The sequence below is a fragment of the Chiloscyllium plagiosum genome, unplaced genomic scaffold, assembly GCF_037043375.1.
Source record: "Chiloscyllium plagiosum isolate Xiang-an unplaced genomic scaffold, Cpla_swu_hap1 HiC_scaffold_35, whole genome shotgun sequence".
Classification (NCBI taxonomy): Eukaryota; Metazoa; Chordata; class Chondrichthyes; order Orectolobiformes; family Hemiscylliidae; genus Chiloscyllium; species Chiloscyllium plagiosum.
This window is the reverse complement of record NW_028270173.1, coordinates 16,087,840-16,159,537: the sequence shown is the minus strand read 5'-3', so window position 1 is coordinate 16,159,537 and position 71,698 is coordinate 16,087,840. Positions and strand designations below refer to the sequence as shown.

The window sequence follows — 71,698 nt, the reverse complement described above, 5'->3', positions numbered from 1 at the left end:
CCAGATAAATACAGTAAACTGTCATCCAAATCAATATCCAGATAGGGACAATCTTCTCTCATTTAGACATTCGGTTTCTCTATTCCATTTGCTAGACTGATCTTTCACGAGTCTGATACACAGAGCTGACGGCTTCAAATACTCACCCAGATACACACAGAGTAAGGAAAATATGAAAAGGGAGATTCTATGGGATTGACAACTGGCAATGCGAGTATTTAAACCGGATCTTGGAGCTTATTTAGTCCCTTCACAACTGGAGTTTTCATCAGGAAAATTAATACGTGTTTACCTGGGTGAATGGTGTGTATCATTTGTCTCCAGACTGTAAACTGTAAAGGGCCGGTGAACTTTCCAATAGGCAGCGCAAAATCTGCTATTGAGAGATCCTGATGATTATCACTAATCCTAAAATTATTAAACAAATGCAAAATAAAAATTCCACTCTGTTAGAATATTTCAAAAATGACTTAAATAGTCAAGATTTCAGCACATTTGTGTTTGAACAAATGTGATTAAAAGTGAAATATTAAGTTGTTTCTAAAACAGAACAAAAGATAACATGAGAATGCAAAGGCAAGGATTGGAAAAACCCAGGTCAAAGAAAAGTCATAAACTTATAACTTTAGTTACTAAGACATCACTCAGCACAGGAGATCATAGACATTCCCCTGTGTCCTTGCTCCATTGTAAACGGAGACTGGAACAAAGATTGAAAACACTTCAAAGCCTCATGTCAAACTCTGTAACAGATGGGGCCCACAACCCTCGGAGAATCCTGCTCCTCTACTGCCCGCCTCTTTAACATCTCTGATTTCAGTCACTTCTCCATTGCGGAACTTGGCCCTTCTGCTGTGGAGGCTTTCAGCTTTGAATTCCTTTTCTAAATTTTTCCATCTTGCTATTGCTATTTTCTTCTATAAGATGTCCAAAGCCAGTCAGATATATTAATCTCTCGGTGTTATGTTTTGCTTTCATTTACTGCTGTCAAATGACCTGCGACCGTACATTTCATAAAAGGTACTATATAATCACAGCATTGTGTTGATGTGGTTAAGCAGGTTACGGTGTGAGTTAGTGTCATAAAAAGCTTTAAATTTTGACTGTCACGAGGTAATGAGTGACAGAGACGGGTGGTCATGGTTAACTGGAAACACGGGCTGTGTGACCCTCTCAGGGTCGGGGGAAGGTCAGAAACACACAAACAGCCCAAATTCAGTCAGTGATCACTTCCAGCCTGTGAACCAGGTTGTATTATTTACAGGCACCTTGTCATTGATTACAATATTGTCAATCAGTTTTATGAAATCTAATACTGTTTCAATCATACATTACAGTCGCCTGTGAACATGAATAGAGTTACTGTCACTTAATAAATTAACTCTTAAAGCGACAAGAATAACTAGGAAATAACCCCATAATAACCCATCCCTGAGTTACTGAGCAAACTGTGCAGAGTTTCAGTAAAGAGCATGTCCTACCTTCTCTTCTGACAAGCTTCCTCCTGAAAGAAATGAATCACAAACAGTGAGGATGGCAGTAACAGATTTCAGGAGGAGACAGACAGGCTGCTGAAATGAGCAGACACAACACGGAAGTGTAAAGTGATACATTTTGGAAGGAAGATTGAGGAGAGGGAAAAATAAACCGGAACTGACCAGTATTATTGCTCACAGACGCAGTGACTCTCAAAGTCCCACTGTACCAGACACACCCACACACTCTGCATGTGCAACTATAACTGGATTACAACAGGAGTCCCAGGGGATAATAAAACCTGAGAAATTTGAAGACACTGTATTAGCAAAGGAAGTCTGGACCAGGCCAGACTCCCTTAAGGCATTTCAAGAAAGTAGCCTGAACCCTAACTTTGCCAGTTGTTGTTGCGGTTCTGTTCACCGAGCTGGAAGTTTTTGTTGCAAACGTTTCGTCCCCTGGCTAGGCGACATCATCAGTGCTTGGGAGCCTCCTGCGAAGCGCTTCTTTGATGTTTCCTCCGGTGTTTATAGTGGTCTGTCCCTGCCGCTTCCGGTTGTCAGTTTCAGCTGTCTGCTGTAGTGGTTGGTATATTGGGTCCAGGTCGATGTGTTTGTTGATGGAGTTTGTGGGTGAATGCATGCCTCTAGGAATTCCCTGGCTGTTCTCTGTCTGGCTTGCCCTATGATAGTAGTGTTGTCCCAGTCGAATTCATGTTGCTTGTTGTCTGCGTGTTTCCTACTAAGGATAGCTGGTCGTGTCGTTTCGTGGCTAGTTGATGTTCATGTATGCGGATTGTTAGCTGTCTTCCTGTTTGTCCTATATAGTGTTTAGTGCAGTCCTTGCATGGTATTTTGTACACTACATTCGTCTTGCTCATGTTGGGTATCGGGTCCTTCGTTCTGGTGAGTTGTTGTCTGAGCGTGGCTGTTGGTTTGTGTGCCGTTATGAGTCCTAGGGGTCTCAGTAGTCTGGCAGTCAGTTCTGAGATGCTCCTGATGTATGGTAGTGTGGCTAGTCCTTTTGGTTGTGGTATGTCCGCGTTCCGTGGTCTTTCTCTTAGGCATCTGCTGATGAAGTTGCGCGGGTATCCTTTTTTGGCGAATACCTTGTATAGGTGTTCCTCTTCTTCTTTTTGCAGTCCTGGTGTACTGCAGTGTGTTGTGGCTCTTTTGAATAGTGTCCTGATGCAGCTTCGTTTGTGTGTGTTGGGGTGGTTGCTTTCATAGTTTAGGACTTGGTCTGTGTGTGTGTCTTTCCTGTATACTCTTGTAGTGAATTCTCCGTCTGGTGTTCTCTGTACCGTCACGTCTAGGAATGGGAGTTGGCTATCCTTTCGATTGACTTCGATTGACAAAACCCTAGCCAGAGAAACAATAGCCAACCTACTGGACATACAGAACAGAAAACAGGACGCTGAACCTATCAACAAAGATGGCATACTTAAACTACTGGACTTGTGCCTCACAACACACTTCACATTCAACAACCAGATATATGAACAAATCAACAGAACACCCATGGGATCACCGATCTCTGGACTCATAGCAGAGGCAGTTATGCAAAGGTTAGAACAAAAAGTCCTACCACAAATTCAACCCAAACTCTGGGTCAGAAATGTCGATGACACGTTCGTAATCATTAAAAACACGAAAATAGAAAAAACACACCGGATCATCAACGCCACACTCACAGGAATCCGATTCACGAGAGAAGAAGAAAAGGATAGCCAACTCCCATTCCTAGACGTGACGGTACAGAGAACACCAGATGGAGAATTCACTGGATTCTGGATCAGTGGTGCTGGAAGAGCACAGCAATTCAGGCAGCATCCGAAAAGCTTCGAAATCGACGTTTTGGGCAAAAGCCCTTCATCAGGAATAAAGGCAGAGAGCCTGAAGCGTGGAGAGATAAACTAGAGGAGGGTGGGGGTGGGGATAGAGTAGCATAGAGTACAATAGGTCAGTGGGGGAGGAGATGAAGGTGATAGGTCAGGGAGGAGAGGGTGGAATGGATAGGTGGAAAAGGAGCTGGGCAGGTCGGACAAGTCCGGACAAGTCAAGGGGATCATGTTGCTGGAGGTTAGAAACTAGGATGAGGTGGGGGAAGGGGAAATGAGGAAGCTGTTGAAATCCACATTGATGCCCTGGGGTACAAAGGTATACAGGAAAGCCACACACACAGACCAAGTCCTAAACTATGAAAGCAACCACCCAAACACACACAAACGAAGCTGCATCATGACACTATTCAAAAGGGCCACAATACACTGCAGTACGTGTTAGCTATAATCAAATTGGCCCTAAACACTTCAATCCTAGACCTCCTGGAGTCTCTGCGTTTGAGAACCCTCTGAAAAAAAACAAGGGCAACATAATTTATTTCGGCTTCATTGTTTGTCAGGTATGTGATACGTATTTAACTTGTTTTGAGTTATTTTGACATGTTTTGGGATTTCCCGTGAGATTGAATCATCTGCTATATCAGTGTATATTTTTCTTAATTAAATGAGCCAACAGAAGATGACGTGATACGCAGATTCATTTGCATATCCTGCTGTGTTCACAAAACATTATTGATTTGTGCAAGTACAGTGTGCTAAGGTAAAACTTCATGTTTCCCTCCAGTAAATGAGGAGTATGTTATTTATTCACGAGCTTTAATGTTATATCATTTAAAATTGGTGATCATGGCTGGAACAGATCAAATATTCCCTCACCTTCAGAAATATCAGCTCGTCTTTTTGTTCCATCTGTTTCTGTACAATTGAGAGTTTCTCCTCAACAGAATTTAAATTCTCCTGAATCTCTCGAAGGTTTTTCTCCATTGGTTCTACAACCCTCTCCTCTTCTTCCCTGAGATCCCTGAGTAAACGCTGCTCTTTCTCAGTGAGAATCTGGTGCATTTTAGTGAACTCGGATGTGATGTGGGTCTGCAGACTGCTCGCCTGTTCCTACCAAATGAAATGAGAAACCTCATTAATGTCCCGCGATAAAGGGAACAAAACTAACCGAGATCCCAGAAAACCAGCACAGGGAGAGCTCACCCTCACTTCGGAAATCTTCCGTTTCTGGGTCAGTTCTGTCTTTAAAGCTGCCGATTTCTTCTCTGTGAGAGATTCTATGGAGGATTTCATCTGATCCTGGAATTGCGACCAAAAATTGCATAATTAAAGCGTGAGACAGTGAAAATGTGATAAACTCTCAGCTTTCACGTTTCTCTGTTTACCTTGTAGATTTCAACAGCCTCATTGATCGGCAGGAAGCGGTGCTCTCTGTGTTCCCTCGAATCTCTACAAATCAGACAGATCAATTTCCTGTCAGTTTCACAAAACAACTCCAGTTCTCTCTGATGTTTCTCACAGCGAGGTTTACTTTCCTTCTCTTTCGGATCCAGCTTTAATTTTCGAGCCTCCTCGGCCAGATTCGCTAAGGCCCGATTTACCCTGAGGTTTCTTTCCGGAAACTTCTCTCTACATTGCGGGCAGGAGTTTATCTCCTTCTTTTCCCAACTCTGGGTGATACATGAGCGGCAGAAGTTGTGTCCACAATCCAGTGTAACCGGATCGGTGAAGAAATCCAGACAAATGGGACAAATTGTCTCCTCGGTCAGTCTCAGGAGCTGCTGTCTGGAAGCCATGATCACACTCAGCACTTCCGGATTCAAACAGCTTTCAGTTTCAATGTGACTGCGCTGGTGAACTCTTGCACTTGAAAGATTTCACGATGAATGTCGCTAAAAGTATTCACAAAGTCATTGTTCGAATCTGGTTTTGAGCTGTCGACATTTTTGCTGTGAGGAATACCAAACTTAAAATGTTGAAGGAGAATCCAGCTTTGAAGAACACAGAGAGACAGTTCACTCCGAGCTCTTGGTATTTTTGGAACAAGCTGCTGACCATCACAAGGAGGAACCGTGAGACTGGAATGGAATCAGTCTCAACAGGACAGACAGACAGACATCTTTGCAGGATGTGGGACAAGGAGAAGAAATATGAATAAAGTATAGGCACGGAGGACACCTGTCTGCTTTCTTGAATGCCAAGGGTTTTTACTATCAGCTGATTTTCTTTATTTCTGACACAGACTCGGTGAGAAGGGTTCATTGAACACAGAGTCTTACGGACACTTCCGGGAACTCACGGCATCATCAGAAAATGCGTAGCCCTAAATGTCCAGATTTCCTCGGTAAATGAACATTAGCAATAGTTGGAAAACTGCCTCTGCTCTAGTGATATGTGAAGAAGTGTGGCGCTGGAAAAGCACAGCAAGTCAGGCAGCATCCGAGGAGCTGGAGACTTGACGTTTCGGGCATCAGCCCTTGATCCTGTTCCTCAGATGCTGCCTCACCCGCTGTGCTTTTCCAGCGCCATACTCTTAGACTCTGATCTCCAGTATCTGCAGTCCTCACTTTCTTTTAGTGATAGGTGTCAGTTAAGACCATAAGATATAGGAGCAGAATTAGGCCATTCAGCCCATTGAGACTGCTCCGCCATTCAATCATGGCTGATAAGTTTCTCAACCCCATTGTCACACTCTCTCCCTGTAACCCTTAATCCCCTTGATAGTCAAGAACCTATCTATCTCAGTCTTAAATACACCCAATGAGCTGGCCTGCACAGCCTTCTTTAGAGACAAACAAAAAACTGAAGATGCTGGAATCCAAGGTAGAGAAGCAGGAGACTGGGAGAATACAGCAAGCCAGGCAGCATGAGGAGGTAAAGAAGGGTTACACCTTAAACGTTGACTTCTCCACCACCTGATGCTGCCTGGCTTGCTGTGTTCTCCCTGACTCCTGATTGTCTGCACAGCCTTCTTTGACAATGAATTCCATAGATTCACAACTCTCTGGTTGAAGAAATTTCTCATTATCTCCATTCTGAAAAGTCTTCCCTTTACTTGAAGGCTATGCCCTCAGGTCCAAGACTCTCCTACCAATGGAAACATCTCCCCAACATCTACTCTGTCCAGGCCTTTTGGTATTCTGTATGTTTCAATTAGATGCCCCCATCATCCTTCTAGACTCCATTGAGTATAGAAGCACGGTGGCTCAAGGGGCGGCACGGTGGCTCAGTGGTCAGCACTGCTGCCTCACAGTGCCAGGTGCCAGGGTTCAATTCCCTCTTCGGGCAACTATCTCCCTGTATCTGCGTGGGTTTCCTCCGGGTGCTCTGCTTTCCTCCCACAGTCACAAAGATGTACAGCTTAGGTGAATTGACCATGCTAAATTGTGTTAGGTGTAGGGGAATGGGTCTGGGTGGGTTGCTCTTCCGAGGGTCGGTGTGGACTTGTTGGGCCAAAGGACCTGTTTCCACACTGTAGGGAATCTAATCTAAACTCCGGGGTGAGTCCATCTGGTCCAGGTAATTTATCCATCTTCAGACCATTCAGTTTTTCTAGCAACTCCCCCTTGTTGATGGCCACCATACTCAGGTCTGCTCCTCACTCTCTTGAATTTTTGGGCTATTACCCATATCGTAGAGACTGATGTGAAGTAATCATTCAGCTCCTCAGCTATTTCTTTGTTTCCCACTACTAACTCTGCAGTGTCATTTAGCAGCAGTCCAAAGTTTACTGTTTCCCCTCTTTTGAGGCATACAGCACAGAAACTGCCCCAAAACAAAAAAAAAACAGAAATTGCTGGAAAAATTAAGCAAGTCTGGCTGCATCTGTGGAGAGGAATCAAAGTTAATGTTTTGGGACCAGTGATTCTTCTTCAGAACTATTGCTTTGGGGAACCAGACCATTTGGTCCAACCCATCTGTGCAGACCAGATATTCTAAACTGAATTGGTCCCATTTACCTGTGTTTGGCTCATATCCCCCTAAACCCTTTCTAATCCTGTACCCATTCAGATGCTTTTTAAATGTTATACATACCTTCAATGCCTCCTTTGTCTGCTCATTCCATACACATACTCTGCGTGAAAAAGGTGCCCCTCTTGTCCCTTTTAATTTAATTTGTTTCCCTCTCACCTTAAACCTATGACCTCTCGTTTTGGACTCTCCAACCTTAAGGGAAAAAAGACCTTGTCTCCTTACCCTATCAATCCCCCTCACGACTTTATAAAACTCTATAAGGCCACCCTGCTGCCTCCAATGCTCCAGGGGAAAAGAAAGACCCCAGCCTGTTGAGTCTCTCTCTGCAGCTCAAACCCTAGTTTCGATAACATTTTTGTAAATTTATTTTTGCATCCTTTCAAATTTAATAACATCCTTCTGATAGCAGGGTGACCAGAATTTTAAGCAGCACAGTATCCTAAAAGTGGGCTAACGAAAACCACAATATGACTCTCCAACTTCGATACTCAATGCACTGACCAGTGAAGGCAAGCATGTAGGTTGTGGTTCAGTGGGAGCTCGCTTACCTCTGAGAGCAGTCAGGCCATCGAGGCCTGGACAATAATCCACACCGACTCTGCCTGGCTGTACTGAGGGAGTCTTGGGGTGTGAAATTGGCGGTTTTCGAAAGAGTCTTTAAACTGTCACAGAGTGTGTTCTCTATGTTTATTGTAAATAATATGACATTCTTCTCACCTGACAATGGGAATATCTTCCGTCTGCAATGACTTACCTTTCTCCCTCAACTAACATCCGCAAGCCAGCCGTTCTGGTGACTGGTTTCAATGCAGTGCTCGAGATGCCTGATGAACTTTCCACATCGCAAGAGTAACTACATCTCAGAAAAGGTGAATGTTCTGTAGAGTGCCACGAGACATCCCATTTTTGTGAATGGCGCTATATACATGCGAGATCCTTACAGGTTCCTTCTCCGAGAAGATTTCTTTCTCTGACTTTAAAATATTTTCGTAATATTACAATACTTTGTGACTGAGAATGATTGGCTGCAATTGTCCACACAATTCATTTTACGAATCTGGGTTTCACCAGAGGATTTGTAGTCCGCAGTGAGTTCACTCTGCAGCAAATTTCAGGGAGAACTCACACCCCACCTATTTCCAACACCACCCTCTGTCTACCTTTCTGTTCCTATATGTTTTAGTCTGTTTTCTCCTTCACAATATTAAGAATATGTTTCCTTTATACGAAAATGTCGTCAGAACTATAAACGGGGAACTCATTGATGAGTCCAACACCTGTGTTGAATTCCAAGTTTAGGTTATTAACCTGAACTCTGTGAATGACTGGACCTGCTCGACCTTAAAAACAAAGTGGCTAAATGCCCATGAACTGTTTTAAATGATAGATACATAAATCTTCATGGAAAATGGACCTGTGAGGTTATTACATTGATCTCACGCCACTCATAACACTGCAATGTCCCTCGGTGCTTTAAGGAAGGTTTTTGTTGTGATGTTGGAAAGTACATCAGGCATCTGATGAAACCATGACAAGAACAATTGGTTTGGGGATGTTTGCGGAGAGAGAAATTGAAGTCATTACAGACAAAACATATTCCCACTGTCAGGTTTAGTGAAGATAGCCATGATGTGAAGGAATCGACAATGGACAAAGATACAGGTTATAGCCCACCAGGTTTATTTGGAAGCACTAGCTTTTGGAACGCTGCTCCATCATCAAGTGGTTGTGAAGCAGGACCATAAGATACAGAATTTTTAGCAAAAGTGTCATGCAACTAAAATGATATGTTTAACAAACTTGGGAGGTGTGTGAGTGGTTAGCACTACTGCCGCACAGCACCAGGGACCCAGGTTTGAATCTGGCCTCGGGTGACTGTGTGTGTGTGTAGAGTTTGCACATTCTCCCCATGTCTGCGTGGGTTTGCTCTGGGTGCTCCGGTTTCCTCCCATATTCCAGAAGATGTGCATGTCAGGTGAATTGGCCATGCTAAATTGCCTGTAGGGTCAGGGGTAAATGTAGGGAAATGAGTCTGGGGAAGTTACTCTTTGGAGGGTCGGTGTGGACTAGTTGGGCCTAAGGGCCTGTTTCCACACTGTAGGGAATCTAATTGAGATTGTGAAGTCTTCCATCTTTTAGAATGGGTTGCAGGTTTGTCTCCTTAAAACAAAACACTCAGGGAGCTCAAAACTGTTCATCCCTGCTTCTGAAGCAGATATGCTCGCACCATGGTGTCAGTTACAATCTTCAAGAGAAATAGGATAGAATATTTCTTAAAAGGCACAAGCTGGTCACAATGAGAACTTGAAGCATCACAACATTCAAGACTACGGGCCCAGGTCTAGTTGGGTTAAGTGTAGATTTAATATATTTTTGGCTGGAAAAACTTGATAGGTCAAAAGATCTATTGTGGACCACATGTTTCAATTATTCTATGTAACAGAATGTGTGGGGAAATGTAAAGTTAAGTTCTTTGACAGGCAGCATAGAGGAGCTGAATATTTCTTAAATGGGGAAAAACTGCAGAACACTAAAGGACAAACAGACTTGGGGGTCCCCAACAATGATTCACAAATGCTAGAACTGATATTCAGTGGATAATAGGTGAGTCAAATGAAATGTGGGCAATTCATTTAAAGTAGTAAGGATTTGCTAAAACTATACAAGGCACTCGTCAGATTAAACGTGGAAAACTGTGAACAGATTTCAGAAAATATATATTGATATTGGCAGTAGTCCAGTGAATGCTCACTCGCTGATACCTGGTATGGACAGATTGTCTTATGAGAAGGAGGTGAGTAGGTTGGGGCTGTACTGACTGGAATGTAAATGAATGGCAGGCATCCTCATTGAGACATAAAAGGCTTTAGGGTGTAGGTTTGCTCGCTGAGCTGTAAAAGGCTCTTAGTGGACTTGACATGGCAGCTGTGGAAAGTTTTACTCCCATTGTGGGAGAGTTGAGGACCACAGGGCATAATCTCAAAATGAGTCAGGCATTTAAACAGAAAGATAGAGGAATTTCTTTTCTCAGAAGTATTTGAATCTGTAGAATTCTTTACTCGGAGTGCTATTGAAGCTGATTCATTCTGTATATTGGGATGATGCCACTCCTTTAACAAGGTTATGTTATCCTTGGCTTTTTTGTTCAGACAGTTCATAAAAGTTGTAGACTGGGGTTGAAGGGTTTTAGGGCCAATTTGATTATAGGTAACAGATACTGCCTCAGGCAGAAGGCTTTCAAGTTTAAAAAAAACACTTGTACCATGAAAGGGGAGAGGCCAGTTCTCCCAGCCCAGCTTTCTCAGATTTGGTTTGATTATTTAGCAGTAGAGTGAAAAAAAAAGCTGCTGGGCCAAGGAAGCAGGTCTAAATTGATCCAAGGAGCAGGAAAGGAGACATTTCGGGTATAAGCCTATCACTTGGAATGTCGAAATACAGATGCGGAATGAACATTCTGCTTCATGGATAAGACAAGCCCTGAGCAAGAATGAAAAATGGCAAGAAAGATGCAAGTTTAAGGCATGGACAAGGTGGAACTGTCGAGGCAATGTGGCCCAGTGAACTCAAGGAAAGGACAGAAAGTGCAGATGCAGCTGATTGGATGGCCTCAATTTTACTGACAACAAGTCAATAAGCTCCTCGCAATTGTTGATGCTGAGGTTGGAGGATAGATGGAGAGGATTCACCAAGAATCAAGTTAAATACAAAGCGCTGGGACAAGTCTCAGTCAGTTCCATGAGTTTTGTGTAGAGTGTGAAACAGGGTGAATGTATCAGGTGCACGACTTTTCATTAGAGAAGGGAAAAGATACAAGATATACTCGGTTTTCAGTGCATTCTGCGGTGGCTACGGACAAAAGGAATATCTATGATGCAAAAAGAAAGAGAGAAACAAAAGATGTACCTGGAGCTTGTGCAATTCTAAATGAAAGAACAACTTCAGTAAGGCATTTGACAAGGTTCCTCTTGGGAGACTGGTGAGCAAGTTTAGATCTCATAGAATACAGGGAGAACCCTAACCCTAACCCTAACCCTAACTCTAACTCTAATCCATTGTCTACAGGAATAGTGCCAGAAGACTGGAGGATAGCAAATGTGGTTCCCCTGTTCAAGAAGGGGAGTAGAGACAACCCTGGTAATTATAGACCAGTGAGCCTTACTTCAGTTGTTGGTAACGTGTTGGAAAAGATTATAAGAGATAGGATTTATAATCATCTAGAAAATAATAATTTGATTAGGGATAGTCAGCACGATTTTGTGAAGGGTAGGTCGTGCCTCACAAACCTTATTGAGTTCTTTGAGAAGGTGACCAAACAGGTAGATGAGAGTAAACTGGTTGATGTGGTGTATATGGATTTCAGCAAGGTGTTCGATGAGGTTCCCCACAGTAGGCTATTGTACAAAATGCAGAAGAATGAGATTGTGGGAGATACAGCAGTTTGGATCAGTAATTGGCTTGCTGAAAGAAGATGGAGGGTGGTAGTTCATGGGAAATGTTCAGCCTGGAGTCCAGTTACCAGGGGTGTACCGCAAGGGTTGGTGTTGGGTCCACTGCTGTTCATCATTTTTATAAACGACCTGAATGAGGGTGTAGAAGGGTGGGTTAGTAAATTTGCAGACGACACTAAGGCCGGTGGAGTTGTGGATAGTGATGAATGATGTTGTAGCTTACAGGGAGACATAGATAAGCTGCAGAGATGCGCTGAGAGGTGGCAAATGGAGTTTAATACGGACAAGTGTGAGGTGATTCACTTTGGTCGGAGTAACCAGTTTGCAAAGAACTGGGCTAATGTTAAGATTCTTGGTAGTGTAGATGAGCAGAGAGATTTCGGTGTCCAGGTACACAGATCCTTGAAAGTTGTCACCCAGGTTGACAGGGTTGTTAAGAAAGCATACAATGTTTTAGCTTTTATTAATAGAGGGATCGAGTTCCGGAACCATGAGGTTATGCTACAGCTGTACAAAACTCTGGTTGACCGCTATTGGAGTATTGTGTTCCGTTCTGGTCACCTCATAATAAGAAGGATGTGGAAGCTTTGGAAAGGGTGCAGAGGAGATTTACTAGGATGTTGCCTGGTATGGAGGGAAGGTCTTACGAGGAAAGGCTGAGGGACTTGAGGCTGTTTTTGTTAGAGAGAAGTTTGAGAGGTGACTTAATAGAGATGTATAAGATAATCAGAGGGTTAGATAGGTGGCCAGGGAGAGCCATTTTCCAAATATGGTGACGGTGAGCACGAGAGGGCATAGCTTTAAATTGAGGGGTGATAGATATAGGACAGATGTCAAAGGTAGTTTCTTTACTCAGAGAGTGGTAAGGGTATGGAATGCTTTGCCTGCAACCGTAGTAGATTCGCCAACTTTAAATACATTTAAGTCGTCACTGGACAGGCATATGGATGTACATGGAATAGTGTAGGTTAGATGGGCTTCAGATTGGTATGACAGGTCGGTGCAACATCGAGGGCTGAAAGGCCTGTACTGTGCTGTAATGTTCTATGTTCTAACTAGCCATTTGGTACAGAACTGGTGTGAAGGTAGAAGACAGAGGGTCGTGGAGGCCTGTGACCAATGGTGTGCCACAAGGATCGGTGCTGGGTCCACTACTTTTCATCATTTATATAAATGATTTAGATGTGAGCTTAAGAGGTATAGTTAGTAAGTTTGCAGATGACACCAAAATTAGAGGTGTAGTGGACAGCAAAGAAGGTTACCTCAGAGTACAATGGGATCTTGACCAGATGGGCCCATGGTCTGAGGAGTGGTATATTGAGTTTAACATAGATAAATGTTTGGTGCTGCATTTTGGAAAAAGCAAGTCTTAGCAGTACCTATACACTTAATGGTAAGGTCCTGGATAGTGTTGCCAAACAAAGAGACCTCAGAGTGCAGGTTTATATTTGCTTGAAAGTAGATAGGATAGTGAAGAAGGTGTTTGGTATGCTTTTCTTTATTGGTTAGAGCATTGAGTATAGGAGCTGGGCGGTCATGTTGGGGCTGTACAGGACATTGGTTAGGTCACTTTTGGAATATTGTGTGCAATTCTTGTCTCCTTCCTATCAGAAGGATGTTGTGAAACTTGAGAGGGTTCAGAAAAGATTTACAAGGATGTTGCCAGGGTTGGAGGATTAGAACTATAGGGAGAGGCTGAATGTTTTCTCTGGAGCATCAGAGGCGGAGGGCTAACCTTATAGAGGTTTATAAAATCAGAAGTGGAATGGATAGGATAAAGAGACAAGTTCTTTTTCCTGAGGTGGGGCTGTTCAGAACTGGAGAGCATAGGTTTAGGGTGAGTGGGGAAAGGTATAAAAGGGACTTAAAGGGCAATGTTTTCATGCAGAGGATGGTGCTTGTATGGAATGAGTTGCCAGAGGAAGTGGTGGAGGCTGGTACAATTACAGCATTTAAATGACATCTGGATGGGTACATGAGGGTTTAGACTACATGCTGGCAAATGAGGAGTTGGACCGAAGGGTCTGTTTCCATCTTATACATCTCTATGACTCTAATAAAATCTGAAGTATGAAAACAAACACCCCCAAAATGAAGTCAAGAATTTGAAATTGTTGAACTGAACGTTGAGTCACGAAAACCCACAGAGTACCTTGCTGAAAGGTAAAAGTCGAGGGAGATAATGAGGATAATCAGTACTTGTAAAAAATAAAATGGTGTTGGAGAAATTAATAGTGTTTAATATGATAATAGAAATTAATATGATAAGTCATTAGGCAATTTTTGAGAAAATGTGGAGCTCAGGTTGAAGTTCAGGTTGTAAGTTTACTTGCTGAGCTGGTAGGTTTGTTCTCAGACATTTAGTCACCATGCTAGATAACATCATCGGTGAACCTCTGTTGAAGCTTCACCAGACGCTCACTGATGATGTTACCTAGTATGGTGACAAAACGTCTAAGAACAAACCTACTAGCTCAGTGAAAAAACTTACAACCTAAATCATCAGGTTCTGCAAATCCACACCACAGATGGCTGAAGGAAATTGCCCTGGAAATGTTTGATGCATCTTCCAAAAATCTGTTGACTTTGGAGCAATTCCTACAGAGTGGAGTCTGGCAAATGTAAGGTCACTGTTTAAAGAAATGGAAAGAGAAGAACAATATAATTACAGATGAATTAGCAGTGCCTCAATTATTGGGAAAAAGCCAGAGTCTATCATAAAAGACATTATAAAAGATTATTTGGAAAGCATTAGCAGGACTAGGCGAAACAGTATGGGTTTATGAAAGGCAATTCATGCTTAACTAATGTACTGTTTTTCTTTGAAGATTTAACAAGTCAAATTGATATGGGAGAACAGCGGATTTGGTGTATTTGGATGTTAGGAAAGCTTTTGTTAAGATCTCACATCAGAAGCTAGTAGGTAAGATTAAAGTAAAGGGGTTTGCAGATAATGTTTGACATGGATTGAGAATTGATTGACAGGTCAGAAAAAGAGAGATGGAAACAAGTGGATGTTTTCTGGGTAGTGTGTGGTGACTAGCAGTGATCCACAGTGATCCACAGGCTATATAAAAATCATTTGGATGAAGGAGCCAATTACAACATTCCTAGTTTGCTGATAATTAAAACAAGGTGGGAATGTGAGTGTGAGCAGGGTGTAAGGAAATTTTAGGGTGACTTAGTGGAGTGTGTGGGCGGACTTATGACAGATACAGTATAGCATGGATGGGCATGAAGTTTTATAGTTTGATGTGAAAAACAGAAAGGCAGAGTAATATTTAAATTTGTTTACAAAGGAATCTAGGTACCCTTATACACCGATGAAAATAAGGAAGTGCAGCAAGTAATAAGGAATGGAAACGGTACAATCCACCTCATTGTACTCATCCTCCTCCTTAACCCCACCCCGTTTTCTTCCTTCTTCCCAAATCCCCAACGGCACTTTCTATACTCCCGCCCTCTTCACTCCTCTCTTGCATTTTCCATGCGTAGCCATTCCTTCTTCACCTTCTCCAACTCTCTCAATCACCCCAAATGCCTCCTCATCATTCCACCTTCTCACAGCAGCCAGTTTAGTCCACCCCAATCCTCATGCACCAACTGTATCGCAAGGGTATTGGGAGGTTATGACCAGTACCTCTGCAGGGAATATTAATGAGAGGGTCTACGAGAATTTGGAAAGTATGAAGGGTTTGACAGAGTAAATAAGGAGAGACTGTTTCCAGTGGCAAAGGGATCACTAAGCAAAGGGATGGAATGTAGGGTCATTAGAAAAGAAGTAGAGTGAGGTGTGTGGGGAGTTTCACATCGCCAGTTATGAATGCAGAGCCTCCTAGTGGCCTGAGGAAAGCTATAACAGTATATTCCAAAATTTAACTGTGAGCACTTCAATGTAAAGACTATTGGAGAATGGGGTGCAGTGAAGAGATAGCAGGAGGTGGTGATAAATTAACTCGATGGGCACTAGATGAATACTTCAAACAAGACAACCTCTGTGCCCTATTGACGATATTCTGCTCCTTCTGATTTTCTGATCTTGTGTTGCTTCCCACCTGAAACAGGTGGATATCCCTCTGTCCATCTCAGGACTGTTACGACATGGGATAAACTCTACTGCTTAATTTAAAACCAGCAACACACAAAAGATTTATCCTGTGCAGCAATTTCTGAAAATTGAGAGGCCAAGAATTATTTAAGGTAAAAATTAACAACTTTATTTCTTAATGTATAACAGAGAATAATAAATGATAACTATTTCCAACTCCATCATCTAACCTAACGTTTACCTTCCCCTTCCACAATACACATCGGATAAAACTCCTAATTAAGATTTACAAAACAAAACTTCTTATCTTAAAACCAGGCAGCTTTCGGTTCTTCTATTTGGATCTCCTTATGTCTTCTTTTCTTCATCTTAGGGACTTTGCTTCACATGTTACTGATTGCTTAACATACTTTTAAGAGAGCTATTTTTCAGGCAGTCTTTTACATGCTGGTAGCTGGGCACTTCTCCTCTCAACTGTTCAATTTTCCCAGGTCTTATACTCCCAAAGCATCGGCATGTGTCATTGGCTTTTAAGATTGTCACTATACTAAATTCAAACTGGATTGGAGTTTGGTATTGTTTGGGATATAATTTAAACTGATGGGCCTAATTCGAATCGGTTTTGTCGTTTCCATATAACCACCTACTTAGCTACCCCCGTAACTGGAGCACCTGTTACATTGTACCTTATTGAGAACACTTGGTGCTGTCACTGCTAGCTTTTAACTCTCTTAAAGGTACAGTACACCCACAACTTCATAACAGGACCAGACCCAAGAGGGGTTGGCTGTTATGTCTGTGTAAATTTTAGTAAAATTTCCATTTAATCAGGCCAGAGGCTCATCATCTGAATGATTTAAAGTTAGAATATATAGCATACAAATACAAGGTATGGGGGAAATATCAAATAATAGAAAAACAATGTATTGATTTCAATTTAATTCCATTTTGATGACCACAGCCTCTGGTTCTCTGACTATTTTTATTGAAGAATCACATTTCAAATGGATTAATGATCAGGCGACAACACCAACATCCCAAGAATTTATAATGTGGTATATAACTTTAAACAAAAAATTGTACAGTGTCTTTTAAAATTAATTTAAATAAATGAAATTTTAGGACAATTTCACTCATGTAGACAATGATAGGTACATCAATAAATCAGAGAATCATAACTTTAATTCTACTAATAGTCTGGTGTATACTAATTGAAATCAATTTATTTAATTAAACATTAGCAATTAATGACAATAGACAATAGGTGCAGGAGTAGGCCATTCAGCCCTTCAAGCCTGCACCGCCATTCAATATGATCATGGCTGATCATTGCTAATCAGTATCCTCTTCCTGCCTTATCTCCATAACCCTTGATTCCACTATCTTTGAGAGCTCTATCCAACTCTTTCTTAAATGAATCCAGAGACTGGGCCTCCACTGCCCTCTGGGGCAGAGCATTCCACACAGCCACCACTCTCTGGGTGAAGAAGTTTCTCCTCATCTCTGTCCTAAATGGTCTACCCCGTATTTTTAAGCTGTGTCCTCTGGTTCGGCACTCACCCATCAGCGGAAACATGTTTCTTGCTGCCAGAGTGTCCAATCCTTTCATAATCTTATATGTCTCAATCAGATCCCTTCTCAGTCTTCTAAACTCAAGGGTATACAAGCCCAGTCGCTTCAGTCTTTCAGTGTCAGGTAATCCCGCCATTCCAGGAATTGACCTCGTGAACCTACGCTGCACTCCCTCAATAGCCAGAATGTCTTTCCTCAAGACCAGAACTGCACACAGTACTCCAGGTGTGGTCTCACCAGGGCCCTGTACAGCTGCAGAAGCACCTCTTTGCTTCTATACTCAATTCCTCTTGTTATGAAGGCCAGCATGCTATTAGTCTTCTTCACTACCTGCTGTACCTGCATGCTTGCCTTCATTGACTGGTGTACAAGAACACCCAGATCTCTCTGTACTGCCCCTTTACCTAAATTGATTCCATTGAGGTAGTAATCTGCCTTCCTGTTCTTGCAGCCAAAGTGGATAACCATACATTTATCCACATTAAACTGCATCTGCCATGCATCTGCCCACTCACCTAACTTGTCCAGGTCACCCTGTAATCTCCTAACATCCTCATCACATTTCACCCTGCCACCCAGCTTTGTATCATCAGCAAATTTGCTAATGTTATTGCTGATACCATCTTCTAGATCATTAACATATATTGTAAAAAGCTGCGGTCCCAGCACGGATCCCTGCGGTACCCCACTGGTCACTGCCTGCCATTCCGAAATGGAGCCGTTTATCACTACCCTTTGTTTCCTATCAGCCAACCAATTTTCAATCCAATCTAGTACTTTGCCCCCAATACTATGCGCCCTAATTTTATTCACTAACCTCCTGTGTGGGACATATACACCCGCTAAATTTACATATCATATTCACTACAGATTGTCAAATCAATCTTCACTACATCAGAAAGTGAGGACTGCAGATGCTGGAGATCAGAGTCGAGAGCATGGTGCTTGAAAAGCACAGGTCAGGCAGAATCCGAAGAGCAGGGGAATCAATGTTTCGAGCATAAACTCTTCATTAGGAATGAGGCTTGTGGACCGGAGGGCTGACCACACCGGTTTATTTATTTTCCCACTTTATCCCAGGCCCAACCTTCTAACTCGGCACTGCCTCTTGACCTGTCCATTGTTTTTCCCACCTATCTGCTCCACCCTCCTCTCTGACCTATCACCTTCTCCCCCACCTTCATCTACCTATTGCATTCTCAGCTGGCTTCTCCCCCAGCCCCACCCCCTCCCATTTATCTCTCAGCTCCCATCCCTGGCCCATAAGCCTCATTCATGATGAGGCCTTATGCTCGAAACTTCAATTCTCCTGCTCCTTGGATGCTGCCTGACCTGCTGTGCTTTTCCAGCACCACAATCTTCATTATAGTCTTACTCCATATAGATGTTCAAGATAGATTACTGTTTCAATGTGGCTTCAAATCTGCCATTAATTTGGTATACATGGCATTCAAATAAAAGGTGTGGAATAATATTGAGTAAAACAAAAATATGTGTTGAGCTTATTATTCTTGGCTTTAATAAGATGTCAATTCAGTTTTGATGAGCAAAGCCCTCTGTTCTCTAGTTATTTTTTGTTGAAGAAAGCCATTTCTGGAATGCTAAGCTGACTTCGCTCTCCACCTGTGACTGAGATCAACATCCATCAGTTTACAGCTGGCAGGGGCAAGGTGGAGGGTGCGAAATTATAGACTGATCTGTCAGTGCCCTTTAATCCCGCAGATCGTCAGTGGGGCGGAGTTTTTCCCGTTAAGTTTTGGTCCCGTATAGAAGAAGGGGAATAGCCTCTCAATGAAAGTGTGGGTGAAAGTGTGGAGATGGGACATGGTGTCCGCATTGTAAAATGACACCTGTCCAGCCTCATAGTCCAGGAAAACCCCGATCTTCCAGGGATTCACACGTGGGGAGAGGAGGATCCGTGTGGGTGAGGTGGCAGCAAAATAACCACTTCCAGGACTGAGCCTCACAATCCAGTGTCCGGTTCCTGGGTTTGGATAAATTCCACTTTTCCTCTCCACAGACTCTTGGGCCACTCCCAGACCCCACCGGGTTTTCTCCCCCACCTCCACCTCCCAGTAATGTCTCCCTGATGTGAATCCCTCTGCTCCAAGGACACAAAACCAGGGATCAAATCTCTGTGGGGAGTCAGGGAGCAGCTGCGATTTGTCTCCGAGTCTCACACTGGTCCGGTCCTCAGACAGGATGAGCTGGGGATGTGCTGTGTTCGGATCCAGAGTCAGAGAGGCTGGAGCTGGGGAAAGAAACAGAACAACCACAATCAGTGACAGGCAAAGGAAGGGGTTAGGGTTGGAGAGTTGAAAAAAAGGCAGTTGGTGATTTCGACAGGGATAGGATGTGTTGTGGGAATGCATTTGGGGAGAACGTGAAACAGGAGGAAATAATGTACATGGCAAAGTGGGACATCGAGACGGTCGGACCACAGAGATGGGACTGAGTGAGAGGGTGATCAAGAGGGAATGAGTGATGGGGATGGGACAGTGAAGAAGTGAAAAGTAATGAGTGTCGAAGAAGTGAAAAGTAATGAGTGTCAAAGAGTGAAAAGGAAGGGAGTAGGACTTGGGGAAGACAAGGCAGGGGAAGGGAAGGATTAAAACAGAAGGAGAGGGCAGCTGAGGCAGGTGGACGTTGGGTGAAAGAAGGGATGGGTGGAAAGGCAGGGGAGTGTGAAGAAGAAGCAAGAGGATTCCAAGGATGTTGGAAGTCAACAGTGTCATGGACGTGTGAGAAAGTGAAACTGAGAGGGAGGAAGAGTTTATGAATAAACAAGAGAGAAGGTGATGGGTGTAGGAGAAGATAAGTATGAGGTGAATAGTGAGCTGGGGAAAGGGGACGCAAGTGTTCGGAAGAGCTGGATTGAAGTGTCTGAGAATGAGGGTTATAACACAGTGAATGAGATTGGGACAGACAGGAGAGAGGGAAAGCAGAAGAGGGGACTAAGAGCAGAGTGATGGAAGGATAGTTTGGAGAGGATTAGGATTAGGAGTAAATGAGGGGAGATTAATCTGTAGGGAGTTAATAGCGAGCAGGGAAGTGAGAGTATGTGAGGTAGAGTAATGGAGAGTTTGCTGAGAGATGGGAGTGTGAGGGGGTGACAGTTGAAAAAAGGATACAAGGAAGACTGAGGTTGGATAATAGAGAGAAGATAATAGAGATAATAGGTTCAGGGAGAGCAATGCTTAAGGATAGGATGAATGGAAGGCAATCGGATGCAGAGGGCAAGGGTGGAGTGAATTTAAGGAAGAGAGACCCAGATGGGAAGGCAAGCTAAGGGATACAGAAGGTGAGGAGCTGGAGAGGCTGCAGGTTGAGTGGAGTCTGTTTGAGACATAGACTGATGTGGTAGGGAATAGAGAGCTGAAAGGCAGCTGAGCATGTTGTGGTTGTACAGGACATTGGTTATCCCACTTTTGGAATATTGTGGGCAATTCTGGTCTCCTTCCTATTGGAAGGATGTTGTGAAACTTGAAAAGGTTCAGAAAAGATTAACAAGGATGTTGCCAGGATTGGAGAATTTGATTTGGGTTGAGATATCTGGTCGGCATGAAGGGTTGGAACAAAGGGTCTGTTTTTTTGTACTGTACATCTCTATGACTCTGTGACTGTACATACCTTAGACGGTGTTTAAAATGTGATAAAGACAGAAATAAATTCTGGGAAATACTATGTAAGTAAGATTGTATTGGGAAGGAGGCACTGAAGAACCATGACATAAGTTTAAAAAAATGTGGTGGAAAAATTACTGGGATTGTAAGCTGATATACACAAACATAGGAATTACACACAGAGCTAAATCATTTGGCTTCTTCAGTTTGTTCCACCATTCAATAAGATAATGGCTGATCCTAACATCCAGAGGGGAACATGCTAGAGTCTATCAGAAATGACTTTCTAATGATTTGGAAATCATTGACAGAATTAGCTAAAGTCAGCATGGGTTTAAGAAAGGGAACTCCTGTTGAATCTAAATAAATGAATTTGCAATGATTTGAGGCATAATCTGGTGATAAGTTGGGGAGTGTTACTTGAATGGATGACGGTAGAGAGGCAAAGAGGGCGTGGAGGAACAGTAAGGATTGTTCAGTCCGATCTGCCATAAGAAAAAAACTGGAAAGGATGTCTGACAAGTATAATAAGGGAAATTAAGGATCATTTAAGAACAAGGAAGTGGCAGAGATATTGGCAAAAAAAAAGCAAGACACCTGAGGTTTGGGAAGTTTTGATTTCAGCAAAAGGTGGCTCAAGACTTAAATAAGATTTGGAGAACAATAGAATATGAGAGTAAGGTTGCTGAGAGCATACAAACGGATTGTCAAATTTTCGATCTATATATAAAGAGAAAATGTTTATTGAAAGCAAATGCAGTTCCTTGAGAGTGAGAAACAAGGGAACTTATAATGGGTAAAAAGAGAGATGGCAGGTCAATTAAGTACACACTTTGTTGCATCTTCACAAAAGGAGCACAGAAATAATATCCCAAAAATGTTATCGAACAGAGGGCCTACTGAGAAGGAAGAACTGTAAGAAATCTGTCTTCATAGGAAGTGCCACAGTGGAAAGTGCTGCTTAAAGGCTGCTAATCCCCAGGGCTTCATGAGGAATTGGCCCCAGAAATAATAGATGAATCACTCATCATCTTTCAAGATGGTATGAACTCTGGAATAGTTTCCATGCATTGGGGGGTAGCTAGTGTAACCTCACGATTAAAAAATAACCACAGTAAGTACCGAGAAAACAGGGAATTAAAAATCGGCCTGACATCAATCGTGGAGAAAAGCTATAGCCGATTATAAAAGATTTAATAGTGCAGCACTTAGGAAAAATATAGCAATCAAATAGACTCAGCAGCAATTTACAAGTGGAAATTATGCTTGACATATTAACTGGAATTATTTGAGGATATAACTAGCAGGTTTAATGTGGTTTATTTGGACTTTCAGAACACTTTTGATAAGATTTCACATATGAGCTTAGTGTGTAGAATTAAAATGCATGTGCTTGACGGTAGCGTACTGAGACGACTGGTTTACAATCAGGAAACAGAATGGGAACAAACTGTACTTTTTCCAAAATGCAGGTAACGAATAGTGGTGTACTGCAGGGATCAGTGCTTGGTTCCTCCATTCACAACATACATGAATGATTTAGATGAGGGAACGAAATATAAAATTACATCCAATTATTTTGGGCCTTGGTGAAACCACATCTGGCTCATTTCAGACAGCTTTGTTCCCTTATCGGAGAAAGGGTGTTCTTGCTAATGTGGAGAAGGTTTCACAATCTGATTACTAGCATGGCAAGACTGTACCATGAAGAGAGACTGAATCAGTGTACTGTTAGGCTCAAAATGATCTCATTAAACCAAACCATTAAGGGTTAATTGTTAAGGGTTAATTGCACATGACAATAAGTAATTGAAGTGAAGTGAAAAATAAGCTTGGTGTAAAACACAGCCTATTTTGGCTGAAAGATAATTGCATGATCTTGATTGTCTGTCGGGGCCATTTTAATACAGTTAACGCTGAGCCATAATGGAATGTAGAACATAGAACACAGATCATATAACAATACAGTGCAGAACAGGCCCTTCGGCGCTTGATGTTGCGCCGATCTGTGAACTATTCTCAGCTTGTCTCTTTACACTATCCCAAAGTCATCCATGTGCTTATCTAAGGATTGTTTAAATCTCCCTAATGTGGCTGAGTTGACTACATTAGTAGATAGGCCATTCCATGCCCTTACCACTCTGCGTAAAGAACCTGCCTCTGATACCTGTCTTAAATCTATCACCCCTCAATTTGTAGTTATGCCCCCTCATACATGCTGACATCATCATCCTAGGAAATAGACCTTCACTGTCTACCCTATCTAATCCTCTGATCATCTTGTATGTCTCTACCAAATCCCCTCTTAGCCTTCATCTTGTCAATGAGAACAGGTTCAAGTCTCTCAGCCCTTCTTCATAAGGCCTTCCCTCCAAGACCAGGCAACATCCTGGTAAATCTCCTCTGCACCTTTTCCAATGCTTCCACATTGAACCTGAAATATGGGGACCAGAACTGTACACAATATTCCAAGTGTGGCTGCACCAGCGTTTCGTATCATCGCAGCATGATATTGCAGCTCCAGAACTCAATCCCTCTACAAATGAAACCTAACACACCGTATGCCTTCTTAACAGTACTATCCACCTGGGTGGCAACTTTCAGGGACCTAAGTACATGGACTCCAAGATCGCTCTGCACATCCACACTACCAAGAATCTTTCTATTGACTCAGTACTCTGCCTTCCTGTTATTCTTCCCAAAGTGCATCACCTCACAGTTAGCTGCATTAAATTCCATTTGCCACCTCTCAGCCCAATTCTGCAGTTTATCCAAGTCCCCCTGCAACCTGTAACATTCTTCCAAACTGTCCACTACTCCACCGACTTTAGTGTCGTCTGCAAATTTACTAGCCCATCCACCTATGCCTGCATTTAAGTCATTTATAAAAATAACAAACAGCAGTGATCCCAAAACAGATCCTTGTGGTATACTACTAGTAACTGGACTCCAGACTGAATATTTTCCATCAACCACCACTCGCTGCCTTCTTTCAGAAAGCCAGTTTCTAATCCAAACTGCTAAATCACCCTCAATTCCATGCCTCTGCATTTTCTCCATCAGCCTACCATTTGGAGACTTATCAAAGGCTTTACTGAAGTCCATGTATACCACATCAACTGCCCTACCCTCATCTACATGCTTGGTCACCTTCTCAAAAAACTCAATGACGTTTGTGAGACACAACCTGCCCTTGACAAAACCATGTTGACTATCTGAAATCAAATTGTTGCTTGATAGATGATTATAAATCTTATCTCTTATAATCCTTTCCAGAACCTTTCCTACAACAGAAGTAAGGCTCACTGGTCTATAATTACCTCTACTGCCCTTCTTGAACAAGGGCACAATATTTGCAATCCTCCAGTCCTCTGGTACCAAACCTGTAGACAATGTTGACTCAAATATCATTGCCAAAGTCTCTGCTATCTCCTCCCTAGCTTCCCAGAGAATCCGGCCTAGGGACTTGTCTACTTTCACTCCTTCTAGAATTGATAACACCTGTTCTTAACTAATCTTGATCCTTTCTTGTTTAATACCTCATACCTCATTCTTCTCCTATACAATATTCTCCTTTTCCTGAGTGAAAACCAATGAGAAATCGAATGTCTGGAAAAGTAAGTACGATGAAATGGTGATCCAGTGCATAACCAGAACAGTATTAACATCAGGAAGTTTGTCCTACACTTGGGACTTTCCCCATCAGAATGGGTCCGTGACACCAGAGCCATGGAATTTCCCATTAGACTGGAATTCAAGGACAGTGCTGTGAAAACTGAGGTACTGCTCTGAGTTCCAGCCATCCTTCAGGAACGTCTGACAGGCGGATGACAACGAGATTAGTTTGTTCAATATGTCAAAATTCATTCAGACTGGTAGATACACTCATTAGTTTGCATATGCCTAAAGCAGATTAAGCTTTAAGTGTTCTTTTTCTCTTGAAGGAATTGCTGGAGATAACAGCAGAAATAACCTAATGTATTTGTTACTTAATTGTCCTCCTCAACACTTACACCAAAAAGACCATCACTAAAATGTGTGACTTCATTATAAACACATTGCTGTTTTACTGGTTTTGCTGCATGTAGGTTTGTTCACTCAGTTCCAACATTACAACAGTGGATATTATTCAAAAATCCTTCACTAGTTCAGAAACACTTTGCACCATGCTATGGGTGTTGTAAGGTGGTATTAAATAGAAGGTTATACTGCTTTCTTAATCTTCCTTGTAATGATTTCTCTGTGATTTGGAGGGGAATTCATGGTTCTCACTGCTGCTCATAGTCTCTCTTTCCCTCTCCCTTGTCACTCATATTCCAAGCATCCTAAGTAATGTAGCTCTCCTCATGCAGAACTGATGGCAGAATGTTTACCAATTTCCTCAAGAAAGCCTCAGCACATTCCTGCACTCTCTTCCAAACATGTGTAAAACTGGCTGGGAACATGACATTGAAGCCCATCCCTCGAAATGAATTAAACATCCGATCAAATTCATAGAGTGATCAGTTCATTCACTGCTTGATTAATTAGATTGCTCCTAACATAAGCCTCACCATAAGCAAACTATGTTATCACCATTCATTATGGACGTTTATGGATATCTCAGATTTGTTGTATAATCTGTGACTGCGTTCAACCTATAAACAGCTATCTCTTCATTGTTTTGAACCTTGAACAGTTCAGTAAGGGCACAGCACTCCCTTCTTTATTCAGCACAGAGTCACAGATTCTGATAAACTTAAATTAGCTAGAACCCTAGAGTCATACAGCACTCAAGCAAGCCCTTTGGACCAGATTTCATTATTAATCAGGTAAAGGCCAAGTTGAGTTTTTTTTATATCTGCAGCCCAGGAACAGGCTCTTCAGTCCTCCAAGCATGAACCGATCCAAATGTACTGTCTAAACCTGTCGGTCAATTCCTAAGCATTTGTATCCCTCTGCTCCCCACCTACTCATACATCTGTCCAGATGCATCTTAAATGAATCTACCGTGCCTGCCTCTACCACCTCTGCTGGCAACGCATTCCAAATGCCCACCACCCTCTGTGTGAAGTACTTATCACGTGTATCCCCATTAAACTTTCCACTTCTGACCTTGAAAGCATGACCTCTTGTTATTGAATCCTTCACCCTGGGAAAAAGCTTGTCTCTATCCACCCGGTCTATACCCTTCAATAATTTTGTAAACCTCAATCAGGTCCCCCCTCAACCTCCTTTTTTCTAGTGAAAATAAATCTAACCTACTCAACCTTTCTTCACAGCTATCATTTCCATACCAGGCAACATCCTCGTAAACCTTCACTGCACCCTCTCCAAAGTGTCCACATTCTTTTGGTAATGTGGCGACCACAACTGTACAAAGTATTCTAAATGCAGCCGAACCAATGTCTTGTACAATGTTAACATGACTTTCCAGCTCTTATATTCAATACCCCATCCTATGACAGCAAGCATTTTATATGCTTTCTTGACCATTCTATCCACCTGTGCAGCAACCTTCAGGGTACAATGGACCTGCACTCCCAGATCTCTCTGCCCATCAACCTTTCCCAAGGCTCTATAATTAGACTTGCCTAAATGCATCACCTCACATTTGTCTGGATTGAAAGCCATCTGCCACTTTTCTGCCCAAATCTCCAGTCTATCTATATCCTCCTGTATTCTCTGACAGTTCCTTATGCTTTCTGCTAGTCCACCAATCTTTGCATCATCTGCAAACTTGCTTATCATACCAACAGTGCCCACTTCTAGATCATTTATGTGTATTAAAAACAACAGTGGCCCCAATATTGACCTCTGTGGAACACCACTGGTCACCTTTTTCCATTTCAAGAAACTCCCTTCAACTACTACTCTCTGTCTCCTGTTGCTCAACCAGTTCTTTATCCACCTAGCTAGAACACCCTGCACACCATGTGACTTCACTTTCTCAATTAATCTACAATGGGGAACCTCATCAAGCGCCTTACTAAAGTCCATGTATAAGACATCAATAGCCCTTCTTTCATCGCTCAACTTGGTCACTTCCTCGAAGAACTCTATTAAGTTCGTAACGTATGATCTCCCTCGCACAAAACCATGTTGCCTATCATTGATAAGCTCATTCTTTTCTAAATATAAATAGATTCTATCTCTCAGTACCCTCTTCAGCAACTTCCCCACCACTGACGTCAGGCTCACTGGTCTGTGGTTACCCGGAATATCCCTACTACCCTTCTTGTATAGGGGGACAACATGAACAACCTTCCAGTCCTCCGGCACCTCACCTGTATTTAAGGATGCCACAAAGATATTTGTCAGGGCCCCAGCAATTTCTTCTCTCGCCCCCCCCCCCCCCCTCCTCAGCAACCTGGGATAGAACCCATCCAGTACTGGGGATTTGTCCACCTTAATAACCTCTAGCATACCCAACACATCTTCCGTACTTATGCCAATGTGATCCAGACTAGTCAAACTTCTATCTCTAATCTCAAGATTCATCATGTTCCTCTCGTCAGTGAACACTGATTCAGAATCTCACCCATTCTCTCAAGTTCGGCAAACAGCCTTCCTTCATTATCTTTTAGTGGACCAATCCTTTCTCTAGTTACCCACTCGCTTCTTATATAAGAATAAAATGCTTTGGGATTTTCCTTAATTCTGTTTGCTAAAGCTATTTCATGACCCCTATTAGCCCGCTTGATTCCTCGTTTAAGACTTGTCCTACTCTTCCGATATTCCTCCAGGCCCCGTTCTGTTCTTAGCTGCCTAGACATTATGTACGCTTCTCTTTTCCTCTTGGCTAATCGAACAATTTCTCCTGTCATCCACGTTTCATGAATCTTGCCCTTCCTATCCTTTGCCTTCAACGGGACATGCCTATCCTGCACTACCGCTAACCTATCTTTGAAAGCCTCCCACATCTCAAATGTGGACTTCCCTTCAAGTAGCTGCGTCCAATCCATATTTCCCATCTCCTGCCTAATTTTGATATAATTGACCTTGGCCCAGTTTAGCACTCTTCCCTTAGGACCACTCTCTTCTTGTGACGGACTTGCTCACTTAAGTGATTTATTTGATTGCTACATGCAACAATCATTCTTTCAGTACTGGACTGTGAGTTCTCTGAATAAGTAGCCAAATTAAAGGTAACTTGTGGTGATATGTGTCTTTGTTTGCGAATTCTATTAGTTCTATTAGATTACATGGATCAGTTGGAGCGGCAGTTAGAGACGACAAGGAATTTACAGTGTGATGAATCACAGTTACAGGAAGGGAGAAAAGCCGTTGATACAGTCAGGTAGATGGTTTAACTCCAGGAAAATTAGGAGGGGCAGCCAGGTGGTGCAGAAATCTCAAACAATTATGCTGTTTTCAAAAATGTAGGGGGTGATGGGCTCTCAGGGGAATGTAGCATAAACAGCTAAGTTTCTTGTACTGAGAATGGCTTCATGTAATAAGGGGTATATCGGGTTCCAAGTGATCAATTTTAATACGGGACTTGCTAATCAGAAGCACAACCATACCTTTTTGCTGCCCAGAGAATGGTGGGCAGAGAGAAATCAGAATTGTGTGTTGTCCTCCTGGTGACAGGATCAAGGACATCTTGGAGAGGGTGCAGAATATTCTAAAAAAGAGGAGAGGGACTAGCAGGAGATTGTTGTACACATTGGAACTAACGACATAGGAAGGGAAAAGGATGAGATTCTGAAGGGAGATTACAGAGAGTTAGGCAGGAATTTAAAAAAGGAGGTCCTTGAGGGTAGGAATATCTGGATTACTCCCAGTGCTACGAGCTAGTGAGCGTAGGAAAATGAGGATAGTGCAGATAAATGTGTGGCTGAGGAGCTGGTGCAGGGGAGAAAAGGGTTCACTGGAATCTCTTCTGGGGTAGACGTGACCAGTACAGGAAGGATACATTGCACCTGAATTGGAAGGGACCGAATATACTGGCAGGGGAATTTGCTAGAGCTGCTCAGGAAGATTTAAACTGGTAAGGTGGGGGAGTGGGACCCAGGGAGATAGTGAGGAAGGAAATCAATCTGAGATTGGTACATTTGGGAAAAGGAGCGAGTTAAACAGTCAGGGCAGGAAGGAACAAAGCAGAGAACAAGGTAGGACTGATCAATTAAAATGCATTTATTTCAATGCAAGAGGCCTAACAGGGAAGGCAGATGAACTCAGGGCATGGTTAGGAACATGGGACTGGGATATCATAGCAATTACAGAGACATGGCTCAGAGATGGACAGGACTGGCAACTTAATGTTCCAGGATACAAATGCTATGGGAAGGACAGAAAGGGCGACAAGAGAGAAGGGAGAGTACCGTTTTTGATAAGGGATAGCATTATACTTAGGTAGGATATTCGTAGAAATACATCCATGGAAATTCTTTGGGTGGAAATGAGAGTTAGGAAAGGATGATCTGCTTATTAGGGTTGTATTATTGATCCCCAGTAGTCAGCGCGAAATTGAGAAACACATTTGTAAGGAGATCTCTGTTATCAGGAAGAATAATAGGGTGGTTATGGTGGGGGATTTTAACTTTCTAAACATAGACTGGGACTGCCATAGTGTTAAGGGTATAGATGGAGAGGAATTTGTTAAGAGTGGACAAGAAAATGTTTTGATTTAGTATGTGGATGTACTGACTAGAGAAGCTACAGAATTTGACATATTTTTGGGAAATAAGGCAGGGCAGGTGACTGAAGTGTCACTTTGGGGCCAGGAACCACAATTCTATTAGTTTTAAAATAGTGATGAAAAATGATAGACTGGATCTAAAAGTTGAAGTTCTAAATATCAGAAAGGCCAATTGTAACGGTATTAGGCAAGAACATTCAACAGCTGATTGGGGACAGATATTCGCAGGTAAAGGGACGGCTGGCAAATGGGAAGCCTTCAGAAATGAGATAGAGAGTCCAGAGACAGTATATTCCTGTTAGAATGAAAGGAAAGGCTGGTAGATGGAGGGAATGCTGGATGTCTAGAGAAATTAAAGTTTTCGTTAAGAAAAAGAAGGAAGCATATGTCATGTACAGATAGCAGAGATGGAGTGAATTCTTAGAAGAGTAGAAAGGCAGTAGGAGCATACGGAAGAGGGAAATCAGGAGGGCAAAAAAGGGACATGAGATAGCTTTGGCAAATAGCGTTAAGGAGAATCCAAAGGGTTTTTACAAATACATTTCAGAACAAAAGGGTAACTAGGGAGAGAATAGAACTCCTCAATAATCACCAAGGCAGCCTATGCGTGGAACCACAGGAGATGGGGGAAGATACCAAACGAGTATCTTGCATCAGTGTTTACTGTGGAGAAGGACATGGAAGATATAGAATATGGGGAAATAGGTGGTGATAATTTGAATAATGTCCATATTACAAACAAAGTGGTGCTGGATGCCTTAAAATGCATAAAGGTGGATAGATCCCCAGAACCTGATCAGGTGTACCTAGAATTCTTTGGGAAGCTACAGAAGTGATTGCTGGTCTCTTGCTGAGCTATTTGTATCAATGATAGTCACAGGTAAGGTGATGGAAGACTGGAGGTTGGCTAACGTGGTGCCACTATTAAAGAAAGATGGTAAGGAAAAGCCAGGGAACTATAGACCAGCGAGCCTGATGTCGGTGGTGGGCAAGTTGTTGGAGGGAACCCTGAAGGACAGGATGTACATGTATTTGGTAAGTCAAGGACTGATTAAGGATAGTCAACATGGCTTTGTGCATGGGAAATCATGTCTCACAAACTTGATTGAGTTTTTTGAGGAAGTAACAAAGAGGATGGATGAGGGCAAAGTGGTAGACATGATTGATATGGACTTCAGTAGGTAGTTCGACAGGGTTCCTCATGGGAGACTGGTTAGCAAGTATAGGCCATGGAAAACAGGGAGAACTAGCCATTTGGATACAGAACTGGCTTGAAGGTAGAAGACAGAGGATGATGGTAGAGGGTTGCTTTTCAGACTGGAGGCCCATTACTAGTAGTGTGCCATAAGGATTGGTGCTGAGTCCACTGCATTTTGTCATTTACATAAAATATTTGGATGTGAGGTATAGGAGGTATAGTTAGTAGGTTTGCAGATGGCATCCACATTGGAGAAGTAGTGGACAGTGAAGAAGGTTACATCAGATTACAACGGGATCTTGAACAGATGGGCTAATGGGTTGAGGAGTGGCAGATGTGTTTACTTTAGATAAATGCAAGGTGCTGCATTTTGGAAAGGCAAATATGGTCATAGCTTATACAGTTAATGGTAAGGTCCTGGGGAGTGTTGCTGAACTAAGAGACCTTGGAGTGCAGGTTCATAGTTCCTTTAATGTGGAGTTACAGGTGGATAGGATAGTGAAGAAGGCTTTTGGTATGTGTTCCTTTATTGAACAGAGCATTGAGTTTAGGAGTTGGGAGGTCATGTTGCGACTGTACAGGATGTTGGTTAGGCCACTTTTGGAATATGGTCTTCAGTTATGATCTCCCTCCTATCGAAAAGATGTTGTGGAACTTGAAAGGGTTCAGAAAAGATTTACAAGGATGTTATCAGGGTTGGAGGATTTGAGCGACAGGGAGAGGCTGACTGGGATGGGGATGTTTTCCCTGGAGCATTGGAGGCAGAGGGGTGACCTTGTAGAAGTTTATAAAATCGTGAGGGCCATGGATAGGGTAAATAGACAAGCTCATTTCCCTGGAGTGTGGGTGTGGAGAACCAAAGGGCATAGGTTTAGGGTGAGAGGGGAAGCACGTAAAAGGGACCTAAGGGCCAATGTTTTCATGCAGAGGGTGGTGTGTGTATGTGATTCCAGAGGAAATGGTGGTGGCTGGTACAGTTACAACATTTAAAAGGCATCTGGATGGGTGTATGAATAGTTCAGAGGGATATGGGCCAAGTGCTAGAAAACGGGACTAGATTAGGTTAGGATATCTGGTCGGCATGGGCGCGTAAGACCGAAGGGTCTGTTTCCGTGCTGTACACCTCTATGATTCTATACAATGACAACCAACGTATCTACACTCCAAATAATTTTATAAACATCCAGAAGGTCACCACTCAGCCTCATATGCTCCAGGGAAAAATGACTCAGCCTATCCAGCCTCTCCTTGTAATCAAACCTTCCAGTCTCAGTCACATTCTTGGAAACCAATTTTGGACCCTTCCATTTTAATAGCATCCTTCCTACAGCAAGGTGACCAGAATTGTATGCAGTACTCCCAATGTAAACCTATCATTGCCTCATACAGCTTGTACTCAAATCTCTCACTGATGAAAGCAAGTGTAACAAACTGTCCTGCCTACCTTTGACACCACTTTCAAGGAACTATGTACCTGCACCCTCAGTCTTGCTTCCCAGGGCCCTACGATTAGCTGTGTAAACCTTGCCCTGGTTTGTCTTACAAAAATGCATTTATCTGAATTAAACTGCATCTGCCATTCCTTGGCCGACTGGCCCAGTTGATCAAGATCTGTTGTAGTCTTCGATAACCTTCTTCACTGTTCACTATAACACAAAGTTTGGTGGCATCTGCATTATTACTAACCATGCCTCCTATATTCTCATCAAAACCATCTATATGAATAATGAATAACAGTGTACCCAGTACTGATCTGTGTGGCACACCACTGGTCACAGACTTCTAGTACAAACAACCCTCCAGCACCACGCTTTGTCTCTGCCTTCAAACTAACTTGGTGTCCAATTGGCTGGCTCTCCTTGGATCCCACGTGAGCCAACATTACTAATCAATTGACCATGTGAAACCTTGTTGAAGACCTTGCTAAAATCCATGTAGACAACTATCTCCTTGGTCACCTGTTCACAAAACTCAATCCAATTTGTGAGACATTATTTCCCACACTCAAAGCCATATTGACTATTCCTAATTAGTCCGTGTCTTTTCAAATGTACATACTTCCTGTCTCTCAGAATCCTCTCCAACAACTGACCCACCGCTGATGTTAGGCTCACTGGTATTTAGTTCCCTGGCTTTTCCTTGCAGTCTTTCTCAAATAATGCCACAAGAATAGCCACTATCCTGTCTTCCAACACCTACTCTCTGACTATCCAATTACCACCATAGGATTAATTATATTGTATCTGGTGGTAAATGTGTTTTTGAGATAAAAATAGCAAAAATGTCATCCAAGACATTCCTATCTCATTTTGAATTTCATTTGCTGTATTTATCATGAGTAGACAAAGAGGTGCTGATGCTGGAAGTCTGAAATAAATGCAGAAATTGCTGGTGTGAAAGCATAATCAAATGTTTCAAATCTGGCAATTTCTGCTCTTGTTTTTCCATTCCTTGTTACAGACAGATCATATCACTGATTTGACACTCAGTGCTAAAGGCTTCAGCTATTTCACAAGTTGTACACACAGAAATATGAAAAGAGAGTCTTACAGGATTAATAACAAATAATATGAGTATTTAAAATATGGCTTTTCATCTCAACATAACTGGATTTATCCTCAGGAAAATTAATGTAAAAATTTTACCTGGGTGAATGACGTTTATCATTTCTCTCCATGTTGTGTACTGTAAAGGCCCGGCGTACTTTCCAACAGATAGGACTAACTCTGTAGTTGAGAGTTGCTGATGTTCATCACTAATCCTGTAATTATTAAACAGATGATGTTACAAATTCCACTTTGTCTGAATATTTCAGAAGTGACTTAAGTGGTCGCGCCATTGTGTTTGAAAATGAAATGTTAATTGTTTTTTGCACAACCGGGCATAAGTAATTTGATAATGTAAGACTGAACACCCGGTGAAGAGAAAGGGTTTATAAACCTTTCAACAGATTAGGCATTCCGACAGCACACTCAGATTATTAACATTTCCAGATTTCCACACTCAGATTAATAACATTTCCACATGTTATTAACAGAGCATTTGGAACAAAGACAAAGACTGAAATCATTTCCAATGTTTAACGTCCAAATGTGCATTATGAGAGCTGCTCAACTTCCCTGGAATCCTACTCTTTTTTCTAGTGACCTGTTGAACATCTGGTTTCATTTGCTTCCCATTGCTAGTTGATCTTCCGCTGCCGGGTTGCCCAGCTTTGGGTTGTCCAGCTTTGGAATTCCCTCTCTAAATCTTTCAATCTCTTCATTTGTTTTATCCCATGAGATTTCCTAAAATCCACATTAGTCAACTGCAATAATATCTTGGTTTATGTTTTGATTTCAAATGTTTCTGTGAAATGCCTTGTGCATCAAATTATATTAGGATGCAATATAAATACAGGATATTTTGTAGTGATGCTTAAGGTTATACACTGAACAAATACAATAAAAACAAGAATCATTATTCCATCTTAAACTATGACTGTCTTGACTTGGTCAAAAGCCATATAGAGAAGTGGCCATTCCCTGGAAACATGGGCCATATGTCGCTGTCAGGGTCAGGGGAATGTGACACAATCTGCCCAAATCAGGTCAGTAATTACTTTCAGCCTCAGAACCAGGTTATATTATTTTCAGGCATCTTGTCATTGATAATAATGTTGTAGAACCATTTTATAAAATTCTAATACTGTTTCAACACTACAAATAGAACCTTATATGAAGTCAATTGCGTAGAGTTACTGTCAGCAAATAAACAACTCTTTAAACAAGGACAATAACCAGGAAATAAATCCATAATAACCCATCACTGAGTTATTGAGTAAACTGTGCAGAGTTTCAGTAAAGAGGATGTCCTACCTTCTCTTCCGACAAGCCACATCCTGAAAGAAATGAATCACAAATAGTGAGGATGGCAGTGACAGATTTCAAGTGGAGTCAGACAGACAGGCTGCTGAATGAGCAGACACAATGCAGAGATGTAAAGTGATACATTTTGGAAGGAAGATTGAGGAGAGGGTAAAATAAATTAGAACTGACCATCAGTCCCGCTCACAAACACAGTGACTGTCACTGTTCCAGACATAACTACACACTCACCAAGGGTGAAGAATGGAGCTAAAAGCCACACCAGCCATGATCAACTCAGTCCACTCATATGTCATCATAGACACGGAGAACATGCAAACTCCACACAGGCTGTCACCCAAGTTTGGAATAGAGCTCGGGTCTGTGGCCCAAAGAGGCAAATGTATGAATCACAAGACCACCATATTGCTTCACCTTATGATCTCATGTCACATGGAACTGAAATTAGATTACAATGGGATCTCTTTGTATTTATTCACAGGAAGAGGATGTCGTTGACTGTATCAGTATGTGTAGCCCATCCCTAATCACCCAGATGGTAATTGCAATGAAGAGTCAAAATCATTGTGATGGAGTCACATGTACTCCAGCTCAGTGAAAGATGGCAGCTTCCTTCCCTTAAGGACATTCGTCAACCAGAATGTTTTTCCTCCATTCGGTAACAGTTTTATGGTTATCAAAAGATTCTTAATTCAAGAATGTTATTTAATTCAATTTCCACTCTGTGCCGTGGCAGAATTTCACCCAGACCATTATTTGGGTCTCTGGAATAATAGGTAAAAACAATGACTGCAGATGCTGGAAACCAGAGTCTAGATTAGAGTGGTGCTGGAAAAGCACAGCAGTTCAGGCAGCATCCAAGAAGCAGTAAAATCAACGTTTCAGGCAAAAGCCCTTCATCAGAAATACAGGCAGAGAGCCTGAAGGGTGGAGAGATAAGTGAGAGGAGGGTGGGGGTGGGGAGAAAGTAGCAAAGAATACAATAGGTGAGTGTATCTGGATTAATAGTCTAGTGACAACACCACTAGGCATTCAACTCCGCATGTGACTTGATGCTAAGCTTGTAGAATACCAATCAACAATCTACTAGATAATGCCACGAGGAGATAAAGAGACTTGGTAATATAAAGATAATAACAAAGCAAGAATCAATAGCGCAATTCATTCCTGTGAGGTTGTCAGTTTTACTAAGAATCTGCAGTGTGGAAGCAATTAGTTGAGTGAAAACAGAAAAACTGTGCATAGAGTCAAAAGTTCACTTTAATTCATCTTCCATTTATGTCAGTCAATTTTCTATTCATTGAGCTACCTGATGAAGGAGTGATGCTACAATAGCTTCTGCTTTTAAAGAAACCTGTTGGACTATAACTTGGTGTTGTGTGATTTTTAAATTTGCTGCCCATCCCGAACCCCCACCTCCTTGCTGGTCCAACACCGAGACCTCCATATCATATTTAACAGTTAATATCAGTAATTTTATGGGTGTTTTGAATCTTGCAAGAGATTGAATCATCTGCTATATAAATAGACCTTTTTTTTCCATATGATGAGCATCAAAAGAGGACAAGATGTGCTGGTTTTTTTAGATCCTACTGTTGTCGTTAAACATCATTCATTTTGCAGATACATTGTGTGAGGGTACAACTTTATGTCTCCCTAAGATAGGTGAGGAGTTGGCTATTTATTCATGAACCTCAGTCTTATAACTTTTCAATGGGTGATAGCTTGAGAGAACCATTGCTAGCTTTACAATTAGAACGTTTTAGTTTGGAGCCGAGCAAGATAAACCACCAGGCAATGTGATTGTGCTGTCTAAATCAATTTTATACATAGTGTCACAGAGTCATACAACTCAGAAAAATACTCTTTGGTCCAACTGATCAGTGCCGACCAAATATCCTCAGCTAATCTAATCCCATTTGCCAGCAATTGGCCCATATCCCTCTAAACCCTTCCTATTCATATACCCATCCAGATACCTTATAAATGCTGTAATTGTACCAGCCTGCACAACTTCCTCTGGCAGCTCATTCCGTACATGTACCACCCTCTGAATGAAAAGATTGCCCTTTGGGCCTCTTTTATATCTTTTCCCTCTCACCCTAAACCTATGTTCTCTAGTTCTGGATTCACCCACCCCAGGGAAAAGACCTTGTCTGTTTATCCTATCTATGCCCCTTATGATTTTATAAACTTCAAAAGGGTAATCCCATAGCCTCTGACGCTCCACGGAAAACAGCCCCAGCTTATTGAGCCCTATAGCTCAAATCCTCCAACCTTGGCAACATCCTTGTAAATCTTTCTGAACACTTACAAGTTTCACAACATCCTTCCAATAGGAAGGAGACTAGAATTGCACACAATATTCCAAAAGTGGCCAAACCAATGTCCTGTACAGCCTCACAACTCCTATACTCAATGCTCTGACCAATAAAAGAAAGCATACCAAACACCTTCTTCACTCTCCTATCTACCTGAGAGTCTACTTTCAAGGAGCTAGGAACTGAACTCCAAGGTCTCTTTGTTCATCAACTCTCACGAGGACCTTAAGTTAGAAGTCCTGCTCGGATTTGATTTTCCAAAATGCAGCGCCTTTCATTTTATCTAAATTAAACTCCATCTGCCATACCTCAGCCCTTTGGCAATCTGATCAGGATCTGAGGTAACCTTCTTTGCCATCCGCTACACTTCCAATTTTGGTGTTATCTGCAAACTTACTAACTATACCTCCTATGTTAACATTCAAATCATTTATATAAATGAAAAGTAGTGGACCCAGCATCAATCCTTGTGGCACTCCACTGGTCATAGGCCTCCAGTCTGACATATAACCCTCCACCACCACCCTTTGCCTTCTAACCTTCAGCCAGTTCTGGATCTAAGTAGCTAGCTCTCTCTGTATTCCATGAGATCTAAACTTGCTAACCAGTTTCCCATGAGGAACCTTGTTGAATGCCTTCCTGAAGTCCATATAGATCACATCTACCACTCTGCCCTCATTAATCCTCTTCGTCACTTCTTCAAAAAACTCAATCAAGTTTGTGAGACATGATTTTCCATGCACAAAGTCATGCTGACTATCCCTAATCAGTTCTTGCCTTTCCAAATACACAAAAAATCCTGTCCATCAGAATTCCCACCAATAACTTGCCCACCACTGATGTCAGGCTCACTGACTTTTCCTTAGCACCTTTCTTAAAAGAGTGGCACCATGTCAGCCATTCCCCAGTGACTATTGATTAGATTAGATACCCTCCCGTGTGGAAACAGGCCCTTCATCCTAACAACCAACACTCTGAAGAGTAACCCACCCAGACCCATAATTCCCTCTGACTAATGCACCTAACACTAGGGACAATTTAGCATGGCCAATTCACATGAGCTGCTTATCTTTGGACTGTGGGAGGAAAGCGGAGCACCTGAAGGAAACCCACACAGACATGGAGAGAATATACAAACTCCATACAGACAGTCGCCCAAGGCTGGAATCGAACCTGGGACCTTGGTGCTGTGAAGCAGCAGTGCTAACCACTGAGCCACCGTGCTGCCAATGATACAAATATCTCAGCAAGGGAGCCAACAATCACTTCCCTAGCTTCCCACAAACTTCTGGGGTACACCTGATTGTATTCACTTTTATGCATTTCACAACATGCAGCACCTACTCCTCTGTAATATGGACATTTTTCAAGATGTCACCACCAATTTCCCCACATTTTATATCTTTCTTGTCTAGCTCCACAGTAAACACTGGTGCAAAATATTCGTTTAGTATCTCCCCTATCTCCTGGGACTCCACAGAAAGGCTGCCTTGCTGATCTTTGAGAGGTCTAGTAACATTTCTCATCATGAGTGACGCTTCACTGAAATCACCGGAATACATTGCCTCACCTTCAGGACTACCAGCTCGTCTTTTTGCTCCATCTGTTTCTGCAACTTTGAGAGTTCCTCTTCAATAGAATTTAAATTCTCCTGAATCTCTCGAAGGTTTTTCTCCATTGATTCTACAATCCTCTCCTCTTCTTCCCTGAGGTCTCTGAGCAAACGCTGCTCTTTCTCAGTGAGAATCTGGTGCATTTTAGTGAACTCGGATGTGATGTGGGTCTGCAGACCGCTCGCCTGTTCCTACCAAATGAAATGTGAAACCTCATTAATGTCCCGCGATAAAGGGAACAAAACTAACCGAGATCCCAGAGAATCAGCACAGGGAGAGCTCACCCTCACTTCGGAAATCTTCCGTTTCTGGGTCAGTTCCGTTTGTAGAACCGCCGATTTCTTCTCTGTGAGAGAATCTAAGGAAGATTTCAGCTGATCCTAGAATTGGGAAAAATAATTACACAATTATATTGTCATACAGTGAAAATGTGAAAAAAAAGAGTCTAGTTTCACCTTTTACCTTGTAGATTTCAATAGCCTCATTGATCGGCAGGAAGCGGTGCTCTCTGTGTTCCCGCGAATCTTTACAAATCAGACAGATCAATTTCTTGTCAGTTTCACAAAACAGCTTCAGATCTTCCTGATGTTCCTCACAGTGAGGTTTACTTTCCGTCTCTTTCGGCTCCAGCTTTAATTTTCGAGCCTCCTCGGCCAGATTCGCTAAGGCCCGATTTACCCTGAGGTTTCTTTCCGCAAACGCCTCTCTACATTCCGGGCAGGAGTTTATCTCCTTCTTTTCCCAACTCTGGGTGATACAGGAGCGGCAGAAGTTGTGCCCACAATCCAGTGTAACCGGATCGGTGAAGAAATCCAGACAAATGGGACAAATTGTCTGATCTATCAAACTCTGGAGCTGCTGTTTGGAAGCCATTTTCAATTTGGGTATTTCCTGATTCCACCTTTCTCATTAACAGTTGGCAACGAACTTCCTGGACGTACTGAAGAGCTGACCTGACGCATAGCAAAAATAACTAGCCAGACAGACACGGGTAACTCACTCGCAGACTTTACTACTCTACGAAGTTTCAATGTGCCTCCGCTGGTGAACACATTCGGTTCAACGAATGTCTACCATAAAGTGCCTTTTAAAACAAAAACCGTCCTCTCAACCTTTGCGCATGAGAGGAAAAATGAACTTAAAATGTTGAAGATCAAACCAGGTCGAACACGGAGATCGCAGAGGAGATGGGCGGGGAATGAGTTCTCCTTAAACTTCGTTAAAAATCACACGACACCAGGTTATAGTCCAACAAGTTTAAATGGAAGCACAAGCTTTGATTTTCAACTTTGTCCATCCCAGTCCAACACCGGCATCTCCAAATCCTTGAACTTCGGTTCACACTGGACTTGAAGCTGATTACAAACACTGCGCTGAAATCCGATATAAAACCCCAAACTCGCAAACTGAATTGGGTGAATGTTTGCAGTCGGCCAACATCAAACGCAAACGTGCAGGAGAAAATTTTAGAAAATGAGACATACAAGAATTTTCACGGAGAAGAAGAGGGATGTTTTATTTTTCAAACAACATGTGGCCGTTTGTGAAATGTTGGCGCTATACTGTGATGTAGGAAGTGCATCAGGCACCAGGGCACATTGACCAGAACAGCTGGTTTGGGATATTGATAGGGCGAGAAATGTAAATCACTGCAGATGGAGGATATTCCCATCGCCAGATCAGAATATTATCGTCATATTATCATTTACACCAAAGGCAGAGAACATACCCGGTGCCATTTTAAAGAGTAATGGAGAAGATCCCATATCTCACGGTGCCATAAACCTTCTCAGACCCGCATGGCAGGTTCCATCTGGATTATAGTCCAGGCCTCGGTGTCCCTGACCTGACTCAGAGGGAAGAGCGCTCCCACTGAACGACAACTCCCCGTGTCTGCGAGGGTTTCCTCCGGGTGCTCCGGTTTCCTCCCACAGTCCAAAAATGTGCAGGTCATGTGAATTGACCATGCCCGTAGTGTTAGGTAAAGAGGTAAATGTAGGGGAATGGGTGGGTTGCGCTTCGGCGGGTCGGTGTGGATTTGTTGGGCCAAAGGGCCTGTTTCCACACTGTAAATAATCTAATCAGTAATCTAATCTAATTGACACCTCCCACTGAAGCCCAGGCAGTTTCCCACCTGTATCTGGAATGTTTCAGCGGAGTTCTGGAGAAATATTGCTGTGCGTTTTCTGTCGATGCTGTGACCTCCCAGAAAATTCGATAAAACAGGCCTTTGTGTTCAATGGATCCTTCCCATCGACACTGACTCAGAAATAAAGAAAATCAGTTGACCCTGAGAAGCCTTGGAACAGAGACCTTTGAGTGCCGTTTCATAGCACCTTGAAAGTGGAGTCGCAAGTAGATAGGATAGTGAAGAAGGCTTTTGGTATGCTTTCCTTTATTGGTCAGAGTATTGAGTACAGGAATTGGGAGGTCATGTTGTGGCTATACAGGACATTGGTTATGAGTTGAAAAGTGTGGTGCTGGAAAAACACAGCAGGCCAGGCAGTGTTTTTCCAGCATCACACTTTTCAACTCTGGTCTCCGGCATCTGCAGTCCTCACTTTCTCCCAGGACATTGGTTAGGCCATTGTTGAAATATTGCATGCAATTCTGGTCTCCTTCCTATTGGAAAGATGTTGTGAAACTTGAAAGGGTTCAGAAAAGGTTTACAAGGATGTTGCCAGGGTTGGTGGATTTGAGCTACAGGGAGAGGCTGAATAGGCTGGGGCTGCTTTCCCCGGAGCATCAAAGCTGAGGGGTGACCTTATGGAGGTTTATAAAATGATGAGGGGCATAGATAGGATAAATAGACGAGGTCTTTTCCCTAGGGTGGGGGAGTCCAGAACTAGAGGGCATAGGTTTAGATGAGAGGGGAAAGATACGAAAGCGACCTAAGGGGCAGCTTTTTCAAATAGACGGTGTTGCGTATATGGAATGAGCTGAAAGAGGAAGTGGTGGAGGCTGGTACAATTGCAACATTTAAAAGGCATCTGGATGGGTGTATGAATAGGAAGGGTTTGGAGGGATATGGGCCGGGTGCTGGCAGGTGGGACTAGATTCGGTTGGAATATCTGGTCGGCGTGGACGAGTTGAACTGAAAGGTCTGTTTCCGCACTGTACATCTCTATGACTATGACTATGACTTATCTTTGGGATCGCGTTGTATATAACATTAATGTTATATTTCCCTAATTCATTGCGAGTGCAGAAAGTTTCAAGGATGGATTAAGAGCTGCCACCTGCTGACAGAAGCGGCAAGCTGCATGAAAATTTAACCATCAGAAAGCTCAAAAACGAAATGTCTTTAAACGTTCTACATATCATACTGCTTTTGTGCAGACAGAGTTAACGGTTCAAGTCAAGATCACTGCTTTTACTGAATCTATTTCAAAAAGATGTGAAATTTGAGAATAATTAAGTTCCACTGTAATTATAAATATCGTAGGCAAATGTGAGGGCTGCAGATGCTGGAAACCAGAATTTAGATTAGAGTGGTGCTGGAAAAGCACAGCAGGTCAGGCAGCTTCCGAGGAGCAGGAAAATCGACGTCGATTTTCCTGCTCCTTATAAATACCGTGTCTAGTCCACTGTGTACACCATTACAATTCAAGGATAATCTTGCCTTCGTGTGTGTGTGCAAATAATTTCCATGACACTAATTTCTGCTGGAAATGTTATTCAGATGGCAGGTTGAGTGAGCTTGGTATATCCCTGGAGTTTAGAGGAATGAAATGAGATCTCACTGAAACATTTAAAATTGTTCAGGATCTTGGCTGAGAGGACGTTTCCTCTGACTGGAGCGTTTGTAACTCTATGTCATTGCGAGTGAGGTGGAGAAAGTGCAAAGTGAGTGTGAAAGAAGGCTGGTACTCACCCAGTGGACATTGTGGATGCAAAGATCATTGCCAAAGGCAGCATCTCTTCCCTCACTTCCCATAGAAACCTTGGGTAAAACCCATCTGGCCTACGGCACTTACTTATTCTCACATTTTGTTTCTCAAAATTTCCAGCACATCCTTCTTCTTAACATCAATCTGTTTGAGCGTATCAGGCTGTTCCATGTTGTTCTCACAAATGACAATGTCCCTCTGACTAGTATTCGTTAAGGACCTTACACTTCCTCCATCTCCAGGCACGAGTTCCTTCCACTATCCCTGATCAGCACTACCCTCACTCTGGCCAACCTCTAGTTCCTCACATAAACCCCTTAATCCCACAGATTGCCAGTGGTGTGGATTTTTTCCCATCAACTTTCTGTCCTGTATAGATGAAGGGAAAAATCTTCTCAGTGAAAGTGTGGAGATGGGACAAGTCTGCATTATAAAATGACACCTGTTCAATCTCACAGTCTGGGAAAACTCCGATATTCCAGGAATTCACACTCGAGTATTGGGGTGGGGGGGGGGGGTGTCCATGAGGGTGAGGTGATGGCAAATTAACCTCTTCCAAAGTGGAGTCACAGGTAGATAGGATAGTGAAGAACGCGTTTGGTATGTTTTCCTTTATTGGTCAGAATATTGAGTACAGGAGTTGGGAGGTCATCTTGCAGCTGTACAGGACATTGGTTAGGCCACTGTTGGAATATTGTATGCAATTCTAAATCTTTTCCCTGGGGTCGGGGAATCCAGAACTAGAGGGCATAAATTTAGGGTGAGAGTGGAAAGATATAAAAGAGATTGAAGGGGCAATGTTTTCACACAGAGGGTGGTACGTGTGTGGAATGAGCTGCCAGAGGAAGTGGTGGAGGCTGATACAATTGCAACATTTAAGAGGCATTTGGATGGGTATATGAATAGGAAGGGTTTGGAGGGATATGGGCCGGGTGCTGGCAAGTGGGACTAGATTGGGTTGGGATATCTGGTCAGCATGGACGGGTTGGACCGAAGGGACTGTTTCCATGCTATACATCTCTATGATCTAAGAAATAGCCCCAAAATTGAGAATCTAGTCTTGGGGTTCAGGAAGATTCACTCTTTCCTCCCCACAGACTCTTGGATCATTTTCAGAACCGACTTTCTCCTCCCTCCCCTCCTAGTAATGTCTGCCTGATGTGAATCCTTCTGATCCCAAGGCAGTACCAGGGATCAAACCTCACTGCAGAGTCAAGGAGCCACAGATCTTCATCTCTGCATTTCACACTGATGAAGTCCTCAGACAGGATGAGCTGGGGATTTGCTGTGTTCAGATCCAGAGACAGAGAGGCTGGAGCTGTGACAAGAAATAAAAATAACCGAGTCAGTGAGAATGTGAGGGAGAGGGGAGATGGTGGACTTTTAAAAAGATGCAGTCTGTGATTTCGAGAGGGAAGCTAAGTGTAGTGAGAATGTTGGGTGATATTGGGGAAGGTGAGGGAATAGTGAGGCATGGGAAAGTGGGGCAGAGGGAGGGTAATCCATGGAAGTGGAAGTGAATGTTGAGGATTGAACAGTGAAGGAGAATGAGGAGTGAGAGAGGGAACAGAATGGCACAGTACAATGGGAGAACAAGGTGAGGGAAAGGATGATTAAAAGAGAAGAAGGGTGAGGAAAGGTGATGGAGAGTGAGAGTGGATGGAAGGGCAGGGAAAAGTGAAGAGGAAGAATGAGGGTGCAGAGGACAGCGGAGGTGGAGAATGTGAAGATGAAAGGACGAGGGGTGGGGAAGAGTGTGTGAATAAAGAGAAAAGCAGGTGAGGGGAAGGGGTGGAGGTAATTGTGAGGCAGACAGGTGAACAAGAGAGAGGGGAAGCAAGTGCTGGGGCTGCAGGATCAAAGTGGAGTGTGAGTAAAGGACATTACACAGTGAAGGAGAGCATGAGCTATAAGTGATGGACGGAGGACAGTGAAGACATAGAAAAGTGTGCTCGCCATGCAAGGGTGGTGGGATGGAAATGGAGGGGTGAAGGTCAGTGGGGATAGGAGAATAGATATGGTGAGAGTAACTTGGAGGGGATTGGAAAAGAGCAGGGCAGGGCAATGGGACACTGGTGAGGAAGAGTTGAGGACCAAGCAGTGGGAGTGGGGAATTCTGGGTTTAGAGTTAGAAGCAAGCTGAGGAGAAGGAGAGTAAGGGAGAAAGTAATTGGGTGGGGGTTAGCAAATGGGAATGTGTGTGTGGAGAGGGTGAGAGATCAGTGTCAAAATGAAGTAAGGAGGGAGTGAGACAGAGAGTGAAGTGGAGATGTGTCATGGAGAGAGGGGACACAGATTCAGGAAAGAGCAGTGCATGAGGGACAGAATGAATGAGCTACAATGGGGGGCAAAGGGTGAGAGTAAATTGAATTGAAGGAAAGAGAGACCCAGTTGTGAAGGCAAGCTGAAGGAGAGGGTGTGGGCAAGGCGTTGGAGAGACTGTAGAGCATGGAGTCAGCTTGAAACTTGAGTGAAGTGGGTGGGAAGAGTGAAGTGATGAACAGCTGGACTGGTGAGCAAGTGAAGAAGCAAAAGGGAGGGGTAATAGGAGATCAAGGTGGTATGGAGAGGGGAGGGTATGAGGAGAACAATCAAGGAGTAGAGGCTGTTCATATTAGTGAGGGTAGTTTGGAGAGTGTGAGTGACCTGAATGTTAGTGGGAGATGCATTGATGGGACAGGGATTAGAAAATGATTGAGGAGGTGTGGGAAGACAGTGAGGATTTACAGATGGTGATCAAGAGGATGAATGAGTGCATGTGGGGTATTCTGAAGTATTGGGGGTGGGAAGAATAATTTTAAGGTGTGGGTGAGGTGGAATTGAAGGCAGTAAGGGTTGAGTGATGTTATTGTGATGCAGAGGATGTGAGGAGAATATTCTTCAGGGGTCAGTGACTGGTCTGGGAAGCTCAGCTGAGGTGGACAGTGATTGAAGTTTGAGCTGCGAGAGAGGAGAATGAATGGGAAGGATAGATCTGATGGAGTACAAGTATTGACTGGATGTTCAGCTGAGGTAGATTGAACAGTGCCGTGGAAAATAGAGTGGGGAGTGAGACTGAAGAGGAGAAAGAATAATGTATATGAGATAACAGTAGGAACAGATTGTGAAGGGGAGTGTGTGGATGGGAATAGAAACATATGAACTAGAAAGGATTCTATATACTAGTAAAAACCAAAATAAGTTTCATGAATATAGATGTAGGCTCTTTGTCATCCATAATGAAGAATGGATAATTTAAATAAAGGAAATAGCTGGAATTTGTTTATTTGGTCATGCATATCGGCATTACTGGCTGGGCCAGCATTTATTACATGTTCCTAGTTGGCCTTGAGAAGGTGGTAGTGAGCTGCTTTCTTGAACCGTTGTAGTCAATGTGCTGTAGATTGATTCACAATGCCCTGGTTGCGGGGGGGTGGATTTCCAGCATTTTGACTCAGCCACAGTGATACATGTTCTCATTGGAAAGAAGAAGGCTAAGAGGGGATTTGATACATACAAGATGATCAGAGGATTAGATAAGGTAGACAGTGAAAGTCTTTTTCCTCGGATGTACGAGAGGGCAATAGCTATAAATTGAGGGGTGATAGATTTAAGATGTCAGAGTCAGGTTCTTTAGTGTAATGGCATGGTAAGGGCATGGAATGCCCTGTCTGTCAATGTAGTTAACTCAGCCACATTAGGGAGATTTAAACAATCCATGGATAAGCACATGGGTGATGGGATAGTGTATGGAGATGAGCTTAGATTAGTTCACAGGTCAGCACAACATCAAGTGCTGAAGGGCCTGCTCTGCACTGTGTTGTTCTGTGTTCTATGTTTCCAAGTCAGGATAGTAAGTGACTTGGAGAGGAACTTGCAGGTCATGGTGTTCCCATGCATCTGCTTTTCTTGTGCTTCTGGATGAAAGTGGTTGTGGGTTTTGAAGGTGCTATCTGAGGATATTTGGTGAATTTCTCCAGTGCATCATTTTGTTTCTTCTTCACTTGTTTTGGTTATGTTCTTTCAGTCAGTAACTCTCCTGCATCAGGAAAATATTATGTTTCCCTTTTTCTATTCTGGTCCCATCTTCATTCCTCTTGGCCCTGGAGACACACTCTTAAGCCATAAATCTCTCCAACTAACCTATCACAGATCTTCCACCACTCACCACTTTCTGAACACTTATTACTTCTGAAACATTTGCTTGTTCTGATGAAAAGTCACAGGCCTCAAATGGGATATTTGGGATATTTGGCCTTAAGGGATATGGACCCCTGTCAGGTTATGGCAGTTGGTCACAGATTAATCTCATTGAATGGCATAACAGGTTTGAAGGGATGAATGGCCCCCTGCTCCTATGCTCTTGCAAATGTTGCCCTGTTTCTCTCTAAACATGGATGTTTCCGAACTCTGACTAGCTGAGTTTTTCCTCAGCATTGTTTGTTTCACTGAATTCTGCTTTTCAAAAGAAAATGACATGCTTGAAGCGTCAATAAGATTCAACACATCATATGTTTAACACAGAGCTGATTTATTTGATTTATTGTATTTTCAAAAATGAGCTAGCTATGTCTCTTGTGCAAGAGGAATCAAAGATTAAGGGGAAGTGTGGGATTGGGATATTGAGTTTGATGTTCAACCATCATATCGAGTGGTGGAGCAGGCTGAAGGGTTGCATGGTGTACTCCTGCTCCTATCTTCTTTGTTTCTGTGATCACATATGTTCATGGTCCACTGTGCAATTATTCTGTCTAGAACATGTATTTCCAGCTTATTTATTCTTAGTAATATTATCATTTGTGACGATGCTGCCCTTTGACAAGGTAAATTTATCTTTGTTTTTTTTTTAATCGAGAGGGGTCATAAAGGCAGTGACGCCGATATGTCTGGAATGGCGATTTTAACAATGGCAAGGGAGCAGCCAGTAGTCCTAATTCAGGCTTTTTTCTACTTCAGTTTGTTTTAGCAGGCAGTCAGAACCTGCTATTAGCAGAGAAGTTGCTTCAGTGAAAAGAGACTCCACGCTTCAACAGATATTTCTTGCCTGACCTTTCTGTCTTGGGAGGAACTATCTTTGCTCCTACAGTGCCTAGGATTAGGAATCATAGTCTAAACATCAGAGACAGAAATTTCATGTGTGAAATCAGGAAACACAACAGATGGTATTAGAGGTTTGGAATTCTGTTTTGCAAATTAATATTGCTGTAATTAATCATTTAAAATCAGAAACTGATATTAAACTTGAGAGGGTGCAGAAAAGATTCACAAGGCAAAGAGGCTGAATAAGCTGGGGCTTTTCTTTCCTAGAGTATCAAAGGCTGAGGAGGTGACCTTCTAGAGGTTTATAAAATCATGAGTGGCATGGATAGGGTGAACAACCAAGGTATTTTTTCCCCTGAGAGTGGGGGAGTCCAAAACTGGATGACATAAGTTTAAGTCAGAGTGGAACAATTTAAAAATATCCTGAGGGGTAGGTTTTTCATGCAGAGTGTGGTGTGTCTGTGGAACAAGCTGTAAGGCAAAGTGGTGGAAGTGGGTACAATTACAACATTTAAAAGGCACCTGAATGGAGTTATGATTAGGAGGAGTTTGGACGGATATGGGTCAAATGCTGGGAAATGGGATTTGGTCGGATTGGGATGTCTGGTTGGCACCAGTGAGTTGGATCAAAGGGTATTTTTCCATCATGTTTAATTCTATGACTCTATCTCTTAATAAAAGTTATTAAGGGATATGGAACCCTGGCAGGTTATGGCAGTCAGTCACAGATTAATTGTAAATCATTGAATGGCAGAACAGGTTTGAAGGGATGAATGGCCTCCTGCTCCTATGCTCTTGCAAATGGAAATCTATCATTGGAATTCCATAGATTAATTACACAACCTTGCAGAATTTACCTCAGTTAATTTCAATGACAGAAAAATCTAGGAAGTTTGAGAGTGACAGTAATCTTTTCTGTGGATGAACATACTCTTCCCAACATCAGTGGGGAGTTGTCATGTTTTTGCAGATAAAACTGGATTTTCCTGGCGTGAAATTTCAAAGTTTGGTCTTTCAAAGCTAATGTGAGCGAAATGTGGAATGTTCCCCCTCAAAATATCATGGATATAGAGACAAATATAGCTTTCCAAGAGATCAAGAAACTGAAACTGAAGTAGATGAAAGAATATGCGATCAGTTATGATCAAATAGAATGGTAGAAAATGCCTGCAGGAGTAAAGGGCACATTCGTGCTCCTGTGATCAGCTCAGTCCTTTCAGGGTGCAAAGTTACAAGTGACTGATTCAGATCTCGTGGTAAAGGGGAGCAGTGGACTAGTCCTGGTGTCCAGACCAACATTCTTCACACAACCAGAACTGTCAAAGAGAGATCAAACCGTGATTCATTTCATTTTCTCTCTTTGGGATCGTGCTTTTGATGAACTGGCTTCTGTATTTCTCAAACGTATTGTGGTAGCAGGAAGTTTCTGGGTTGGCCTGAATTCACAGGTAGACAGGGTAGTGAAGAAGGCGTTTGGTATGCTCGGCTTTATTGGTCAGTGCATTGAGTATAGGAGTTGGGAGGGCATATTGCAGCTGTAGAGGACATTGGCTCGACCACTTTCAAAATACTGTGTTCAGTCCTGGTCTCCTGCTATAGGAAGGATGTTGTGAAACTTGAACGGGTTCAGAAAAGGTTCACAAGGATGTTGCCAGGGTTAGAGGGTTTGAGCTACAGGGAGAAGCTGAATATGCTGGGTCTTTTTTCCCTAGAGCATCAGAAAAGGGGTGACCTTGTAGAAGTTTATAAAATCATGAGGGGCATAGATAGGGTGAGTAGTCAAAATCTTTTCCCCAGCATAGGGGAAGTCCAAAACTAGATGGCAGAGATTTAAAGTGAAAGGGGAAACATTTAATGGGACCTAAGAGACAACATTTTCATGCAGAAGGTGGGTGCATCTACTAAATGAGCTGCCAGAGGAAGTGGTGAAGGCTGTTAAAATTACATTTAAAAGGCATCTGCATAGGTATATGAAGAGGAAGGGTTCAGAGCAATATGAGCCAAATGGGACTCGAATAATTTAAGATATCTGGTCAGCATGGATGCGTTGAACTAAAGGGTCTGTTTCTGTGCTGTACATCTCTATGAGGAGAAAGTGAGGACTGCAGATGCTGGAGATCAGAGCTGAAAATGTGTTGCCGGAAAAGCGCAGCAAGTCAGGCAGCATCCAAGGAGCAGGAGAATTGACGTTTCGGGCATAAGCCCTTCTTCAGGAATGAGGAAAGTGTGTCCAGCAGGCTAAGATAAATGGTAGGCAGGAGGGACTTGGGGGAGGGGCGTTGGAAATGCGATAGTTGGAAGGAGGTCAAGGTGAGGGTGATAGGCCGGAGTGGCGGTGGAGGCGGAGAGGTCAGGAAGAAGATTGCAGGTTAGGAAGGCGGTGCTGAGTTTGAGGGATTTGACTGAGACAAGGTGGGGGGAGGGGAAATGAGGAAACTGGAGAAATCTGAGTTCATCCCTTGTGGTTCCATATCAGCCACAAATTCACCTGCACCTCCACACACATCATTTATTGCATCCGCTGCACCCGATGAAGCCTCCTCTATATTGGGGAGGTGTGGGCGCCAAGGCCCCAAGGGAGTCATGGAGGGAGTGGTCTTTACGGAATGCTGATAGGGGAGGGGAGGGAAATATATCCTTGGTGGTGGGGTCCGTTTGGAGGTGGCAGAAATGACGGCGGATGATACGCTGTACATGGAAATTGGTGGGGTGGTAGGTGAGGACAAGTGGGGTTCTGTCCTGGTGGCGGTTGGAGGGGCGGGGCTCAAGGGCGGAGGAGCGGGAAGTAGAAGAGATGCGGTGGAGGGCATCGTCGACCACGTCGGGGGGGGAAATTGCGGTCCTTGAAGAAGGAGGCCATCTGGGTTGTACGTTTTTGGAACTGGTCCTCCTGGGAGCAGATGCGGCGGAGACGAAGGAATTGGGAGAATGGGATGGCATTTTTACAGGGGGCAGGGTGGGAGGAGGTGCAGTCCAGGTAGCTGTGGGAGTCGGTCGGTTTGTAGTAGATGTCTGTGTTGATTCGGTCGCCTGAGATAGAAATAGAAAGGTCGAGGAAGGGGAGGGAGGAATATGAGACTGTCCAGGTGAATTTGAGGTCGGGGTGGAAGGTGTTGGTGAAGTGGATGAACTGTTCAACCTCCTCGTGGGAGCACGAGGCGGCGCCGATACAGTCATCGATGTAGCGGAGGAAAAGGTGGGGGGTGGGGCCAGTGTAGTTGCAGAAGATGGATTGTTCCACATATCCTACGGGTCCCAGCTATGCCTGCCTCTTCGTAGGATATGTGGAACAGTCCATCTTCTGCAACTACACTGGCCCCACCTCTCCACCTTTTCCTCCGCTACATCAATGACTGTATCGGCGCCGCCTCGTGCTCCCACGAGGAGGTTGAACAGTTCATCCACTTCACCAACACCTTCCACCCCGACCTCAAATTCACCTGGACAGTCTCAGATTCCTCCCTCCCCTTCCTCGACCTTTCTATTTCTATCTCAGGCGACCGAATCAACACAGACATCTACTACAAACCGACCGACTCCCACAGCTACCTGGACTATACCTCCTCCCACCCTGCCCCCTGTAAAACGCCATCCCATTCTCCCAATTCCTTCGTCTCCGCCGCATCTGCTCCCAGGAGGACCAGTTCCAAAAACGTACAACCCAGATGGCCTCCTTCTTCAAAGACCGCAATTTCCCTCCCCGACGTGGTCGACGATGCCCTCCACCGCATCTCTTCTACTTCCCGCTCCTCTGCCCTTGAGCCCCGCCCCTCCAACCGCCACCAGGACAGAACCCCACTGGTCCTCACCTACCACCCCACCAATCTCCATGTACAGCGTATCATCCGCCGTCTTTTCCACCACCAAGGATATATTTCCCTCCCCTCCCCTATCAGCATTTAGTAAAGACCACTTCCTCTGTGACTCCCTCGTCAGATCCACACCCCCCACCAACCCAACCTCCCGGCACCTTCCCCTGCAACCACAGGAGGTGCAAGACTTGCGCCCACACCTCCCCCCTCCAAGGCCCCAAAAGAAACTTCCATATCCACCACAAATTCACCTGCACCTCCACACACATCATCTATTGCATCCTCTGCACCCGATGTGGCCTCCTCTATATTGGGGCGACAGGCCGCCTACTTGCGGAGCGTTTCAGAGAACACCTCTGGGATACCCGGACCAACCAACCCAACCACCCTGTGGCTCAACACTTCAACTCCCCCTCCCACTCCACCAAGGATTTGCAGGTCTTTGGACTCCTCCATCGCCAGACCACAACAACACGACGGTTGGAGGAAGAGCGCCTCATCTTCTGCCTAGGAACCCTCCAACCACAAGGGATGAACTCGGATTTCACCAGTTTCCTCATTTCCCCTCCCCCCATCTTGTCTCAGTCAAATCCATCGAACTCAGCACTGCCTTCCTAACCTGCAATCTTCTTCCTGACCTCTCCCCTCCCACCCCAGTCTGACCTATCACCCTCACCTTGACCTCTTTCCACCTATCGTATTTGCGATTCCCCCTCCCCCAAGTCCCTCCTCCCTACCTTTTATCTTAGCCTGCTGGACACACTTTCCTCATTCCTGAAGAAGGGCTTATGCCCGAAACGTCGATTCTCCTGTTCCCTGGATGCTGCCTGACCTGCTGCGCTTTTCCAGCAACACATTTTCAGCTCTGATCTCCAGCATCTGCAGACCTCACTTTCTCCTCAAAGATATTGTCCAGTGGCCTACTGCAGGCATCAGTCCTGGATCCTTTGTTGTTTGTGATGGATTAGAATGTGGTGAGAGGCATGGTAAGTACGTTTGCAGATAACACTAAGATTGGCAGTGAGAAAGAAAGTTACAGTTAAAATAGGCAGATTGGTCAGATAGGTAAACCACTGGCAGATGAAATCTAACCCTCATTAAGTGTGAGGTGATGCTCTATAGAAGACGAAGACAAAGGAGTAAGCATTGAATGGCAGAACACTAGAGACCTCTGAGGAACAGAGGGGATCATAGGGTGGTTATGCACAAATCCCAAAAGCAGTCAGACAGGATAATACGTTAGTTAAGACGACATACGTGATATTCGATGTTAACAGTAGTGGCTTATAATACAAGAGCAGAGAGATTATGTTGGAACTTGTCAGGTCTTTGTTTGGAGAACTGTGTAAAAGACTGGTCATCTGCTTTATAAGATTTGATTGCACTGGAGTGGGTACAGACCACATTCACCAGAATGTTGCCTGGCGTGAGCAGTTTGGCTATGAAGACAGGCTAGATAGCTTGGGTTGTTTTGTATACAGCAGAGAAAGTTGAGGGGTGACCTGCTATAAGATTATGACAGGTATGGAGAGGGTGGATAGAAAGCAGCTGTCCTGCTCAGTTTAAAGGATTAGCAACAAAGAAACATAATTTTAATGTAAAAGACAGTAAATTTATAGGGGACTCAAGGAGAAAAGGTCACCCAAAGGCTGGTGGAAATCTGTTATGCACCACCTGTGAAGGCATTTGTGAAATCTCACAACCTTTAAGAAGTACTTGGATGAATAGTTGGTGTCATACCATTCAAGGGTATGGACTGTGCACTGAAATGTAGAACTAGTGTAAATTGAGAGTAGCTTTTCATCAATGAAACTCAATTGCCTGAAATGCCTCTTCTTTACCATATATTTGTAAGATTCTATGACTCTATGAATGCATCCAAGTGCCCTGTTAAGACATGCTTAATTATAACTTCCAACATTTTGCTTATGATAGAGGTTAAGTGAGTAAGCCTATATCTGCATTTGAGCTGCTATTTGTTTCTTCTCTCCCCCTCCTCTTTCCCCCAGTCCTGCAGTGCTCCTTGCTGATCTTTCCGTTCTCAGTATTAATACCAGGTTTATAAGTGGAATGTAAACTCGGCTCTTCTTTGTACAATTGATGATCCTATTCACTCTCCATTATGTACATTGACAAACTGAAGTATTCTGCTCATTTTTATCCTCTGGGGTTTGCTGTGTTGCTGATAGTGCCAGAAAAATACTTTCCCAAGAAAATGATTTGATTTACTGCAATTTGATTAGTTCCCCTTTCACATTCTTCCCCCGGTGCTCCATCTCAAAACTGTCCTTTTCACCTATTTCTCATAATGTTTATTTTCTCAGCTGCAGATTATAGTTTGTGTCAAACCTTTATTTCAGCTCTCTGAGTGAACATCAGTTCATCCTTGATGGAATTATGAATGTTCAGTTAATTTTACAGGTCCCCCTGGAATAGTACACACTGTTTAGCTTAAATTTTGAACAGAAAAAGATCACCAAGAAGATATTGTCACTCGATTGTACTCAAATTGCATTTGGATAGGGCCCCCACTTATGACTGTGACAGAAACCCATCAGTTGACAGCTGGTAGGAGATAATAAGAGTGTGCAAAATTATGGGATGGATCAGTTAGTGACCTTTAAGCCCACAGATTGTCAGAAGTGCAGGATTTTTGCCATCGAAATTCCATCCTGGATTGAAGATGGGAAAGATCCTTTCAGTGAAAGTGTAGGTGAAAGTGTAGAGATGGCACATGTTATCCACATTGTAAAATGATACCTGTCCACCCTCATAGTCCAGGAAAACACCAATTTTCTGGGGATTCACATCTGGCTTGAGGCAGAGCCCTGTCGGGGATGTAAGAGCAAAATAGCCCTTTCCTGAGATCAGTCCCACCACCCAATATCCCGACTCAGGTTTTGGGTCAATTCCCCCCATTCTCTTTGCAGATTCTCGGGTCACTCCAACGCCCCATTCAGTCTTGTCCCTAACCTCCACCTCCCAGTAATGTCTCCCAGATGTGAATCCCTTGGAACCCAGTACAAAGGCCCAGGAATCAAACCTCCGTGGGCTTCTAGGGAGAGACTGCCGTTGGTTTTTATGTCTCACGCTGGTTCGGTCCTCAGACAGGATGAGTTGTGGATGGGCTGTGCAAGGATCCAGAGTCAGAGAGGCTGGAGCTAGTAGGAAGTTGAAAGAGCAGAATTATTTTATTTTTCCAGTGTGATTTCTTCAAATATATTTATTTTTAACCTGCCCGCATTATCTCTAGGCTGTATTCATAGAATCTATTGCCTGTAGATGTTTTGAGCCCGGACTCAGCACAGCAGTGACCAAAGAGGCTGGAGGGAAAGGTTACCGAAACGACAGGAGTGAAAAAGACAATTATACAGTAGAGAAGAGAGAACCCAGAGAAGGTAGATAAAACAGTGAATATAATGTAGAATGAGAGTGGAGGAAAAAATGAGCCTGAAGGCTGTGTGTGTCAATGCGAGGAGCATTTGTAATAAAGTGGATGAATTAACTGTGCAAACAGTTATTAATGCATATGATGTAATTGAGATCACAGAGACCTGGTTCCAGGGTGACCAAGGGTGGGAACTCAATGTCCAAGGTAATTCAATTTTCAGATAGATAGTTGGGGAAAAAAGGTGAGGTGGTGTAGCGTTGCTGGTTAAGGAGGAGATTAACATAATGATATGGGAGGACATTAACCTGGATGATCTGGAGTCAGTATGTTTCGAGCTGCAGAAGACCAAAGAAAAATACATTAGTGGGAGTTAGGTACAGACCGGCAAACAGTAATTGTAATGTTGTGGACTAAATCAAACAAGAAATTAGAAATGCATGCAGTAAGGGTACAGCGGTTATTATGGGTAACTTCAAACTACATATTGATTGGACAACCAAACTGGCAGCAACGCAATGGAGGAGGATTTCCTGGAATGTATGAGGGATGTATTCCTCAATGAATATGTCGAGGAACCAACTCGGGAGCATGCCATCCTAGACAAGATATGGTATAACAAGAGAGGATGAGTTAGCAACATTGTGTTGTGAGATCCTTTGGGGAAGAGTGACCACTTTATGGTTGAATTCTTCATTAAGATGGAGAGTGCAACAATTAAATCTGAATTTAGGGTCTTGAACTTAAAGCTAACTTTGATAGTATGATTGGCTAGGATAAGCTGGCCAAGGACACTTTAAGGATTGATGTTGCATTGGTAATGGCAGACATTTTAAGAACATATGGATGAATTTCCTTGTCTGGTGTTAAGAGTAAATCAGAGAAGGTAGCTTAACCATGGCGAACAAGGGAAATCATGGATTATGTTAAAGCTGAAGATGGGGCATACAAGTTGACCAGAAAAAGCAGCAAACCCAATGACTGGGAGAAATTTAAAATGTAGCAGAGGAGGGTTAAGGGTTTAATTCAGAAAGTGAAAATAGAATATGAAATTAAGCTGTGGAAAACATAAAAACTAACTGCAAAAGCTTCGATAAATATGTAAGAGAAAAAGTGAAGACAAATGTAAGTCCCTTACAGATAAAATCAGGTGAATTTATAATGGACAACAAAGAGATGGCAGACTAGTTGAACAAATCTTTTGATCTTTACTCACTAAGGAGGACAAAAATCACCATCAGGAAATGCTTGGGGATAGAGGGTCAAACATGAAGAAGGAACTGAAGGAAATCTTTATTAGTCATGAAATGGTATTAGGGAAATTGATGGGATTAAAACACGACAAGTCCCGAGGGCCTGATGCTCTGCATCCCAGAATACTTAAGGAAGTGGCCTTAGAAATGACTGATTCATTCATGATCATTTTCCAGCATTCTGTTTACGCTGGAAGAGTTCCAATTGATTGGAGGGTAGCTAACATAAACCCACACTTTAAAAAAGGAGGAAGAGAAAACTATAGGCTGGTTTTCCTGACATTGGTGGTGGGGAAAGTGGTGGGGAAAATGCTGGAATCACTCATAATAATTGAGCACTTGGAAAACACTGATGGAATCAGTCCTAAAGAGTGCAGATTCACTAAAGGGAAATCAAGCTTGGCAAATCCTCTGGAATTTTTTGAGGATGTGACCAGTAGAGCGGATAAGGGTAAATCAGTAGATGTTGTGTTTCTGGACTTTACACACAATAATTAGGAAGGAAAATTAAAAGTTTATGGTATTATCATGGATAGAGGACTGGTTGACAGACAGGATGCAGAGAGCTGAAATAAATGGGTTCTTTTCAGGGTGGCAGGCACAGATGAGTGGGGTACTGTAGGGTTCAGTGCTGGGACCTCAGCTATTCACAATATACATTAACTATTAGGATGAATGAATTGAATGCAGTATCTCCAAATTTGCAGATGACACTAAGCTGGGTAGTAGTGTGTGCTGTGAGGAGGATGCTAAGCGGCTACAGGGTGACTTGGACAGACTGGCTAAGTGGGCAAATACTTGGAAAATGCAATATAATGTCGATAAATGTGAGGTTATATACTTTGGTCACAAACGCAGAAAGGCAGATTGTCATCTGAATGGTGGCAGTTTAGGAACAGGTGAGGTGCAATGAGACCTGGGTGTCATGGTGGAACAGTCACTGAAGGTTGGCACGCAGGTGCAGCAGGCACGCAGGCAGTGAGGAAAGCTAATGGCCTGCTGGCCGTTGTAACGAAAGGATATCAGAGTAAGGATGTCATGCTGCAGTTGTACTGGGCCTTGGTGAGGCCACACCTTGAGTATTGCGTGCAGTTTTGGTTTCCCAGTCTGAGGAAGAACATTCTTGCTATTGAGGGGATCCAGTGAAGATTCACCAGGCTGATTCCCGAGCTGGCAGGATTGACATATGAGGAAAGACTGGTTTGACTGGGTTTGTATTCACTGGAATTTAGAAGAATGGTGGTGGTGTTGGTGGTGGGGGTGGGGTGGAGGGGGCGTGTTCTCAAAGGAACTCATAAAATCCTGATGTGACTGGACAGGCTAGATGTGGGAAGAATGTTCCCGATATTGGGGAAGTCCAGAACTAGGGGGTCACACTGTAAGAATAAAAGGTAGGCCATTCAGGACTGAGATGAAGAAGAATTTCTTCACTCAGAGTGGTGAACCTGTGAAATTTCTTCTACGGAGGCTGTTGGGGTCAGTTCATTAGATATATTCAAGAGGAAGTTGGAAGCAATCCTTGACTACAGGTATCAAGGGTTGTGGGGTGAGGGCGGGAATGGGATACAGAGATTACATGATCAGCCATGATAGTACTGAATGGTTGTGCAAGCTCGAAGGGCTGAATGGCCTACTCCTGCACCTATTTTCTATGTTTCCAGAACAAAAATACAGTGAAAGAGAGAATAGGGGAAAGAAAGGGATGGAGCAGCAGACGGTGTACAAACTTGGATGACGGAGGAAGTGTTACTTGAAAGGGCAGGAGCATGCAGACTGCGCATGGATGCTTGAGAAGGCTGGTCTGGGTGTGGGAGAGGAAGAAATAAGGCGGATCTGGGTTAGGAGCGGCCAGACTGGATGAGGGCAGGCTGCATGGGAGGGGAGAGGGCAGTGTGCGTGACTCGATACGGCTGTGTGCGAGGGCAGGTGTGGAGTGAAAAACAGCCCAGAATGAGAGATGGTGGTGGCTTGGTGAAGAACAAAGAGCTGGGTGAAAGCACAGGCCCAGGTCAATGAGAGTGACTGGATGCGGGAAGGATTAGCTTGGTGCAAAGATGGGACGAAGTGAGAGAGGGTGCCTCTGGGTGAATGAGAAGGACAGGGTGACACTGAGGGGCTACTGAAGAGAGCTGTGCAAGAGACAGGGTTAGAGGCAGATTTCAGTTAATGGATTTGATGAAGGAGGGCATATACTGATTGATAGAGGGAGGATATCAGTGAGAGAGGCCCAGACTAAGACAGGGCAAGTCTGCGTGAGGCCGGCCAGAGTCAGGTTGAGCGAGGAGGCAAGGAACAAATTGGAACTGGGCAGTTCTGAGACTGCACGAGGTGGTGCTTATAGACAGAGAGGTCGCGAGGGTACATATGGTGAGTGCAGCTGGATAACAGCTGACTGAGGAACGCTAAAATAAAATATCACTAAAATAAAACAAGGAATTGGGGATGTTGGAAATCTGGAACAGAATCATAAACTGCTGATGAAACTCAGCAGATCTGGCAGCATCTGTGGAGAGGAACCAGCGTTAACATTTTCAGATCTAGCAAGACTTCTTCAGAAGAGTCTGAAGAAGGGACATCGGACGCAAATTATTAACTCTGCTTTCTCTGCACAGATGCTGTCAGACCTGCTACGTTTCTCCAACATATTGTGTTTTTGCTTCATATTTCCAGCATCGGTAGTTTTTTGCTTCATTTCAGATGAGATGGAGGAGGGGTTGTGTGTGAGAGTGCGGAGTCTGGTTGATAGAGGTGGGACTGAATTGGGTTGGACAGGGCTGAGGAGAACGAGAGGGGTGGTGAGTGAAGAAAAAGAGATTGGGCCTGCCTGAGTGCATGATGGCGCATGATGGTTGGGGATAGGCGGGGGCTTGAGAGAGGGGCGGGGCACTAGGAAAAAAGGAGACCTGAGGCTGGGGTGTTTGTGTCCCAGGGGTAGTGTACCTACACCTGGAAAGAGTGGCCCAGGCTCAAGTCCTACCTGCTCCAGAGGTGCGTAATAACATCTCTGAAGAGTGTGATTAGCAAAATAGGTTCAAGGCTGTAATAGACAAATTTCTAATCAGTAAAGGAATTCAGACTTATGGGGCCGTAGCTCGAAAGAAGAGTTGATGATTATCAAGTCGGTCATGATCTCGTTGATTTGCAGAGAAGACCTGATAGGCAAGATTGTCCACTTCTTTTATGGTCCTGTGGATTGGAATAGAGGGTGCGGCCTGGTAAGGTGTGGGGGGGTCTGACTGAAGTGCTCAGGATTCGGGTTCGGGCTGGCCAGAATACACAAAGGTTGAAAGAGATTGACTGTTCAGGGATGGTTGTGAGCAGACAGCAAGTGTAAAAGAATAAACAATAATTGGAGAGAAGTGGACGAGACTCAGGAATGTACTGGGGATAGTCAACACACAGAGGAGTGGCAGATTAAAAATAAATGCTTAAGGAATGGGATGAAAAGTGGGCAGCGAGAGATTCAGAAATCCAGAGAAACCCTTGCAATGGTTTTCTGTGCTACTTAATGAAAGTTGCATAAATATAATCACTACATGTGCACATCTTTGATGACACTCTGTGGCTGAAATTAATGCAGGCTACTTTAAAATTGCCCTTTGGGCAGACATTGGTTAAAGCAGCTGAAAGAGGATTTGAACTGTTTGGGCCTGCAGTGAGCAGCAGAAATCCTGTCAAATGGGAAAAGTGGTTGCCTGCTATGAAACAATGAAGAAACTCAACAAATGTCAAATTGCCCAGAAAGAGTGAAATGACTGCTTTGTTTCTTCACAGGACACCTGGGCTCCAAGGCTAGCATGTTCCCCTGCACGGGCCAGGGATCTGGAATTTGAATGTTTCCAAGCTGATCAGAGCCTGAGTGTGAGAACCTGGGAGCTTTTGAGAGCTTGTTCTGATTTTGACAGATAGATGGATAAATGACATGTTTTATACCTGCAACTGGTCACCTTATAATCGGGTTTGGACACTTGGTTTCTTTGTGTTATTTCCAATCTTGAATACTACCCTCAGGTCATCCCTTGTCTAGGGCAAAACATCATGGCCTCATGACACATGGACATCAGTCATTAGCCTGGGAATTGGTTTACGCTCTTCCAATTGTGTATTGTAAATTAGAAAAAAGACAGAATGTAAGAAATTTACCAGGGTGAATGAAGTCAATCATTTTCTTCCAAGCCATGTATTGTATCGGGCCCTTGAATCTTTCGATGGGTAGGACAGCTGATGCAACTGTTATCATTTGAATGTCGTCACCAGTGCTGTGAGTTTTCAAAAGCTGATGTTAAAGTTAAACACTTTTTTTCCCCCCTGAAATTCATGCCAAATCAAGCAATATCAATAAAGGCAGTGTCCTACCTCCATTTCTGGTTAACTTCCTCCTGAAATATTAAGAAAAAGAGGAACAGTGAAGGTAGTAGCTGACTTCAGAATGAAAGTAGTCCCACAGAAGAGTTATATTGGATTCAATGTGTTATGTTTTTCTCTCCACAAATGTTGCCCAGGCCAGCTGAATTCCTCCAAGATTGCTTTTTAAACAGAAGGCAAATAACGACTGACTTTGTGAAGTGTGAAGTGTGAAGTGAGACGATTTTTTAAAAGGGTCCAAAAACAGAAATACATGGGTTCCACATGCACGTCAACAAATAAAGTGTAACATGTCTTTTAACTGTGTCTTGTTGGCTAAAAAGCATCCATTGTTGATGTGGAGGAATCTTTCTCCATAATAATTTTCAAAGTGGAACATGAATATTAAAGTGTCAACAGATGTAGAACTGGAAAAGCACAGCAGGTTAGACAGCATCCAAGTTAATGTTTTGGGGCAAGACCCTTTATTGTGATTTGGGAGAGGGAGGGGAGCCCAGAAGTAAACAGAGGGAGGGGGCTGGGGCTGGGGTAAGAGTAGGTGGGATGGTGATAGGTGGATGCAGGGGGTTATTGTGATTGGTCTGTGGGAAGGGTGGAGCTGACAGGTAATTGGGAGGATAGACAGGTTAAGTCAGGTCAGGGAGTGAAGAGAAGGTGGATGCAATAGATGAGGTTGTATGAAGTGCAGGTGAGTCTCTACTGGATCTGGAAGGTGATTTGGGATCTTGGACAGAGGTGATAGAGGAGGTGTTGCGGTGGTAGAGGAGGTGTTTCCTCTTGCAGTTGCAGGGAAATGACTGAGCATGGTGAAGTTGGTGGGGAGTGTAGAGTTGACGAGGGAGTCACTGAGTGAACGATTCCTGCAGAAAACTGACAGGGGTGGGAAAGGAAATATCTTTTTCGTGGTGGGGTCTGATTGTAGGTGATGGAAAATGTTGGAGGATGATGCATTGGATTCAGGGGTTGGTGGTGTGGTTCCTGAGGATTTAGGGGTCTCTATCCTCGTTGTTGGGGGGATGGAGAATTTGAGGGCAAAAGTGCAGGAGATGGAGGAAATGTGGTTGAGGGCATCCTGAATTACAAAGGAGGGAAAACTATGGTCCCAAAAGGAGGAGCATATCTGGGATGTCCTGGAGTGGAAGGCCTCATTCTGAGAACAGATGTGATGGAGGCAGAGGAGTTGGGAGTGTAGAATAACATTTTTCCGTGACGGTGGATGAGAGGCAGTGTAGAGGAGGCAGTTGTGGGAGTCAATGGGTTTGAAATGGTTATCAGTGGTGAGTCAGTTTCCGGAGATGGAGACTGAGAGGTCCAGGAAGGGGAGGGAGGTGTCAGAAACAGTCCAGGTGAATTTGAGGGCAAGGTGGAATGTGTTGGCAAGTTGACAACTGCTCAAGTTCCTCGCGGGAACACGCACCTATGCAGTTAGCGGAGGAAAAGGTGAGGGATGCTGCCGGTGTAGTTGTGGAAGAGGAACTGGTCCACGAATCCTGAAAAGAGACTGGCATAGATCGGGCTCATGCAGGTCTCGGTGGCCACCCGTTTGGTTTATAGGAGTGATGAGCATGGGTGTGGATTAGACAGAATGACGCACTTGTTGGGCCGAAGGGCCTGTTTCCACTATGTAAAGTAATCTAATCTAATCTAATTTCGTTGACTTTCGAATACTGCAGAGAGATATCAGTCTCTCGCACAGCTACAGTCAGATTGACCTTAAGTGTGGGACATGTGTGCAAATATAACATGAGTTTCTGGAAGATGTTTACCTTGCATAACACAGACTTAATCACAAACCAGTGTCAAAATTGCGATGTTTCAGTCCAGGGAGGGAAAAGCTGTTTTGGAGATACGTACATATAAATCTTCGACAAGAACAGGATTGCTTCAACGAAACAAACACAGAAAATGTTTCAGGAATTCTGAAGAAGAGCCGTGTCGGACTCGAAATATTAGTTCCATTTTTCTCAACAGATGCTGCCAGATCTGTTGAGTTTCTCCAGCATTTTCTATGTTTGTTTCAGATTTCGAGCAACTACAGTATTTTACGTTTGTTCCTTCATAGGCAATCGGGTTTCACTTGTTTCCGTTTTGTACCACAATTGTCGAATTTATTTCACTTTAATAATTAGTTATTTTGTAACTGAGTGAAGTTTCACTGAACTGAGCAGCAACATAATCCTCACCCTTAGAAATATCAGGTGGTCTTTTTGATCCATCTGTTTCTGCAACTTTGTGAGTTCCTCCTCAATAGAATTTAAATTCTCCTGAATCTCTCGAAGGTTTTTCTCCATTGTTTCTACAATCCTCTCCTCTTCTTCCCTGAGATCTCCGAGTAAACGCTGCTCTTTCTCAGTGAGAATCTGATGCATTTTAGTGAACTCGGATGTGATGTGGGTCTGCAGACTGCTCGCCTGTTCCTACCAAATGAAATGTGAAACCTCATTAATGTCCCGCGATAAAGGGAACAAAACTAACCCAGATCCCAGAAAATCAGCACAGGGAGAGCTCACCCTCACTTCGGAAATCTTCCGTTTCTGGGTCAATTCAGCTTCAATTGTCTCTGACTTCCTCTTTGTGAGAGAATCCAATGAACATTGAAGATGACCCTAGCATTGGGAAAGACAATTACAGGATGAAAGCGTTTGACAATAAAATTAATCGCGTAATCAATTTCGTTCTATTTACCTTATAGATTTCAACAGCTTCCGTAATTGGCAGAAAATTGTGAGACTTGTGTTCCCGCGAATCCCGACAAATCAGACAGATCAATTTCTTGTCAATTGCACAAAACAGCTTCAGATCTTCCTGATGTTCCTCACACTGAAGTTTACTTTTGTTCTCTTTCGGGTTCAACGTTAATTCTCGAGCTTTCTTGGCCAGATTCGCTAAGGCTCGATTTATCCTGAGGTTTCTTTCCGGAAACTCGCTTCTACATTCTGGGCAGGAGTTTATCCTCTTCTTTTTCCAACTCTGGGTGATACAGGAGCGGCAGAAATTGTGGCCACAATCCAGCGTAACCGGGTCGGTGAAGAAAGCAAGGCAAATGGGACAAATCGTCTCCTCGGTCCAACTCTCTCCCTGCTGCCTGGTTGCCATGTCGAAACTAAACACTTCCTGGTTCAATGCACTTTCAGTATTTAAAGTTTACACTTTGCTGAATACATCCAGTGCCGTGATTGGCCATTGAGATTCACTACAATGCTTAATTCACTACAATTTGGTGTCCTGCCTCGGCTCCCCACCCCCACCCCTCTTTCTACCATACTCCGGTTCTGTCTCCCTATTCTGCTGTGGACTCTACCATCCTCTTTTGAAGCTGATGGGACACAGAGTTATAGCTAACAACCCACCATTTCATCATTTCAACACTGAACTAGAAGTTCAAACAGTGTCAGAGCAACAAATGTGAAAAACAGTTGAGATGGAGTGACTGAATTTTCCCAGAGCATTCTGAATGGGATGAAGGAGAGACTTGGTGGAAAAGGGGAGTAGGTTGAAACTTTATTGCTGGAACAGCACAGCAGGTCAGGCAGCATCCAGGGAACAGGAGATTCGACGTTTCGGGCACAGGCCCTTCTTCAGGAATGAGAAGGGCCTCATTCCTGAAGAAGGGCCTGTGCCCGAAACGTCGAATCTCCTGTTCCCTGGATGCTGCCTGACCTGCTGTGCTGTTCCAGCAATAAAGTTTCAACTTTGATCTCCAGCGTCTGCAGACCTCACTTTCTCCTCGGAAAAGGGGAGTAATAGGGCCAAGGATGTTTTGCTCTGCACAGTATTCAGTGCCGACTATAATGTGGGGAAACGTGGTCCAGATCCAACTTCTGCAGATGCACAGGCACCATCCCCCACCTTTTCCTCTGCTACATTGATAACTGTATAGGTGCCACCCAATGCTAAAAACCAGGAGGTTGAACAGTTTATCAACTTCACCAACACCTTCCACTCTGACCTTAAGTTCACTCGAACCATCTCAGACACATCTCTCCCCTTCCTGGACCTCTCTGCCTCCATCTCCAGTGACAAACTCAACACGGACATCTATTTCAAACCCACCAACTCCCATCCTACCCCACTCGGACAAGTGCTATCCCTTAGTCTCAATTCCTCTGCCTCCACCATATCTGCTCAGAGGAGGAGCAATTCCACTCTATGACACCGCAGGTGGCATCCTATTTCAGGGACCAAAATTTCCCCTCACATGTGCCCTCCAGCGCATCTCCTCCACTTCCTGCACCTCTGCTTTTGAACCTCATCACTCCAACGCAACAAGGATAAAACCCTCCTGGTCCTCACCTCCCACCCCACTAATTTCCAGTTACAACACATCATCCTCCACCATTTCTGCAACCTACAAACAGACCCCACAAACAGAAACATATTCTCTTCCCACACCTATCTGCGTTCCACAGATGTGACCTGCCCATCTTCTTTCCTGTGTAACCACTCCACCCTCCCCACCGACTATCACATCGCCATTTGCATCCACCTATTGCCTTCCCAGCTACCTTGCCCCCAGTCTCACCTCCACCTTGCTATTTATCTCTCAGGCTTCTTTGCCCCCACATTCCTGATGCAAAGCAAAAGCCCAAAATGTCAACTCTCCTGCTCTTCAGAAACTGCCTGAAGTGTTGTGCTTTTCCAGTGCCACATTTTTCAACTTTAAGTACATACAAGCACATGAACAGAAGACACAGAGGCAGGTGGAGCCGTTGAGCCCGCTCTTCATTCAATATGATAAAGACTAAATTTTTACCTCAGCTCCACTTTACTTCTCAGTCGATATATCTATTAAATTATTCCAATATCCAATAATTGCATCAGAAATGTGTTTATCTCCACCTTGAATGATGATCCAAAATCTCGTGGGTTGGATAATTTTGCAGATTCACAGCACAAGAAGCTGCTACTTGTCTCATTCACATATAATATTGAACATGTGCACAACCCCTCAACCTATGTTCTCGATCTCCCAGCAAATGTTTTTACCCTTTGAAGCCCTTTCAAATATCATTTAAATTTCAAAAGGATTATCTCTCAATCTTCTAAAGATCCTTGAACACAGACTCTCATTCTTTCATAATCAGAAAACACTCTCAGCTGTGAATGTTCAGCACACATCCTCTAGGTTTGGATTTGGTGATCAAATGTACACACAGTTCATCTGACGGGGTCTTACTAAATACTTATGCAGTTGAAGTGAACCTACTTTAATATTGTACTGCATTCCCATTAAAACCGAGGTCAATGTGTTCTTTGCCTTCCTAATTGATCGTTGCACTGCCATTGGTGGTCCTTTGACAAATACACCTTAATTTCTGTAATTCTCATAATTCAGATTTTAACAATTTGAAAAAACAACTTCATTTCTTTTGAGTGAAGTAAATAACATCACCATTTCCCAAATTAATCCATCACCTGCTATCTTGCTTGATTAAGATGGCAGGATCTCATTCCTGTGTCTTTGTGGCCTCCTTCTTCTATCCTCACACAGTTTCCTATCATCTGCAAATTTGGTAATATGACTCTTGGTCTTTTTATCTATAATATTGACACAGATTGTAAACATTGTAAAAATTGTAAGTCCCTGTGCACTAATCATTCTGGCAGTACATGAATGACAGTCTGTCAACTTTAAAAGATTCCATTTATCCCGATATTCTATACATTCTGAATCCTTAATTCACACCAATACATTCCCCTTCTCTATGAAGAGAGACGTTTAACTCAACTGCTTATCCATATTTTTGTATATGTGAGTATACAACCTTTGCTAGCTCCCCATAATGTACCCTATCAATTACATTACCCCAGAAGGCTGATTAATTTGTAAATTCCTTGATTCCTTTTCGAAAACTTACCTCAATCCCATATGATCAGACAATACTTTTCCCCTTAAGTGTTGTGAGAAGTTTTAGACTTCTTTCATAATATCACTGATTTCACCAGGACAGGCTCGTATTACCACCTCTTTCTTTGATTTCATTCCCTCTTTGAAGATTATGAATTCTCTTAAGCAAGGAGGTGGAAACAGCACATAATATTCAGCAGTCTCACAAAAGCGTTATACAACTGAAACAATACTTCTTTACTTCAGTACTCAAATCATTGCAATAACATTTAGCATACCATTGGCCTTACTAATTATTCGTTGCAATGACACAGTAAATTTAGACTCATAGGGATATAAGCATGGAAACAGAACCCTGAGTCCAATTCGATCATGCCGACCAGATATCCTAAATTAATCTAGTCCCATTTGCCAGCACGAGGCCCATATACTTCTAAACCCTTCCTATTCATGTACCCATCCAGATGCCTTTTAAATCTTGTAATTGTATCAGCCGACACCATTTCCTCTGGCAGCTCATTCCAAACACACACAAACCTCTCTGTGAAAATGTTCCCCTTTAGGTCCCTTTTAAATAAGAACATAAGAACTAGGTGCGTGAGTAGGCTGTCCAGCCCTTCAAGTCTGCTCTGCCATTCAATAAAGGTCATGGCTGATCTTTTTGTGGACTCAGATCCACTTATCTGTTCTCTCATGGTATCCCTTAATCCCGCTATTGTTCAAAAAAACCTCCCTCATCTTTTAAAACATTTACTTAAGTAGCATCAAGTACTTCACCAGGCAAGGAATTCCATAGATTAACAACCCTCTGGGTGAAAAAGTTCCTTCTCAATTTAGTCCTAAATCTTCTCTCTCTAATCTTGAGACGATGCCCTCTTGTCCTCGCTTCATCTGCCAGAGGAAACCTTCTCTCTACTGTTATCTTATCTAATCCTTTCATAATTTCATATCTTTCCATAAGAACCCCCTCATTCTTCTGAATTCCACTGAATATAATCCAAATCTACTCAGTCTCTCCTCATATGCCAACCCCCTCAACTCTGAAATCAACCTAATGAACCTCCTCTGCACCCCATCCAGTGCCAGTACATCCTTTCTCAAGTCAGGAGACCACAACTGCACACAGTACTCCAGGTGTGGCTTCACCAGTACCTTGTACAGCTGGAATATAACCTCTCTGCTTTTAAAATTTACCCTAATGATATCATAAATCTCTAGAAGGTTCTCAGCTTCTGACACTCCAAGGAAAACAGCTCCAGCCTATTCAACCTCTCCCCATAGCTCAAACCCTCCAACCCTGGCAACATCCTTGTAAATCTTTTCTGGACCTTTTCAAATTTTAGAACATCCTTTCTATAGGAAAGAGACCAGAATTCCAAATATGGATTCCCTGTACCATTTCAACATCAACATTTCTAAATCTTGGGAGAGAGAGAGAAAAAATAAATAAATAAGTGGTTAACTATACAGAGGGATTTGCTGGACAGAACGAGTGATGAACTACAGGAACCAGGCGATCTTCCTGCCTTTACTGTTGTTGCTCAGGTGGAAGGTGGCATGGTATTGCTTTGTCAAGAATCAGAGCAAAACCTCTGATGTCAAGCGCTATTGTTAAATTATATTGTGCAAACATCACTTTACAAAAGCGATTGTAATTAATTAAATTCCATAAAGTTTATCCACAATGTATTTTGTTTTTGAAAATTTGCCCTTGAATCTAATCTGTTCTTTCTCAAGTGGTGTTACAAATTCTGTGTACAGGAGTTGAGGTGCAACTGGATTGAAATTTGAGAAGCTGCAGATTAAATGTGTAGTTACCTATTCTTGGAGTAGTTCTTAAGTGAAATCAGGAACTTTAATTATATTGGTAGATGTTGAGGAACAACTGATAGAGTTTTTGTTAAAAATAAACACTGGAGCAGCGAAGCAAAGATGTACTGGAGTGACAGGAATGTGACAGAGATTATCACACAAAAGGTTGAGAAAGGTAACAATAAGCTTAAAACAATCTGGACTAACCTGGTTTATTCTGGCCACGTATGCCTTCCAGTTAAATAAAAACTACAAGGAGGAGTGGTCAATGAAGATGGCTATCTGTCTATCTATCTATCCAACAGGATCAGATGGACTGAGGAATGGCAGATAGAGTTTAATTTAGATAAATGAGAGGTATTGCATTTGGGTAAGGCAAGTTGGGGCAGAACTCACAGAGTTAATGATAAGGCCTTAGGGAGTGTTGTCAAACAAAGAGACTCTAAGGTTACAGGTGGTTAGCTCCTTGAAAGTGTAATGGCATGTAGACAGAGTGGCGAAGGTGGCATTTGGCATGCTTGCCTTCCTTAGTCAGTGCATTGAGTATAGGTTTTGTGACCATATGGGACATTGATAAGGCCACTGTTAGAATCCTGTGTTCAATTCCTATTTCCCTGGTGTAGGACAGATGTTGTAAAACTTGAAATGATTCAGAAAATATTTATAAGAATGTTGCTGGGATTGGAGGTTTTGAATTATAGGGAGACACTCAACAGGCTGGTGTATTATTCCCTGCAGCATTTGATGAACCTTCTCCAAGTTCAGAAAATAAAGTGCGACATGGATACGGTGCATAGTCAACATCTTTATTTTTGTAGGGATGTCCAAAGCTAGAGCTGATAGGTTTAAAGTGAGGGGGAGAAATTTAAAAGGGATTTAGCGGCAATTATTTTATGCAGAGGGTTGTGTGTGTATGGAACGAGCTGCCACAGGAAGTGGTGGAGCCGGGTGAAATTAAAGTCAGAGAGTCATAGAGATGTACAGTATGAAAACAGACCCTTTGGTCCAACCCGTCCATGTCGACCAGATATCCCAACCCAATCTAGTCCCACCTGCCAGCACCTGGCCTATATCCCTCCAAACCCTTCCTATTCATAAACCCATCCAAATGTCTCTTAAATGTTGCAATTGTACCAACCTCCACCACTTCCTCTGGCAGCTTATTCCATACCCGTACCACCCTCTGCGTGAAAAGGTTGCCCCTTAGGTCTCTTTTATATCTTTCCCCTCTCACTGTAAACCTATGCCCTCCAGTTCTGGATGCCCACACCTCAGAGAAAAGACTTTGCCTATTTACCTTATCCATGCCCCTCATAATGTTTTAAACCCCTATAACGCAAGCCTCAGCCTCCGACGCTCCAGGGAAACAGCCCCAGCCTGTTCAGCCTCTCCCTATAGCTCAAATCTGCCAACCCTGGCAACATTGTTGTAAATCTTTTCTGAACCCTTTCAAGTTTCACAACATCTTTCCGATAGGAAGGAGACCAGAATTGCACGCAATATTCCAACAATGGCCTAACCAATGTTCTGTACAGCCGCAACATGGCCTCCAAACACCTGCACTCAATACTCTGACCAATAAAAGAAAGCATACCAATCACATTCTTCACTATCCTATCTACCAACAACTCCACTTTCAAGGAGTTATGAACCTGCACTCCAAGGTCTCTTTGTTCAGCAACACTCCCTAGGACCTTACCATTAAGTGTATAAGTCCTGCTAAGATTTGCTTTCCCAAAATGCAGCACCTTGCATTTATCTGAATTAAACTCCATCAGCCACTTCTCTGCCCATTGGCTCATCTGGTCAAGATCTTGTTGCAATCTGAGGTAACCCTCTTCGCTGTCCACTACACCTCCAACTTTGGTGTCATCTGCAAACTTACTAACTGTACCTCTTATGCTCGCATCCAAATCATTTATGTAAATGACAAAATGTAGAGGACCTAGCACCGATCCTTATGGCACTCCACTGGTCACAAGCCTCCAGTCTGAAAAATAGCCCTCCACCACCACCCTCTGTCTTCTACCTTTGAGCCAGTTCTGTATCCAAATGGCTAATTCTCCTTGTATTCCATGAGATCTAACCTTGCTAACTAGTCTCCCATGGGGAACCTTGTCGAACGCCTTACTGAAGTCCATATAGATCACATCTACTGCTCTGCCCTCATCAATCTTCTTTGTTACTTCTTCAAAAAACTCAATCAAGTTTGTGAGACATGATTTCTCACGCACAAAGCCATGTTGGCTGTCAGTCCTTGCCTTTCCAAATACATGTACATTCTGACCCTCAGGTTTCCCTCTAACAACTTGCCTGCCACTGACGTCAGGCTCACTGGTCTATAGTTCCCTGGCTTGTCCTTACTACCCTTCTTAAACAGTGGCACCACGTTTGCCAACCTCCAGTCTTCCGACACCTCACCTGTGATGATCGATGATACAAATATCTCAGCAAGAGGCCCATCAATCACTTCTCTAGCTTCCCACAGAGTTCTCTGGTACACCTGATCAGGTCCTGGGGATTTATCCACCTTTACCCATTTCAAGAATTCCAGCACTTCTTCCTCTGTGATCTGGACATTTTGCAAGATGTCACCATCTATTTCCCGACAGTCAATATCTTTAATTTCCTTTTCTACAGTAAATACTGATGCAAAATACTCATTTAGTGTTTCCCCCATTTTCTGCGGCTCCTCACAAAGGCCGCCTTGCTGATCTTTGAGGGGCCCTATTCTCTCCCTCATTACCCTTTTTTCCTTAATGTATTTGTAAAAACTCTTTGGATTCTCCTTAATTCTATTTGCCAAAGCTATCTAATGTCCCCTTTTTGCCCTCCTGATTGCCCTCGTAAGTATACTCCTACCGCCTCTATACTCTTCTAAGGATTCACTTGATCTATCCTGTCTATACCTCACATATGCTTCCTTTTTTTCTTAACCAAACCCTCAATTTCTTTAGTCATCCAGCATTCCATATACCTACAAACCTTTCCTTTCACCCCAACAGGAATATGTTTTCTCCGGATTCTTGTCGGTGAGTGCCCCGTCCAGTCGACTCACAAGGAGTCTGGGGGAGTCATTCCGAACCAGGGCAGGAAAATAAGGCAGGCGCGGAATAGTAGGCACAGTTGCAGTCAGGCAACTCCGTGCATGGACCAAGGTAAGCAAAGAGACTTTGAAGTATTACCTTTGTGACTGGGGGGTGTGATACCTGTCGAATTGAGGGACTGACGGGTTGAACACCATGGGAGGTAGTAAGCCTCGGGGGAAGTAAAATAAGATGCCGGGAAAAACGAATAGAGAAGTTTTTCCTCCGGAAAGTCCTTTGGGAGGGATGTTCCCCTAGGTTTGATTGGGGTTAAAGTCCCCTAGGTTTGATTGGGGTTAGAGTCTCCTCTGCTTGATTGGAGTTAGAGTCCCCTGGGTGTGATTGGGGTTAGAGTCCCCTAGGTTTGATTGGGGTTAGAGTCCCCTGGGTTTGATTGGGGTTTGAGTTAGAATTGCCTTGGTGACTGGGAGTGTGATACCTGTCAAATTAAGGGACTGGTGGGTTGACCACTATGGGAGGCAAAGGAAGCAAAAATGAGGTGCCTGGGATAAAGGGTAAAGAAGTCACAGAAGACATCCCTCTAGAACCTCCCTTGGGACGGATGTTGAAAAATTGGAAAAATAATTCTGTTCAAGGGAGAAGGATAAGAAAACTATGA

The 71,698-nt window shown here is 43.3% G+C and overlaps 2 protein-coding genes and 1 pseudogene across 3 annotated transcripts in view; all 3 read right to left on the bottom strand.

The window, feature by feature from the left end:
- LOC122541435 (zinc-binding protein A33-like) overlaps positions 1-5,200 on the bottom strand; it is a 15,157-nt pseudogene extending 9,957 nt beyond the window's left edge. Inside the window, exons 1-5 of the transcript XR_015753048.1 lie at positions 4,705-5,200; positions 4,523-4,618; positions 4,196-4,429; positions 1,482-1,504; positions 293-408 (exon numbers count right to left, since the gene is read on the bottom strand). The product of XR_015753048.1 is annotated as a zinc-binding protein A33-like (transcript). The remainder of the gene's footprint in view (positions 1-292; positions 409-1,481; positions 1,505-4,195; positions 4,430-4,522; positions 4,619-4,704) is intronic.
- A 13,658-nt stretch (positions 5,201-18,858) lies between these two features.
- LOC122541541 (zinc-binding protein A33-like) lies at positions 18,859-39,497 on the bottom strand. The gene is made up of 6 exons (XM_043678370.2): positions 39,069-39,497; positions 38,891-38,986; positions 38,564-38,797; positions 34,664-34,686; positions 33,452-33,567; positions 18,859-19,613 (listed from the first exon to the last, which is right to left on the bottom strand). The coding sequence occupies exons 1-6, from the start codon at positions 39,477-39,479 to the stop codon at positions 19,063-19,065; spliced, it is 1,431 nt and encodes a 476-aa protein (XP_043534305.2). The 5' UTR covers positions 39,480-39,497; the 3' UTR covers positions 18,859-19,062.
- Positions 39,498-52,706: 13,209 nt separating this feature from the next.
- Positions 52,707-63,429, bottom strand: LOC148140105 (zinc-binding protein A33-like). Its single transcript, XM_087979312.1, has 6 exons — positions 63,019-63,429; positions 62,844-62,939; positions 62,517-62,750; positions 60,325-60,347; positions 60,112-60,227; positions 52,707-54,488 (listed from the first exon to the last, which is right to left on the bottom strand). The coding sequence occupies exons 1-6, from the start codon at positions 63,427-63,429 to the stop codon at positions 53,938-53,940; spliced, it is 1,431 nt and encodes a 476-aa protein (XP_087835438.1). The 3' UTR covers positions 52,707-53,937.
- Positions 63,430-71,698: the final 8,269 nt, after the last annotated feature.

Excerpts from the sequence above, each read along its gene's own strand:
- LOC122541541 (XM_043678370.2), bottom strand. The coding sequence starts at position 39,479 with ATGGCTTCCAAACAGCAGCTCCAGAGTTTGATAGATCAGACAATTTGT. Across the intron at positions 38,987-39,068 it reads AGGCTATTGAAATCTACAAG|GATCAGCTGAAATCTTCCTT; the intron begins GTAAAAGGTGAA and ends TCCCAATTCTAG. Across the intron at positions 38,798-38,890 it reads GGAAGATTTCCGAAGTGAGG|GAACAGGCGAGCGGTCTGCA; the intron begins GTGAGCTCTCCC and ends TTCATTTGGTAG.
- LOC148140105 (XM_087979312.1), bottom strand. The coding sequence starts at position 63,429 with ATGGCAACCAGGCAGCAGGGAGAGAGTTGGACCGAGGAGACGATTTGT. Across the intron at positions 62,751-62,843 it reads GGAAGATTTCCGAAGTGAGG|GAACAGGCGAGCAGTCTGCA; the intron begins GTGAGCTCTCCC and ends TTCATTTGGTAG. Across the intron at positions 60,228-60,324 it reads GAAGTTAACCAGAAATGGAG|CACTGGTGACGACATTCAAA; the intron begins GTAGGACACTGC and ends GAAAACTCACAG.